This window comes from Ischnura elegans, chromosome 12 (assembly GCF_921293095.1).
Source record: "Ischnura elegans chromosome 12, ioIscEleg1.1, whole genome shotgun sequence".
Lineage (NCBI taxonomy): Eukaryota > Metazoa > Arthropoda > Insecta > Odonata > Coenagrionidae > Ischnura > Ischnura elegans.
In genome coordinates, this window is record NC_060257.1 from 54,281,443 (window position 1) to 54,343,655 (window position 62,213).

The window sequence follows — 62,213 nt, forward strand, 5'->3', positions numbered from 1 at the left end:
ATTAACTCGTACGGGTTAATGTCTAAATGTATGAACGCGATAATGAACGCCAAAATGCGCCGTGTAACCACTCCAAAATGTACAAATGTATGAATGCGTGAACAGAAAATAGAACCTGTTCTAATTTGGTTCATGCATTCGCAAAAGTTGCGCTCGTTTCAGAGACACCTGGTGGTAGACAGTGGGAACGTCACTTTCAGCTTGCGTTGTTCGATGTGTTTTGGCTTGTGAAGTGGTGTTTACGGTGATCTTTCGACAGCTAATTTATCCTGACCTCTGCTCTATACGGACTTCTCTCTCTCTCCAGTTTGACCCTTGCATTATTTTTGGCTCTCTCACTCTCCCGTTTACGACTTTTGCGCGATTTGGACTACTCTTCACGGATTTTACTTTGCGGTCAGTAATGGCTTGGACCAAAGGACAAGTGCAATCATTAATTAATTTGGTAAGCAAGAGGCCTTATTTGTTCGATCCGAGGATCTCTCTCTACAAGAACAAGGGGAAGAGGATGTCTGGCTTGACGGAGATAGCGCAGCAGATGAGATTTGAAAGGTAGTAATTTCATGTTAATGTCATTAAATATACTTTCCTTACATATTCTTGCTAGGTGGTTCACGTGATACCAGCTACGTTAGATTGTGTAATTCCTGTCAATTGTGCGAAGTTTTGATTGCTATAACCATAAATAATCATACCAGCCTTTTGCGGATTTCTTTTTCGTTTTTGGGTAGACCGGGGACGACTGCCATGGACATTTAGAGAAAATGGTACTCGTTAAGGACCAATTACATGGCAGAGAGAAGGAAGGTGACGACGTCCAAAAGGAGCGGCGCCGGGACGGATTCCGTAAGTTCATAAAAATTGAGACTACTGCCCATCGTTATTCTGTAGCTAGTGAATTGGTAGTTAAGTTGAAAATTATTTGATAATTTCAGGTTTATGTACCATCTCTGTACTATTACGGAGAGATGGGGTTCCTGGATGAGTACACTTCACCAAGGGGGAGCACATCAACCTTGGATGAAGATGTTGAGGTAGGTTTATGCCAACTATTTACGTTTCCCTTTACCCTGCATGCAACCTCATCACTGACCCATTACCTAAGCATTCGATGAGTTCATTTGCAGATCAATTAGTGCAAAAAATGAATATTTAAATTTTAGTAGGTGGAGAGATTAAGTGATACATTTATAAATAAATACATTTTTACTATACATGTGCAACGAAAGAGAAAGGTCTTGATTTGGCTGAAATAGCTGGTATTATTGAATGTATTTTGTTCACCAAAATCATAATAGCTATTGGTTTTTGACTCAGAAGCTGTATTTAAAGTGAGGTCAGCTGTGAAGGAAGTCAATTTGTCATTTTCCTGTCCATCATAGGGGAAAATGGCATTTCGATTTCTCTTTTGTTATTTTACACCAAGAGACAGTAATAAATTCACTTGCATTCCATAGGAATATGCTGCTGTTGAAGAGGAGATTCCGGTGGTGGAAGAAGGGGAAATTGGGGAATTGGGGGATCCATCTGCCGTGATGGACATTGTCTTTGTGGATGATGATGCCCGTCCGGCAAGTGCTCCACCAATGGCAATGGCAGAGGCACGGGGGAGTGTGAGCCATTCCACCCCAGTGTCATCAGGCGAGGGTAGGAAGAGGAAGGCATCCACACCTGATGACGCTAATGTGTTCCTCAAGTCGGCTGCAGAGGCAATAGGTCCCCTCTCTACAAAGTTCCAGCCAAAGGATGGCGACACTAGTTTTGGGGAACTTGTTGCCTGTAAGCTGAGGGGGGTCTCCGATAAAGGCATGAAGAACAAAATCATGATTGAAATTTTGCAAGTATTCACTGATAATAAAGAGTGAAGGTATTAAATGAGATAATTTGTTTAATTTATTTTCCCAAAGTTTCACCTTATAGTTAAATTGTATTTGAGCTAAAATAACTTTTATATTTATTTCTAATGTCCAAAGCAGATTGGGTAGGTCTGTTCCCAGTTTGTTGTGGTAGCACTAGTAAAGGGCAGTCACCTTCAGCATTCCCGGTGTATGCAGCACCATTCTTTTCACAAAGAAAATTGTGCAGCCCTACTGCTGCCAAAACTGCACTTTCCACCTTCTCCGGGCTCAGGTTGATAGTAGTCAGGAAAACTCTGAAGCGGTTGCTCAATATCCCAAACGAATTTTCTACGACTCTCCTAGCCCTTGAAAGCCTGTAATTGAAATTTCTCTTCTCCTCATCCAAGTCCCTGCTTGGATACGGCTTCAAAATGCGAGGAGTTAGTGGGAAGGCCTCATCGGCAACAAAAACGTACGGCACCTCTGCTTGCCCATGGGGTAGCCTTCTATTTGGTGGAAAGTTCAGGGTGTTGCAGGGTATAGCTTTGCACAAAGTACTCTCGCGGAATACTCCGCCATCACTCACCCTTCCATTGACTCCGACGTCAACATAAATAAATTTGCATTGAGCATCAGCGACTGCCAGTAGTACAATCGAGTGGCTACCCTTATAATTAAAAAAGTAGGAGCCAGCACTGGCCGGTGGGCTAAAAGCTATATGCTTCCCATCCATGGCACCCAGACACATGGGGAAGTTCCACAGGCTGCTGAACTTCTCAGCGATATTTTCCCACTCCTGACATTTCCGAGGAACCTAAAACAGGAATGAACCAATGAAACCAACCTTCGCCTTCAATTTTAATCATCAAACGTTCTTCATAATTCGTCTTCCTTATTAAATACCTGGAGATATTTTCCTTTCAAGTTGCGATAGATACTCATGCACACCTCAGGAATGATTTTGCTAATGGTGCTATGATGAATTCTGGTTGCATACATCAACGAGCGGTAGGCTTCTCCCGTGGCTAAAAACCGTAACGTTAACGATAACCTATAAGAAAGGAGTATATTCTATTAAATAAAGTCTACCTAAAAATAAAATACAACGAGATAACACTTTCATAAACAAATAATGACCTCCGTGTCCGATTGATACCTTTTTTCTGCAAATATAGACTCCCGGATTGTCGTGTCCTGCTTTTCTATGTCATTTCTGATGAGGCGTAAGATTTCGTGAAATTGCTCTTCAGACATTCGCATAAAATTGCGGAAGGCGTTCGCATCCTTGACTGCTAACTCCCGATGTACCATATGCAATAAACCGCGGCCACCTTCTCTTCTTTGGATCCACGGCCGAGTCCAAACTGATCTCCTCCTCCTCCGCACATTCTTCATTGTTCCTACTACTACCATCATTGATATCAATATTATTACGGCTGCGGCCGCAGTCCTGTCGTCGTCAAAATCCATAATAAAAATTATAGGCACTTTTGTAAACTCGTCAACAACTGAACAAGCTGAATACGACAGTTGCAGTGATGATTTCACCGGTTATCGCCAGATGGAACTACCGTACACTTATAAAGGAGAAAAAGGTAATTGAATATGACATAAATAATTGCTCTTTGATTGTCTGCTTGTGGTTTGACCTTTTGAAATAAGCGCGTTTTGATTGTAAACAAAAGCAATCGCACATTGCGTTACCTAAAATTGTGTGAAAACTTGTGCGTAGGCAATCACCGTGTAACCGCCCATTCATGAATTCCGTTCACGCAAATGTACATGTTTTCGTGCATGAAACGGGACATGCATTCGTACATTAACCCGTACGAGATAATGTACCGTGTAAACAGGCCTTCTGAACTGGAAGTGGTTCCATTGAATGGGCCTTAGTTTGGCTGTATTTAATTTATTTACACGCGTTACTTTCAACAAGTCTTTTATAATTCCAAAATAGCATGCCTCCACACAGATGGGTCAGTTGGTATAGTGGTCAGCATCGCCGACTATCACAGACGGTGCCAGGAATCGGGGCTAGTCACGAATGCAAATTTGTAGTCTTCATTTTGATCATACGGCGACAAGTATTCAATTTATTTTAAGTGCAGCAAGCATAGGCATTAGAATTTTTTTCATCATCAAAACAGCGTTTAGGTATTTAAGCTGTGTCATTTCAAACGTGGTGATATGACGATACACTTGTAAGGTTTGATGAACGCTAAAATGTTATTTTATGTATTGCCTATACTGATTAACTTCAAAATTAACAATGAAAACCACTTTTTGCGAGAGCGAAATGCCATTAAGGCTCAGCCACGGCGGGCAGCAATATGCGTGCAGATTCAATAAATAAGAACACAGAGACAAAGTAAAGCATTCATTATAAGGACACAATTGTTTCACTAGTTGTAGACGAGAAATATCTTATGTTATACTAGCAGGTTTCAGGTATCATCACCAACTTTCTTTTTTTATCTTAAAGATAATTTCACCATCATCTGGGAAAGATAACGATGGCAAAACGAAAATTCAAATTTTATCAGCCGATCAGATATCCACTAGATAGCGCGAACAGAGAGCAAATTTCTTGTCTTGGTTCTAACAGATCTCTCGACGAATTAAGACCTCATAAACTCAGCGCAAAATCTCAAAGATCTCTGAAGAAAGACGACATGTTCCGTTTACTTCTTCTTACTTCATTAGTGGTTTGCGCCCTTGGTAAGGATAAAAGTTTGGTCCTTTAGTCGTACATATTTTTAAGCAGACATTTCGATTTAAATCCACCGAATTGAAGTTCCAATGTCCAGATTTATCCGCCAATGACCGCGAGTTAATAATTTAAAAAATATGAGTTGTCTAAAGCCGCCAAGAAGGAAGCGTACAGAAACGCATTCGCGAATTTTGAAAGAAAAAACACTTGCAGAGCAGGGAAAGATCATGATGACAAAGATAACAGTTTGAAAGGAAGATAATTCAAATAATCGACTAATCAGATAAGGCAAACGAAGTCCTTTTTTACTGTTCTTATATAGAGGCCAGTTTTCACAGATATTTTGAAGAATTAAGGCTTCATAAGTTCAGAGCGACATCTTGAAGATCATGAAGGACAACATGTTCCGTTGCCTTCTTCTTGCTTCGTTGGTGGTTTGCTCCCTTGGTAAGTATAAAGGTTTGGTCTGTTAGCCGTACATATTTCTGTGCAGGCATTTGAATTTCAATCCACCGAATTGAAGTTCCAATGTCCACTGATCATCCAGATGGGTGGGATGGGCAGATGAGTTGCAACATTTTATTGCCCTAAATAGAATTGCAGAAGTGATAACGAATAAAATACGGCAAAGGCGACGGATTTTTTAATTGTAGACAAATACTTTCGTATAGCATAATGTTGAGATAAATTGAAGTGGTTTTAAAAATCTGAAAACAATTCATTAAAGATGTCGTTAAAATGAAAAATAATAATCATCGTATATAGCTACCCGTCATAATCTTTGAAATACAATATGTTGACATGTTTAGGGAGTCCAGCCAAAGCAGAAAAATTCGTCCATAATTCCATCTTCTCCAGGGAAATTTCACAAAATTCCTGGTTAATCTTACCTGATAACTGCGATAGAAACGAATTTTAAAACACCCGAAATCACTTAAATGATTTCAAATAATATTATACTTTCGTATTTACAAGGGGAATGAATAGGTTAGTTAACATATTTTGCATTTAAAACTTGAATTCATTCAAAGCAATCCAAGGAGCTGCTTCTACCTCATAAGTAGATGTCGAGAGCCAAGAATGATGTCAAAGATGAGTCAAGAATTTGGTCAATGATGAGTGAAGAATGGTGTCAAAGATTAGTCAAGAATGGCGTAAAAAATGAATTAAGAATTATGTAAAAGATGAATCAAGAATGATGTTAAAGATGAGTCAAGAATGATGTCAAATATGAGTCAAGAGTGCTAGATATTTCGATTCTTTTGTCTTGTCTGTCATTCCACGTTTCGATACGGCTGAAAAAAATTCTACTTGGCTATTGCACTCAAAATTACAACATACATATTTTAACCAGATAATGGGCGTTGAACTGGAAATATTGTCTTTGAAATGAATTTTATATAAAAGTTTTTAAAATTCTAGGTTGGAGCAAATATACATGAATAATTCTTGCAAAATTCCCGACTATCGCGGTCGCTGGACACCCCTAGATTCAAATATATTGAACATTCATTCGGATTAGAGATTCACCCCATTCATTATAAACGATTTAAAGAACCGAATGATTGCTCTGAATCAAATCACATCCGAATCCACGAAATTTCCACCTCTACAATGTACAGTAAAGCTACAAATAGAATCGATGTAATCGGATTCGAGATTCGATTTTATAGAATCGGAAATGGAAAAAGTTGGAATTGATTCCTCCCTAATCTTTAGTCTTCATTCGTGTTTTGCAGTGATTAACTTTCATTAATTAATATACAACGTAAAAAATTAATTAATAATCTTCAAATGCAGTGATTGAATGTTCCTTATTTCAGGCCACTCTCCAAAGTTGTGGCGTCCAAGATTCAATGGAAAAATCGTAGGAGGAGAGCAAGCAAACATCGAAGATTACCCATACCAGGTGAGTACGAGAAATAATGAGATGCAAAACTTAAAAGATTGGAAAATGTCGTAATGCAGCGATTGAATTACATTTCAGACCATTACTTACAATTTATTATGTTTACTTTTTTTTCTTTTTAAGATTTGACGCATACAATCATGCACTTTCGCGTTCTTTTTTTCCCCGTCAAAATCAAAACCAACTTTTATTATCGTTTCCTCCATGGCATCTTTGATTCTCAAAGTTATTGATAGTTTTCTATATCATTTAGAAAATGCGTCAATCATCCCCCAAACCCCTCAATAACTAACAGTGAAACCTTGGTCTCATGTTATACCTAGGTCTCTGTGACTGGAGGTCACATTACTTGTTGGACCTCTTCAGGAGCTCCGTCTTCCCCCCTTTGCGATCGAGGTAATAACTCCAATTCGGTGAAACAACGAACAAACAACGAACGGTGAACCTTGGTATGAGGGTCTGTCCTCAGCATATAGATCCATTTCCTAGCTTCTTGTCAACCTCGAAAGGTCCGAGCCATTTAGGAACAAGACCACACCAAGGAACAATGGAACCTTAGTCCTAAGTACCCTGGGAAGCTAGTTCCCTAACTAATTTTGTTATCCAGTATTATCTAATCCAGGACTATAATTTGTCTTATATTTACGTAAAAGCCGAAATAACGATGCTTAACACTTCAGAATAATAGTAAATGATGAAATTTATAACTTTATCTACTCTCTTTTGAGCCACTCCCGAATATTTTCATGCCTAACCCTCCCATGTACAAACACCAATTCCAAATCCCAAGCGTATTGGTGCCTACACACACATAAATTCCGAAACGAACAGATTTTTAATGGACGACACAACGAGCTGGCGACCTGACGTCATCATTTCACGAATACGTCATCTGATTGGCTCGCGAGCCGCGGCGTCAACGACACGCCAAACTTTGAAGGCAACCTGCCTCCACGCCATACCGCGTTGCGCCGGCCCACCAAAAATACAAAAAAATTGAAATTTTGGCCACTTTTCAATTTTTTTGAGTGTTCGCATCTCTGAAAGTTGGTAAGTTGAATGTTCGCAACTAGACGACGTAACGTAAAAAGGTTTAACCAGGTGGAAATCCGGATAAAACTTCAGCAAAAGAATTCGCGGGGATTCAACGATTCTTTCCTCTATACACAGCTCGTCCTTCGTCGAAGCAATGCTTTTGAGTGCGGTGCAGCAATAATCAGCGAGAATCTGGCCATCACTGCAGCCCATTGTACTGACGGGTAAGTTGGTCAGACATATTTATTTAAGTATTCCACCCATTAAGATAGGTTTTCAGGTAGTATTTTAGAAGTATTCTTGCAGTCTCCCTTCTTGCACTTCCCTCTTCAATTCACAAGACGACCTACTCCATTTCCTTCCGCCTAAAAATCCTATTCTCTTCTCCTCCCCCTCGTTTACCCAACGCGTTTGAAATTTGACAGACATTTAATCGAAGACAAGCAAGCCTACCGGCGCATAGTGTATTCGCGGATTTTATTTGTATTAAACCCTCAGAATATTCTAATATTTCACATTTTTTCATTCAAACGCTTAAGTTATCAGCAGTGGCAATTTAAAAAATATGACGTTTCAGACGAAAACATGTATGAGATGTAAAATATGGACTCGAGTTTTACGTTTTGGAATTTTTCCATCATGACAATGGAAGGAAACACCCACTTCAGTAATTTTACGCACTTAAACATATAACCACCCACGTTTCAACTGATAACCGCCATTGTCAAGCACCAGATATCGTTAGAAATTTGGGTCACTATTGATAAAACTGTGGAAAATACTAAAAAGGGTATTTCCTTCCATCTTCATCAAATCTAATTCCTAATAACATTGGTGTTCCCAAATGCAATATTAACTGGAATAATTCCTGTCAATACCAGCACCACAATGTCTTGAAGTATTTTGCTACCTGAAAATGCTGTGATCAAGAAAATACGTGACAATAAGTGGCAGGTTAAGAGTGAATATCTGGTGATTCCGGCCGCACCCCCGTAATTTCTAGAAAACTTAAAAGGATGGTAATCTTTCAGATGGGTTAAAAATGAAAGTTTTAATTTCATCAGCTTAAGAAACAACGCTAAACCCTGAAGTAGTAGATTGAGATAAAGTTAACTATTATTCCCATCAGATCATATTGATTCAGAATTTAAATTGGTAGTAATTGTAATATTGCCCACAGCATTGTTTATTAATAATCCAAGAATATATCAACTTCACAAAAACCAATGGCAAAATATGAACTCATCATCAACATCATCATTAGTCAACAATTTTAAGATTGGTTTGACCCAGGTCACCATTTCTCTCTCCCATCCCCTAACCTTTTCATACATACATTATTCTTCTCTTTCACATCCTTTATAACATGTCCTATGCAACTCATTCAGGGCCGTCCCCTGCCCTTCTTCCCTTCCACCTGCCCTTCTACGATAGTCTTCATTAGGCCACAAAATGTGGCCAACTAAGTTGTTCCGACTTCTGCTTAAGGATTTTAGGTGGCTTCTCTTTTCTCCCATTCTTCTTAGCACTTCCTCATTACTTCACGGTCAACCCATTCTTTCTTCATCATTTTTCGGTAGCACCACATTTCGAATGCTACCTCTCTTGACTTCTCCGCTGCTGCCAACGTCCAATCCTCGGTTTCATAGAGAAACATACTTCATATATAGCGAACTAAACATTCTAAAGCTTAAAATCAATAACAGTTATATATTTACATACTTTACACCCCTCAAGCACTAGCTTAAAAATTGAAATTAATGTTAAAATAACATGCTGTATGTGAAAACCAATGTCCATGATAACAAAAGGACTAACAGCGCGTGTCACCCTCAACAAATCAGGTTTGTCGGCTGGTTTGTACAATCTATGATGCCTACTCCAAAACTTGGTTCAGATTTTCTATTGAAATCTGTTTCACATTCCATTTTAGTTTCACAGTCTTTAAAACACTCATCTAGTCTATAGTTTATTCATCAGTCAAGAAAATATTAATCTCCACAACAACCAATTACAAAACATTTCAATGCTTAGTTATATGTACATTTTTGCGTATATGAGAGTAAAAATGGTCTCGTGATTGGATATAAATCTGGATTTTATCATAATAAACTGAGCATATTTGATATTTTACACATACTAACATAACGTATTGAATATATTCCACGCTTCGATGCAGCTGTAAAAATTCTACTAAGCTACTGCGCTTAAAATTGCGACGAACACAGTACAGGCAAGAAAATAGGTGATGAACTGGCCAAATTTTACGTGAAATTAATTTTAATTAAAATAATTTGAAATTCCGGTTTGGAGAAAAAATTCATGAATAATTCATGCAAAATTCCATGGACTAAAAATTCACGGCCATTCCCGATTTTCCCGGTCGCTGGACATCCTGCTACTCATATCGGACATTAAGACTCATCATCACTGACAAGGAGACATCGCCTAAGTGATGGTAGGGATCTGGCTGCGGATATTATTTTCTGAAACTATACAAGGTAGTACAGTGTAGGTAAGGTAGAAAAAGTGTCACGGATTTCTTCCACATAGCGCCCTAGACCGCGCCGCCACCGCCGTAGTTGAGAGGCTGTGATTACTCAAGAGAAGTCATGCTGCGCGATATCTTTACATGCGAATATCTGTCGAACCCGGGCGTATGTGGAAGAAAGCCTTGACACTTTTTTTACTTTACCTATATAGTTTCAAAAAATAACATCCGCATCCAGATCCCGAACATCACTTTGGCGATGTCTCCTTGTGATAGTTATTTCATGCAACTACAGTGCTCTGGAAACTAATTAAAAACTGGTGTAAATATAGGTATCCTTTCCTTCAAGATTGAATTTTTATTGCTCTATATCCTCAGGGCCAAACCGAGTTATCTGACCGTGAGGGCCGGAAGCTCTATCGTGAATTCTGGAGGTAGCATCCATCAGGTCACAAAGATTCACCAGCACCCAGGGTTCGACATCTATGTCCTGGATGGTGACATCTCTATCATCGAGGTGACTCGTATTTAATTTTCCATGAATTTTGTCCATAGCACCGCGTTGAAATCGCTGGCGACACCAATTTCGCCAACGTTCTAGACTACGCGTCTTCAGGTCAAAGTGATATTCTTGTTTTGTTCTATAAAAGTGTTCCCTGATTGATCTGTTAATACCTAATTCCTGTCGCGCCGTTCACTGATTGGACCGTGAATCGTTCTTGAGCAAAAACCCGTCTCTCAATAGTATTGTAGATTATATCCATTCTCATGATGTAAGTTTTATTTATGCTAAGATTCTCGTATTTTTCTTGTTTCTCGAACGGTATTCCCTAGTTAAATTATATTTTCTGCGATCACCAGGAATTACGATGATGTCCTTTCAGAAGCATAAGGGTTTGTGTAGTATTCTACCGGTTGAGGTAGGTTTGAATGCGGTATTTACAAATGACTCGCGCCCTGTTCCCATCTCGTAGAGGTCTGTCCTCTTCAATTCAAAACTGGGCCTACGTTCTTTCATTCTAGAGAGCTGGTACAGATCAGCGAAGTGCCCACATGAGACTAAAACGGCCCAGAGACGTTCAATATTATTGTGCAATATGGGCTGCAAAATATTTTGACGGCGGCTCATAGACGGCTGATATTATTGTACAATATTTTGGTTTGGGAAACATATTGTACCGTATGGAAGCCGATATTGACCGATAGTGAAGTTGTGCACAGACGTACAACAACATTGTATAAACAGAACCCGCCAGAATTTCATTAAGTCATCATGTCGGGTGAAAGTGAACGGTGTATCGTGACAATTGCAAATGGTCATAATTTATTTTTTTACCTCTCCGGGAATCCATTCGGGCATCCGGGAATTTTTTGCGGTACTCCTCCATCAGCACATCGCACTGCTCCCCCTTTTTCACACGATAACTACAATCTTTGCACTCCACATACTATAGAGTCGGATGACCACGATGCACCTCCATAAATTCAACAATAAAGTCTTTTTCGGCCTTTCTGTCATCCACGGCAATGAGTGTGGTTAAGACGACTAGTTCATCGACCAGATGATAGGATATTGCGCAAAATTGCCAACAGACCGCACAATATTATCTCGTTTTCGCAATATATTTTCAAGAATTTGAAAACCTCACATTATATTGCACAACCTTTCAGTAATGCCCGAAGACGATCAATTATATTTATTATACAAACCAAAATATTGCACAATAATATTTGCGTGGACTATTAAGGGCCGTTGTAGGCCCGTATACCAGAAAGTTACTCAAGTCCTGATCTCAACTCAAACTCCAATCTGTTGTAACGTTGGTATTGCGAGATCTCACTCGAGTTCTGACTCAATTTTAGTCAGGATTTGGATAGATAACTTTTACTTATACAATGATTTTTTTAAGCGACCCGGGTTTCAATGAATAATCATCATAATCAGGCGTAAATTATTATGTATTTCTTCGTGGGCTTCCCTATCATAGTCAAAATAAGGCTAACTCCCTTAAATTCTATCCAAAAATCCTATTTTCTTACTTCCTCTCCCAACTTGTTATTCACCTAACATTCTACCCTTCAACACTGTTTTCAAAATTCTATCCCTGTTAAGAAGGTAAATCTCTAAAGTGCCAAAAGCAGATCTCGTTCAAATTTTTCTAGGTTAAAAAAAATGGATAGCTATTAGGTGTATTTTTTGTTTCAGCCGCCACGCTCAACACTTTCCGAGATATTAGCGACGGAGAGTAACAGTGAAACGCCTAATTTTACGCAACCCACATCACAAAAGCACACCCTTAACACTCAGTTGCTAGTATGAAGAGAACTGACGTAGTATTAACGTCAACTTTTTGTGGAGAGGTGTCTTGGAGCAACATAACTAATGATCAACGAAGATATCACATTGCCCGCAATTTTATTAACAGAGTACTACACGTGTTTCAATTGTTATATAATAATAATAATAATACGTCTTTGTTGGCTGAGATTGGGACTAGAAAGTCCCATCTTCCATCTAATCCCTCGTCAAATATGAAATATATGCAGCTAAATACATTGTCAAGTTGCTCATGAAATTACATGCAGATAAATTACATAAAAAGAAATAGAAGTTCCACTTTCAATCAACAAACAAAATTATAAGTTAACAAAGTTAACATTAACCAAGTGTAAAAAGATGTTAGTGAACTTGGGAAAAACCTAAGGATATTGACTGCCGTCCTTATTGGAAAAACCTCACAGCAGGAAAACGCCCACACAAGAAGGGGGGCGTGAAAAACCTGCGAAAACCTACTAAGAGAGCTAATGTAAACCTGGGTATCTACAAATACGATAAATTACATGGAAAATGTCACCCAGTACCCGTCATCATCATGTACTTACAAAAACTTTTTAAAACCTTATTTTTTTGTTAGTACAAGATGATGATTGTATGACAATGGAAACACGTTTAGTACACTGTCAAAAACCACTGTGGGCAATACGATATCTTCATTAATCATTATGACGTTATATTGTCGTAACGAGGGTTGCATATATTTGGGCAATTTCCTGATTTTTTTCCTCTAATGGGTATCTATTACCTGTCAATTTTTTCTCTAATGGGTATCTATTACCTGTCACTTAACAAAATTTGAACGAGATCAGGTGGTGAGATTTGAGGGACTTCCTTTGTGTGTAGTCAAATAAAATCATTCCTTTTTCAGGTGAGCCCACCATTCGAGTTCGGCAGGGGAGTACAACCCATTGCTCTTCCGGACAGCGATATGGACGTTGCCGTCGGATCAAGCGCAGATGTTTCCGGATGGGGAACTACTTCGGTGAGTATACTCGGTGTGTGCAGCAATTGACAAGGAACCTTCACAAAGTGGATGTGAATTGAAGATGTGAAGGAATTGCAATAAATGGATGTCATCCATACTCACAAGGGGAGACCACGTACCTTGCTCCGCCTTTTAAAATGCCGTATTTTTTATGGCCTTCGGAATGGTGAACACATCCCTGAACAAGTAGTGGTTCCGTTGAATGTGCCTTAGTTTGGCTGTAATTAATTAATTGTCATGCGGTACTTTTCACAAGCCGTATATAATTGCAAAATATCGCATTTACCAGCAGACAGGTAGGTCAGGTGGGGTAGTGGTAGCATATCGGACGCTCACCCAGGGGGCCAGGGTTCGGGGCTTCTTCATAGCCATTTATTTTATTACGCCACCTGACCCGTCTGTTGGGGAGTACGATATTTTGGAATTATATACGGCTTGTGAAAAGTACCGCATGAAAATTAATTAATTACAGCCAAACTAAGACACATTCAACGGAACCACTATTTGTTCAGGGATGTGTTCACCATTCTGAAGGCCATAAAAAATACGGCATTTTAAAAGGCGGAGCAAGGTACGTGGTCTCCCCTTGTCAGAGGGTATGTTGCCCTTCATAGAAAACACTGGGGGAATATGCTTAGTACTAAACTGCATGGATTTCTAAATAAGTGCCAAGATATTTTTTTTCTTTACAAAATATATCCATAAACGCTTCAATTACCATATTTTGATAACTTTTTCTGTTATTTTTTATTTTTAAGGAAACATTTCAATATGTATCACATATGATGCACTATTGTTATTGACAACTTTTACATGGAATGGATATGAATCACAGGTTTGGCAATTTTCCACAAGAGATTTTCATTTTTTTGTAGATGTGTTTCGTTCCATATTAAACAGTCACCATAGATAGAAATAAAAATTAGTGAACCAGCCGTTGACAACGATCTCAATTTATTTGCACAGGATGATGGCTACCTTCCCGATCACCTCAGACATGTCTTCCTCCAAATCATTGATCAGGATGAGTGTAACCAGGCCTATGGATACATCACAGACACCATGATGTGCGCCAAAGCTCCGGGAAAGGACTCCTGCCAAGTAAGTAAATCTTAATTCAACCTGAAGAAGGTGACACAATAAATTATCGAGACGTTGATAATAAAACTGGTATCGTTTATATTACTACATCAGCCACAACTTTCAACAAATTCTTTCCTCAACCTTAATATTCATGTCATTTTAAGATGAGCATCCCGGAACCGATTTTTTTCCGGTAATATGCGAGAGAGTTAAAATCTTCAAACGCAAATTTACTATTTGATAAAGGTGGTAAACTCGTCACCAAAACTATTGCCTAAGCTGGTACGTTAAATTTCTGTTTCAAAAGTATACACTGTGCAGACAACACCGCGTTTAATTTAGATTTTCCACTCAATGACGAATCGATGAAAGAAATCACTATTCAATGCAATGGGATAACTCAAAATCTACAATCGATAACTAATGAACCTCCGGGTCCGGAGGGAATACCAGCGCGCGTCCTCTAAACTTATCCCACAAATCGCACCGTTCTTATAGAGAATATTAAAGAAATCTTTTCTGAAGGATAGATACCAATGAGATAGATATTGCAAACGGTACACCTGTAGTCAAAAATAGAAACAGAGTAGACCATGAGAATATGACATTGACTATTGGCAAGGTTCTCGAACATATCATTGTTAGCAACTTAATCACTTTCCTGAATAGTTGAAATTTCCTATAAGGCTGAAACCACGGCTAATGGAAAGATAAATCATGCGATCAGATTGGCCCAATAGATAAGCTCGTGCTCTTCCTTTACGACGCACAGTGGGCTAGAATCGAAAAAAGGTGGCCAAAACCTAAAAATCAATTTTTTGAGCTAGGAAGTTGAAACTTCGTATAAATATTCTAAAACAAATTGTGCATAACTTTCCAGATTATTTATTTCCTGTGTTTTCACGTTAACACTAAATGTGAGGTCAAAGTTGAACAAATTTAGCGAAAAACAACCACCCAGGTTTAGAAGTTTGAATTAGATCCATTAATGGTAAAGCTAAATGTCTAAAACTTGAAATATATGTTAAGTAATCCTGATGGATTAAATTGTTACTATAAGACTTAATCTCAAGTGAATACATTTTGCTTTATCTAACAAAATTTGAAAATGTGTTCCGTGGCCCAAAACTCTCCCCTACATTTAAATGTTTGCCACTGAAAACGCGTGATGTCACTTCAACTACATCAGAGATGATTCCGTAAATAACTACTTTTTGCCCGCGGTAACTGAGGAAGTCACGTAACCAGTTTACTACTGTTTCGTTTAATCCGCGAGGCTGTAATTCGTATAAAAGCTTTGTTTTGTGTTATTTTTTGTTTTGTTGTGTTTAAATTGTGAGTTCCCGTGTCGAAAGCTATCTTAAAATAGAGAAATAATCCATCAAGTTGCCTCTTCGAATCATCTGATTTGAGAACGTCAGTGGGATAGAATCGAAAAAAGCTGGCCAAAACCTCAAAATCGATTTTTTTGTGCTAAGATGCTCCCTCGATTTTTTTCTGAAAATTGCAAAATTTATCCTCGTGCAGTGGTTTCATGAATAGTTTTATCAACGAGTTCAAAAGAAGTGTCAACAAATCAAGATGGTATAACAGTTTTGTCGATAAAACTATTCATGAAACCAGTGCACGAGGATAAATTTGTCAATTTTCAGAAGAAAATAGAGGGAACTTCCTAGCTCAAAAATCGATTTTGAGGTTTTGGCCAGCTTTTTTCGACTCTATCCCACTGACGTTCTCAAATCAGATGAATCGAAAAGGCAACTTGATGGATTATTTCTGTATTTTAAGATAGCTTTCGACACGGTAACTCACAATAAACTTTTGTACGAATTACAGCCTCGCGGATTAAACGAAACAGTAGTAAACTGGTTACGCGACTTTCTCAGTTATCGCGGGCAAAAAGTAGTTATTTACGGAATCATCTCTGATGTATTTGAAGTGAAAACACGCGTTTTCAGTGACAAACATTCATATGTAGGGGAGAGTATTGAACCACGGAACACTGTTTCAATTTTTTTAGATAAAGCAAAATATATTTACTTAAGACTCAGCCTAATAGTAACAATTTAATCCATCAGGATTGCTTAACATATGTTTCAAGTTTTACACTTGTACCTTTAATTTAATGTAAAGTACTATTAATGGATCTAATTCAAACTTCTAAAAATGTTTATAATTATTCCTCTGGGTAGATTAGACAAAAATTCAATTTAAAAATATAACTCCTTTCAAGTAAAAATAAATTTAGGCTACCCTCCAAAATTAATATAATTCTCTAAAGTCTAATTAAGTAATTAATGTAACACAAAAAATAAATTTTAGAATATTAGACCATAAATTACGGCTGACAAAAAAAATCACAAGCATAGGAATATGTTCCTAGGTACATCGTGGGCCTGTGTTCCTTGGTACCACAGGTAGCCATATTTAATTTCGGATGATTTGTCTGGTTAATATTACGTTTAAAATACCAAATAAGTAGTAAATACTACTCACAATTATACGTCAATTTCAACTGTGCTACGATAACCACTGTTGATGTGGTCGATTTTCGTTAAAAGACTTGGATGTACAACTAAAAATATTTCATTTTCAGCGATAATATTGTTGAACTTATTCTGGTCCTTTTCTATTCATCCACTTCCTCAGACTCCAAAAATACAATCACAGATAACAATACAAACATCGAATAATCAACATTAACATCACAACAAACAAAATAAGAACACAAATCGCATGAATGCGAACCATTGATAATGTGACCAACACACATACAAATCAATCCGTGTATTTAACAAATATCTTCAAACCAGCATCGTCTTTGTAAAGCCTGAATCACACGATCATTTTTTTTCGTCGCGAAAGTGATCACTAACGCCATCACTGCGCAAAATGATCGTCGCCGGCAATTGTTTTTCGCGATCGCGATGAGGATTCCCATCGCTATTTTTCATCACTCGTCCGGTCGCTTTTTCCGTCGCTAAAACCGTCACTAAAACCCCATATCAGCCAATCGGAACGCATTCCCCTATGGAGCGATTGCAGCGCAACTTTTGACAATTGTGGGAACGACATAAATAAACAAACACGCTATTTAATTTCGTGATGCGGGTCCTATGACAACGAGCTGTGATATTGGAAATGATGCGAAAAGCGACGGCGGGAGTGACCGTGTGATTCAGACAAATGATCACTGGAGCGATCACTTTCGCAACGAAAAAAAAATGATCGTGTGATTATGGCTTAAGGATAACCCAAATGGACTTATAATTGACCTGTTTTGCACTCTAGCGCATCTTTCACATAGCAGCTTAGTTAAAAGCCGCTAGTTCGTAGAACTTGCCGTTAGTTTCAAATGTTCCTACATACACTACCATCCCCTACATTGAGCTACTTGAAGTTCGTTTCTACTTCCTCTCACTCAATACCACCCCTTCCCCATCAGCAAAGCCCTCATAGTGTCCAGAAGGCTGCCTCTTTTTGCCACCTTTTTTTAGGAGCGAATCGTTATAACCGGCAAAATTTGCGTACCCGGGTGGATATAACAGATATGATTTTTTTTTCAAAATCGGTTAATGTCTTCTGTTCATCATTTTGTCTTGAAATTTCAAAATTTTTGACGAAAAACGTGAAAAATGTATATAATTTTAATTTGATTTTATCAAGCACTCATTTTTTTCCAATGGACTAAAACATTGGTCTTTCCTTGATATTTTTGACCAAATGCGTCAGATTTATTGCTTTTAAATATCGAGAAAATGACCTTTTATCATGTCCCCGAAAGTAGTTTTGTGTTGCAGGCAACCCGCAACACGCCGCCTCATTTTACTCCATGCATGCGATAAATGACGCGAAATGGTGATGTTTTTCAGTCAAAACGTGGAAATGATGCTCTGAATTTAGACAGACGCACTTAGATATTAGATTTAGATATATGGAGAATACACCATTGCTACTATGCCCGTTTTGGCAATAAACAGTGAACAAATATAGCATTTACGGTTATATTGACGAAGTTTAAAGTTTATCTAAAGAATTTTATGCTTTTAAGACGAGTGCGAATGATCAACACATGTTAAGAGTATGCACCCCGCGTGCCACCCAAAGTGTCTGAATGGGGTGGCGCGCGCTCACTCTCGGTGCGATATCTCGGGAACCAAAGGGTAGAAATGAGAAAAATTTGAAGTGATACTCTGAAAATGTCTAAAGATCCGTAGTATGAGACAAAAAAGTGATAGAATAATACGAAAGTGACATCATCTTCACTTATGTCCGAAAAACACCCAAAAATACCAAAATTTCAAAAGCTTTGAGTGCGATGCGGCACGTTTTCCCGGAATCGGATTGCAAAAATAATTTTCATGATTTATTTTCTCACCAAATGGAACAAAACTGGGTGGTGTCCGAAAAGAAATTCGAAAACCTTAAAAATAAGGACCACCCCAGTGTTCAGGCTCTCACGAAAGCCCTCTTTCTCCATCCATAGGGAGATTCTGGTGGTCCACTCGTCCAAGATGGCAAGCTCGTCGGAATCGTCTCCTTCGGACAGGGATGTGCTGATCCCAGATACCCAGGAGTCTACGCCAGGGTGACTGCTCTCCGTGACTGGATCAAGCAGGAAGTCGGCCTGTAGAAACGTCGAAACATCTAACTCACGATTTTATCTCATCAATTAACATTTTCCGGTGAAACTCACGATTTTATCTCATCAATTAACATTTTCCGGTGAAATAAATATTTTATTCCCATTTTTAATAATTCATTCATTTGTACTCAAGGTAATTCCTTCCATACTCCTACCCATTTCACCAATTGATCTAATTTCTTCCATGACAATAGTCATGAATTCATAGCAAGAGCAAGTATACACTTTTAAAAAGGCATTTAAAAGTAAAAACAGAGAACTTGCATGAATATTTTTTCTTTTCAATTTCTAAAGCTTCGAACGTTGATTTATCCACCTCTGTAAAAGGTAAAGCCGTGTACCGATTCGCCATTTGGCTACCCAAATACCAAAATTTGGGCAGGCCGCGATCTTGGAAGGATGTCCCAATTCGTTAGGTAGTATAACCTCTTCATACCCAAGTTACACACACTTGAACCTCCATGTTTTTAATATTATAATCCTTCAATTGTGAATTATTGTCGTTTAAACTCGCCGCTACGCTTCTTTGTACCTTGTAGTACACGATTCTGCCACTACATGCTACAAGGGATTTGTTTTGTATTCGTAAAACATGATGGACGACACAACGGCAAGCAAAACGAGTGTAAAGAGAGCCGTTGAGCAGACGACTGGCGGTAAAATTTTAACATGGCGGTGTGTTTCCGTGTAGTCAATGCGCGCGCGAGAAGATATAAGTTATAATAAAATGTTTTTATGCATGTATAACATCTACAACTAGTGATCAAAAAACCGTAGTGCCGTAATGAAGACAAAAACTAATTTTTGTCAGGGACGGAGTGTTCTAATCTGAGAATTTTATTGAGTACAACCTATACAATGAAGCTGTTTACGAAAGTGCCCGAAGATATTATTCTCAATTATTTATTATTATGAAAAGGACGACAATTATTATGAAAAAGACGACATATCGAGTAAAATTTACGTCTTCCATGGCAAATTAAGAGCAGATTAAGTTATTTTTTTACGAAATTATGGCATGATATTCTTCCAACTCACGTAATAAAAAAACATATTAGGCTTTTTCGGAAATGGCCTCAGTTCTTTTATGTTATTGATACTTACAGCTATAATCGATGAAAATGAAATGGCATCGGTCATGTTCGGAAAACACACTAATGACCATTATCAACGGGGAAAACATGGGACTATTTTCTTCTAGAGCTAGATTTGACCTCGAAAATATTTGTGTGACTTCAAATCTAGATTTTCTATTATTGCCACGGCCATTTTGTTGCTCGGAGATGTTTTGATTCTTCTTACTCGATTTCCTGGTTAATCATTACCAAATAATTTTCCTAATAGTTGCCATAAATGCTAAGGAAAGATTAATTCAGGTACACTACTATGGGATCCATACAGTCGTTGGGGATAGATAACCAACCCCTGCTAAACGCCCTAGATATTATGTTGAAGAAGATTATGGTGTTTGAATATGCATGTATATTTTGCTAGTATGCGTAATATTTCTATGACCGAGCGGTGTGAATTTGGCGGTCGTCTTGCATGCTGCATGTTGGTGATTGGTCTCCCTGTCAAACACCCTAGAGGTGGCTCGCAGGGTATTATGTAGACGTAGATGTAGATCCCACACCAACACTCAGCTACCCCGTGCAGTGACCTATCAGCGACGTACTTCCAAAATTGACCTTCCCTTCTTCCCACCCTCTGCCCACTACCCTCTCCATAAAAAAACCTCCCCCACACTCCCTCCCTTTCCACACCTCCACTCCACCTTTAACTTCAAGTGCCCCCTCCAACACCCGGCCGCTGTGGCTACAAAAGCTTCCATGCGGGCAGAGTCCTCTGGATGGCAGTTCTCTACACTACTCCCTCATAGGGTCCATGTAGTGTATTATCAACAATCCAGAGGACTCTGTCGTGCGGGGAAAATGCCGTGAGATGACGCTAGTGGGGGTCCGCGCGTCCAGCATTTCGAAATTACATTGACCCAAATACGATTCTTGATCGCTGGAAAAACGAATTAAACAGCACTTAAACATGAATTGAGCACTAAGAAGAGATTTTATAGCCTTTTAATTTTATTGACACCCAGTTAGCAAACCCATACACACAAAACTTTTCAGTTAGAAGGAATAGAATATGCGTCGTTATCGTCTGCAAGCGGGCGTATTTCATTAGCTCTACCACATTAAAAAGAAGTTACTCACGTCCTGATCATCATAAATTTATCCCTAAACGGCATACTGCCTGACATATTATTATCAAGGTAAGCTTTCCTAAAAAAAAAATGGCGATCCAGACAATCGAATCGGCGTTTGCTCCTTCTAGGTTTTCCAGCGCAATTATTCTGAATAGGGAAATACGTTTCAGCTGCAGATACCTCCTTGAAACTACCATTAGGCCACTTTTAAGAGATAATCTTAAGCAGGTAACTACGACGATACGTTAATAGCCGATTCAGAAATTACTAGATGTGCAAAGAAAAAAACTGGCCCAAAATTAATTACTAAAAGCTTCACCGAATGACACACATTAAGGTTAGATTAGGACTAAATGGTTATTCTGAAATGTAAAATAAGCAATGGCTGCAGAGGCTTCATTTAAACTGTGAACAGCGCAACACAAATAGGCCACACTCAACAAAAACATAGAGGGTACGTTTAGTAACCCCGTTTTTTCTGCCCTTAAACTCATTTTTCAAACTCGCCATGTCCCATTCTTCGGCTAATAAATAAACCTCCCTCTCCACCTCCCTTTCCTCGTGCCTTCTATTTGGTTCTTTACTATCTTATGCCTATACTCTTTGTTCAGATTTTTTACGTTAAAATTTCATGTTTGTTACTGAGTCACTATAAATTGGTAGAAATGCTGTATGAGAGCAACTCCTTAAATAAATAAATAATTAAGACTTAAGGCACTTTAGTTCACGGGTATAAATTCTATGTACAAATCTGTGAAATTGCCAGATGATGATACGCCGTATCGAAACCGTTCGCAAATATATATTTTATTGCTTGGGACAGCAAAAGTCTTTTTTTCTTACCCTTTGTGCATACTAAATTATTTCAATGGAAAGGGTCAAACTCCTACTTCACAGCTGGTCCTTCGCCGTGGCGGTTACTTCGAGTGCGGAGCTTCTATTGTCAGTGAGACCATGGCCATCACTGCTGCCCACTGTACCGATGGGTAGGTAACATTGATTAATAATTCCAAAAAAGAAAATAAAAACTTCCCGACGATTTGCGTGTTAATTATGGCAAATTCATTAGAGCTCAAGGATAAATCCACATTAAAATTCTCCCTCAATCTCCTCTCACTAGTACTGATATTTTATACAGTTTGATATGGAATTCCAAAGTGTCGATAACTTACCTACCAACCAGATTAGTTCCATAAACATAGAGTAATAATTAGACTGTGAAATTTATTTTCCACTCAATTTAACTCGGCTAAGGGCGAGGAAATTTGACGGGGATTTAAGAATAATTGCTCAAATACAAAAAACACTCGGCCCATTCCATATGCTTGAATACAATGGATAATGCAATGAAATGATCGAAACTAGTTGAGTTGAAGTTTTGAAGTAACCTGTGAAATTAACTAAGTTCTTTTCTTTTTTAACACCCTCTTAAACTTTAAAAAGTTCTGCAAGTATGAAAATAATGTATCAGTAGCCATATCATCCGATTCTTTTCCTTGCTCAATTCGAACTGATCTATTCCTCACTATATCATGGTGCCTTAAATTAGGTAAATGTGTTTTTCACAATTCGTTATTTGAGAAGAAAAAGCAAAAAACGTTACCCTTAATGCAGATAGAAACTCTCGATTTTAAAGTTAAATTACCCCCATCATCAATCTATTCACTCCAAAACCATTGGGTGGCAATCGATATCGGCGAAGTATCATAACATGATTCATCCATATATAAATATACCCCTCCCCTCCTACCATTCAGGGCCTCCGCTGACGAACTGTCCGTGAGGGCTGGGAGCTCCGAAGTTAACTCTGGCGGTAGCATCCACCAGGTCACCAAGATCCAGCAACACCCTGGATTCGATATCAGCGTTCTCGATGGAGACATTTCAATCCTGGAGGTAAATATAACTGCACTGGCCGTATTGCTTATAATATAATAATAATAATAATAATATCGTTTATTTTCGTAGGCACTGGGGCCCATGAGAAAATATAAGTACATCTTTCTACATTTCACATTGAGATAGATAAATAAAAGAAAAAGTAAATAAATATATATACATATACAGTCAAATGTGAACAGTGCATATCGCCTAGTACATGAAAGAAACAATACAATATTTTCGACAAAAAAAAATAATAATAAATAATCGCACTTCGATATAACACACTAATTACAAAATTTATGGTGACAAACAAAAGAAATATGAACAAGAGATATGAACATAGGAAAGTGAATATAAACAAGAAATATGAACATAAGAAAGTGAATATAAACAAGAAATATGAGCATAAGAAAGTGAATATAAACAAGAAATATGAACATAAGAAAGTGAATATAAACAAGAAATATGAACATAAGAAAGTGAATATAAACAAAAGAAATTTAACTTGGGGATAAGGAGGCATTCTTCAGAAACCCATATGTGCTGTGTTTGAACCTATTGATATTTGTACTGCTTCTTATTTGGGCTGGGAGAGAGTTCCATATTTGTGAGGCGGTTACTATGAATGATTTGTTCATATGAGGCGTGTGATGTTTTGGAATATGGAGGTCAATGTTATGATTTCGGGTAGGTATATCATGAACCTCAGATTTTCTAATGAATTTCTCATACAAGTATGGCGGGTAACCGGTCGTTAAGATACTAAAGGCTAGAGTTATTATGTGAAGGGTGCGACGCTCTTTATACTTAAGCCAGTTGAGGTGATTGTAATAGTTACTGATATGGTCCCATTTTTTTAAATCGTAAATAAACCTTACAGCTGAATTCATGGCCAATTGGAGTTTATTATTGTTTGCGTCGTCTTGGTTAGTGAATAAGGCTGTGCAATAATCCAAGTGAGGGAAGACTAGTGTTTTAACTAATGAAATTCGTATGTCGGGTGTAAGTATTTCTCTGGCTCTGACAAGTTGATGTAGTGATCCCAAAATTTTACGCCTCGCATAGTTTGTTTGAGGCTTCCAGCTAAGGGTTCGATCGAATATGACTCCAAGGTTTTTTACTGTTTCCTCATAAGGTATATTGTGGCTGCCGAGTCTTATTTTAGGTAGATTTTCATGGTCTAATTGGGAAAAGAAATAATTGCTCCCTATAATTATTGCTGTTGTTTTCTTGACATTGAGAACCAAATGATTAGCCTGCGCCCAACTGTTAATTCTCTCGATGTCCTCATTGATAAGTGCGATTGAATTAATAATATTGGACGGCGATGAATGACGATAAATTTGAAAATCGTCGGCGTAAAGGTGGTAGTCACAATGCATGAGGACATCAGGGAGGTCGTTTATAAAGAGAGAAAAAAGAAGTGGGCTAAGAACTGAGCCTTGTACCATCCCCACGGGATTAGGTATCCAGTTTGACTGTAGGTTACTACTGACCACCACTGCTTGAGTGCGACCGCTGAGGTAAGATCTAAACCAGTCAACAGCACTCTTTGAGAAATTTAGGGTACTCAGCTTGCGGAGGAGCAATTCATGGCAAACGGAGTCGAAAGCCTTGGTGAAATCGAATAATACTAAGATCGTCACCTGGCGTTTGTCCATTGCCTCACGAATGTCCTCGGTAATTTTTAAGAGTGCAGTTTGAGTGCTATGTCGACCACGGAAGCCAGACTGCAAGGGGTTTAGTAAGTTAGCAGTGGATGTATATGAGCTTAATTGCAGAAATACAATCCGCTCAAATATCTTGGCAAAAGCACATAAAATTCCTATCGGTCTGAAGTCATCAGGTGTAGAGGGCTGGGGGCATTTAGCTCTAATATAAACTCAAGATGCTTTCTTTCCCCGATTTGCAAACGTATTTTCATCAAATGGGTCTGTTTTCTCGTTCTGCAATATATTCACACTTCTTTTTCATCTCATTCGGTATAAGAAAGCAGAATTTCTTTCGCTCATAACAAAAAATGTGAACAGATATGAAAAACATTTATCGATAATCAAATCATTAGGTTTTACCCATAAAGTAGGACGTATATAGCAATATTTACTGAACCTGAAGATTAATCGAGTTCTGTCAAACATGGTTTGGCATTTATTAATAATAGCAACATGAGAGGAAGAATACACCAAGTGGAAAACTAACAGGTTTATTTGTTTCACGGCATACAGAAAACTGGGCAAAAATCCAATGCCTATGCATTCCAGCTCAGACAACGTAAAAGATTACCAGATAACAATCCCATTCCCCTCTTCGTATAAAAAGCCACGCGTTTTTCGAGATTGAAGGAAAGAATTAAAATTTACAGCAAAATCGAATAATATCACTAAAATTAATATTTTTCGATAGCTATAAGCTTCGGAAGACATAATTCGGATTATTAAAAGTTGAAATTGTTATGATATACCATTATAAAAATCATATTTTTTCCAGGTGAACCCACCATTCGAGTTCGGCACAGGAGTCCAACCCATTGCTCTTCCAGCCAGCGATATGGACGTGGCTGTTGGATCAAACGCAGACGTTTCGGGATGGGGAACTACCACGGTAAGAAAATGACACTAAGCAATACTGAAGAAATTGCAATCACGTAAAACACCACCTATTTATTCGGAAAATAAAACTTTTTCGGATAACTGGAATAACTTTCACCATAAGGGTCATGAACATTCGTCTCATAGCAAAATCATTTTCTCCTAATAACTTACTGAACAGGGGTCTTATTCACGAAGGCCTCGATTTTGTCGAATAGGGGTGAGAATGTTGAATAACACGCATCATTTTCTTATATTAGAAAAAATGTACGTCGATACTAGTTTTTAATAACTGCCCCAATTATTATATTTGAAACAATTGATTCCATTTACCCAAAATCTATGAAAATGTGTTTCAATTGGTTTCCCTAATCATTGAATACCAACGAAAAAACATTCCAACTTACTTCCCTTTTCGGAATCCAATTGAAGTTCGGGCGAGAAATCTTGGGAAAGAGAAGAGCAACGAATATACCATGACGTCACAAGCGTGACGATAAACCATAACGTCACAAGCGTGAATTACGCCCACCTTCGAAATTCATCGAATCCTCAATTTTCGCTTCGTGAATAGCACGGAACGCGATTCCCTAATCCTCGACGGCTTATCATTGTCGAGGCGACATTTCCGATTTGTTCCTGAATAAGGTCACAGATCACTGGACCACTCTCTTAATAACATGAAGCACAGAGTGTAAAACGTAGATAACGAGTCGCTGAAACATCAAGAAAAAATTAACAAGAATCTCTTCACATAATTCCTACTAACTTTTTCGTGAGAAAATTTTTTCCTGAAAATAGTGTACCTCTTATGATTAGAATCGTCAATATTCTTGTCCCCATTCAGAAATTAATTGTTCCTGCATTAAAGATCGCGAAGGTTGTTAAGGTATTCAAGGCTAATTTGGACCACTCTTCACTCGTTTACACAGGAGGGAGGCAGCCTACCAGACCATCTAAGACATGTTATCGTCAAAGTTGTTGATCAGAAGGAATGTAACCAGGCCTATGGATCCATTACAGACAACATGATCTGCGCCGGTGCCCCAGGAAAGGACTCCTGCCAGGTAAATAGACATTCATTCGATCCTATCACCGACCGATCACCGACTATGTTATTTAAACTTGGGTACAATTATTCCTCAATTTTTCTGTTTTCTGGAAAAACTCATGTCTAGCCGAAAATTGTGGATTTTGGAAAGTACCGCATGGGTAGGCTTCTATTATCAGTGCAAAATAATTTACGTTAGCCTATCGTTAATCTGTTAAAAATCTTATTGAAAAGACATATATGCGCTGTTTTTGGAAAATTAATTTGAATCTTAAGAGAGATAATTGTTCTCAGACCTATAATTACGCTTACGTCCTTTATTAAGACTATAAGACCAGCAAAAAGGCCACCAATTACCTTAATAAATATTTATAGCCTTGGGAACCAATAATAATGTCATCATGGGTCCTATGCCAAAACCTCAAACCCTCTTTGGAACGCACGAAAAACATCAACAGGTAATTAGATCTTAATTCGACCAAAGAATGAACGCCGACTACGTTATTAAAACTTAGGAACGATCATTCTTCAATTTTTCTGTTTTCTGGAAGAACTCGTCTTTCAAGGCGAAAGTTGTGTATTCAAGTACTGCATCAGTAGGTTCCAATTATACTTCCCCTATTATATTTTATGTTATATTAATCCTTTACAAAATAGGGGGGGGGAACAGTGTATTCATCCCTTAAAATCTTTTCCATTAGCTACCATATCCAATGTCATAAAAAACGAACAAAAATTGTTATTTTAATGTTTTTTAAAGTTCTTTTTTTTTATTTTCACCCCTTAAATCTTTTCAACCCCGGTTAAGTTTGTCTCTCTCTTGACCCTGATAGCCTTAAAATGTCAGTTTTTTCAATCAGAAGCGGATGACATCAGTAAAAGTCCCTCGAAAAACGACAAGTTTAGATAAGGGGTTGTTTTCCCCAATTTAGGGGTTGTGTTAAAATGGAGGGTGATAGAAAAAAACAAGGGTCATTTTCGGATTCAGCGACCCAAAATTAGCCAGAAACACCCTAAATTGTAGCCAGGCATTTTTTGCCCTATTTTTTGCAAAATAGTGTTACCAGTTCGACCAAAGAATAACGACGACTACGTTATTAAAACTAAGGCACGATTAATCTTCAATTTTTCTGTTTTCTGGAAGAACTCGTCCTTCAAGGCGAAAGTTGTGGATTCAAGTACTGCATGAGTAGGTTTCCATTACAAGTGTATAAGTATTTGCGATAGCATGTTCTTTATAAGTTCAACTACTCTGAACTGATATTTGTACTATTTTCGGAAACAAATTTGTATTCAAATAGACAAAGTTTTCCTTGGAGCAATAGAGCAATAACAGTAGAAATATTACGCATAATATCAAAATATAAATTATACATGCATATTAATGCAAAGAAAAAACTTACCAATGGTTAGAAATTCCAATAAAAAATCAATGCAATATAAAACAATAGAAGAAAAAATATATAAATAACATGCAACGAGTAGTCCCAGCGAGTAACGCCATTAATTCTATTAATTGAGACACCGTTGCTATCTCTAGTAATACCTATGAGGAAAGAATGACATTTTAAATCTCTCTGATTTGAAGCTTATTTCTTTTATTTTCTTCTCATGATTACGTCAAGCATAGTACGACGGTAAACGTAGGATATGTTTCACGTCGTCTGAGATAATATCTACTCCGAATTTACTAGTACATTTGGCCTATACGTCGACCTACGCTCCTGTAAAGAGGCCTGACTCTTTGGATCGCTCGCAGTATCTTAACATAACGGTGGAATGTTACAATTACGAATATTACATTAGAGATAACTCGAACTCCGCCGTTAGAATTGCAGCCGCTCCACGTGCACATAAACCAGATTTCAAAATTGCCGCTTGCGGCGCCGACAGTCATTATATCCTATTTTCACGAGAAAATACACGGCAGTTATACATAACTGAGATAAAAGATCGCATAAACCACATACTTGACGCATGCGTGACGGTTGTAAACTAAAAAAAGACCACTTCCACAGCGGTTAATCACGCAAGTCACACTGAACGAGATACACATGCATAGTGGCGCTGCCGAATGAAATGCGCTCGAAACAGCAACAGACATAACGTTAAACCACCATTTTCTTGGGCCTCCTTTATTGGAGTCCCCTTTTTTTTAATCATGGGTTAACCACCACGACACACGTTTTTATGAATGCGATTCAAATTACAGGCAGGGAAAAATTTGTCCCTAATTCTTTACCTCCTTCTACATTTACAGGGAGACTCTGGTGGCCCACTCGTTGAAGACGGCAAGCTCGTCGGAATCGTCTCCTTCGGCTACGGCTGCGCTGAGCCCGGATACCCAGGCGTCTACACCAGGGTGACTGCTCTCCGTGACTGGATCAAGCAGGAAGTCGGCCTGTAGAAACGTCGACACATTAAATTCTGTGATCATTTAATCTCATCTGTTTACACTTGTTCGCTAAATAAATATTATTATTTCCTTTTAATGCCCAGTTTTACTGCAAAAATACCCTTCCTTACTCGTACCCTTCATTCGTCCTCGTCTTCCTGGTTTAGAAAGAAAAATTCAAAGAGGATAGTAAAATGTCCAAAGTTTATTTTTAAATTTATTTGCACATTATTTAATTGCGTACGGATGGCGAGGATTCTAGTCATTTACTCGCGTCAACTTGAACAATTTTTAAGCACAATATTGGGTTTTCATAGGAGACAATAGTGTAATACGGAACACTTTTTCAATTTTTTATATGAAGTATAATATATTTACTAAAGATTCAGTCTAATGGTAAAAATTCAATCCATCAGGGTTACTTAACAATCTAACATGAAGTTAATAAAAAGTTAACATAAGTTGATGTAATAGGCTAAGTTGATTGAATAGGCTCTAGCGTAATGGTAGCTGCATGAAATGTGAAGAGAGAAACATCAGAAACAGACATTGAGGAGCGCCCTGAGAAAACTGATACACTGAAATTCCTTATCGGTTCCTAGACAAAATGTGTCCAACTGTGCAAAGATTTCACAATTACTTGTTCGAATCAGTGAAGTGGGTAGTACATCTTTTATATCTATAAAACAAATCGAAAATCTTGTTAGCTACACAATTTATAACTAGAGAACGGTTGTACCGATTTTAGTGATATTTAGTTTTTTTGGATTCGTCTGGGCCCTGAGGGTAACAGAATAATAATTAAAAAGTCAAACGTTCAGAAAATAAATTAATATCGATGATTGAGATATGTTTTTAGGAATTGATAAAACTACAGAAGCTGTCATATTGGTCACAACTAGATGATTTATTTTGTTTTCACCAATTTAATGACTGATGAGGAGACATCGCGAGATATTTGTTCGGGATCGGAATACTCGTGGACATCTCCACTCCATTCCCCTGTCAGCTAACTTTCGTATTTGTGCATTTCTTCTCTCATACATCCTTTATAACCTGTGTATATCTCAACTAACATAGATATGGCTTTTTCTAATGAACAGAATTGATAATTCATTAATGTCAATCATTCTTGGCCTTCTTTCGCTAATCTTCCCGACCACCTCAGCTTCGACGATTGTCTTCATCAGGCCATCATGACACATTATGTGGTCGATTTAATTTTCCCGTCCTCTACCAAGGGTTTTTACAACACCTTTCTTTTAACGCCTCATCTTAACACTTTACCTCACCCATTACTACGTTTACCCATTACCACGTTCCCTTTTAATCATCACACAAGTAGATTTTTTTAAATCCTAATGAAAATATTAATAAAAACTTACAATTGGAGAATATAAGGATAATAGCCCGCCACGATATGCTACCAGGGTGCTCTACGCTACCTCCATGCTCGGCAGCAAGCAGCCTGCATCGTAGCGGCGTTCATAGCCTCGCACCCAGGTGGCCTTACACAGCCTTAGCCAGACGTCACACGGGTTTTTCTCAGCATTCTTACTTAGCCGTTGCGTTTTCGCGCGCTTGAAATTTTTCACTTTTCATTAAACCGCGAAAAATAGATATTGTCATTTAAAAATCTAAAAGCGTGAAATGCGTTCTCCAGGAGTAATAATCTTTCGATTTAGGCAATTAAAAAAATAGGAAACCACCGTATTGATTCCGTCCTTTCTTTCCAACTTATTATTTACCAGTGAAAAGGAGATGAGATCGTTTTACACGATTCTTCGGTCTGCCTGCCCTGTCGGAGCTGTCTACGCTGATTTCAATAAAAACCTCACCAGTCCTTCAACGACGGTGTTTGTCAGGCCACCACGCCTCAAGATGTGGCCGACTTTTGCCCCGTCATCTTCTTAGGGTTATTATATTACTATTATATTATTATAATACTATCCATAACTATAATACACTCCATCATTATAATACCCCATACTAATACCGAATACATAATAGTATTCGGAACGACTATTTTAGTGGAGTTGGATCATCATCAGGTATGTACTACGTCGCTTGTACCTGAAATTACATGTTAACATATAAGAATTTACAACCCTGCCTCGGTATTACATGAAAGTAAGTTTTAAATCTCTTATTGGCATTTTATTTCTTCCCTCATTATTAATCGTGCATCGGTCGGCATTACTATTAATATTAAGAGTCGTGATCAATTCACGGTGGAATTCCGGCACGTGTAAGATAATATCAATACCCCATTAAAGCCATACTAATACCGAAAACATGATAGCATTCGGCACCAGTATTTTAGCGGAGTTGGATCATCATCAGGTGTGCATGTATTAGGTCGCTTGTATCTAAAATTACATGTTAACATTTTAGAACTTAAAACCTTGCCTCGGTAATACATTAAGGTAAGTTTTAATTCTCTAAATTGACATTTTAACGCTTCCCTTATAATTAAACGTGCATCTCACGGCATTATTAATGATAGTTCGCATAAAGATAGTACGCATAAAGATAGTACGCAAAGAAAGTCGCAGTAAATTAACGGTGCATTTTTGACACGAGGTATATGATTTCAGTGACTTGGAAACGCAGAATTGCACTCAAGCTGCAGATTTAAAAAGATGCGCATGCTAATTTTATGCAACATAACAATTATCTTATCAATGCGGAGTTCCCAAGTTCTCATCTCTCAAATGCCTACCTGAAAGAGGCAACTCAAGGGATTCCCGTTCGGTAATCGAGAAATCAGTACGCACACAATGTTTAGTAATATAAGTCTGTTTATACGAACATGCTACGACCTATATAAATCAGTGGCAAACGTCGGCAAACAAATGATTTCACCACGGGTAATTCTAAATTAAGACATTCACACGACGAAATTTATGAATTGCGTGCAAGGCACGCGGAAGATTTTCCGGAAGATTTAAAAAATATATAGGACGCTTTAATATATAGCAGCGAACTCTACTATGGAAGGTACGACTCGACAACTATGGGTTGCGATTAAACATCAAGAAGACTGAGTACATGGAGTGTGGGCCTCAAACCGATGGCACGATCAGCATCGACGGCGACGACCTTGAAAAGGTCGAGAAGTTTAAATATTTGGGCTCTGTCATCAGCAACGATGGAAGCACAACCGCCAACACACGAGCTCGAATCAATGCAACATGGCTGAAATGGCGCCAAGTGACTGGCGTATTGTGCGACCGTCGAATGCCTGAACGATTCAGGGCCAAAGTATACAAGACCGTAGTCCGCCCAGTGGCCCTATATGGAGCAGAATGTTGGCCAGCCACAGCAAATCAAGAACAGGCCATGCATGTCATGGAAATGAGGATGCTGCGATGGATCCTAGGCATCTCCCGCCTGGATCACATCAGGAATGAAGACATTCGGAAAAGAATGGGAGTTGCATCGATCACAGACAAGATGCGGGAGGCTAGACTGCGGTGGTATGGGCATGTGGTGCGTAGTGATGAGAACTCCGTGGCCAAAACAGCAATGCGGCTGAGTACTGAAGGACGCCGACCACGAGGACGACCAAAGATGCGCTGGCTCGACAAAATTAAGGCGGACATGAAGACCATCAACGCCACGTCAGTAGACGCCCTGGATCGAGCCAAGTGGAGAAGGCTTTGCAGAAAAGCGGACCCTGCAATAGCGCGGGACAAACGCTAGGAAGAAGAAGAAGAAGATAGGACGCTTTGATACGACGCTAAAAAGTTTAGCATTTTTATTTTTACACAAAGAAAGAAGCGTTTTATTGACATGAATACCTGTAATTCCAACAATGTGGAAAGTAAATGTGAAAGATATGTTTAATGATTTCAAGTCGTGATATAACAACTTGTTGCATTTTTTAGTGTTTTTGTATGCATCATTTTTATATCAGTCGCATTGTTAGTACATGACTGGGACTCTCTGACTAACCATATGCCTTAGACGGACCATGTTTGCTATGATATAACACATGTATTTAACATTATAAAACGTCGAAGAAGTCTCCAAATGCTGAGGCAAAAAAGGCAAGTAGGAACATATAAGAGTATTTCATGGTCGAGGAAAAGACCATAGTTGAAAAACGAACGAGATATCTAACATTCCTATTCGTGATACGAACGAGTTATCATACGGCCTTTAATATTACGCCAATCAAATTCCTTGACTCATTGGCATTTTGCATCAACTCATTGCATAGTCTGCTTCGAGGAGAGAGATTTAGATTTCAGAGATAATTCTAAATTCTCCATGAAAACAAACTTATGTCGAAGAATAAACGACTTCGTGTCCGCAGAATACTTCTTACGACTCCTAGCCTTATTCGTATCCTTAGTCCATGCTTGGGTACACCCTAAGAGCACTAAAACCAGGCGTGATATATCTGAGCTCATCGAAAGGTCTAAAGAAAAAATACCTATGGCCCCAGTCAGCTAATCAGTCCGAGCAGGTGATCTTGTATTATGTCATTTCATTATCTGCATGCAGGACCCAAAAATCGATATCCCTGGCCTTTTTTCTTGCATTACTTACATCATTATTAGTATTCAAAACATTAATAACGATTATTTACTTTGATGGTTGAGGAAAAGATCATAGTCGAAATAAGACAGAGAGATCCATAAATTCTTCACACAATACACACGAAATTTTATTTGAACATTGATTTAACCAAAATCAATCTCTATGACTCATTGGCATTCTGAATCAAACCACTGCTGCATTGTCAGCTTCGAGGAGAGACGGTAAAATTTCAGAGTTAACAGCAAAATCTCCATGCAAACCTACTCGCGAAGAAGACTAAACGACTCCACTTCAGCGAAATACCTCATACAAGTGGTAGTCTTATTCTTAGTCCCAGTTGGGGAACATTCTAAGAGTAATTGTACACTAAACTATCAAAAATGCAGAAGACAAAAATCGATAGTTCTGACCTTAAATGTTTGCATTACTTACACCATTATCAGTAGTCAAAACATTAATGACGATTATTTACACAATTTTGGACATTTTTGTACCATAATAACGTAAAAACCTCAAGCAAAAATTAAATCACGTGAATTCATTATCGCGAAAACCACCTCTCATCTCACATAGAGGCAAATATAACCCCCGGAAATTTCTGAATTTACTTCATCTACCAAAATTTATTCAATGCATTATATTATGAACTATTGATAAAACCTTGGCGATAAATCATTCACTTGAATTGTTTCCTAATGGATATCTGTACACAAACACCCACGTCAGAACTGTACGACAAAAACAGACATAATGGGGCAACGAACTCCAGAAATCTCATTGAAAGCGACAGCTAACTGTATAAATTAACAAGAAATAGTATCAAGGCCACAAATACAGATGCTGAAGATAAGAAAATCCTTCTATTTGAAAGAACGAAGCGATGGGGAAGGCCATGATCAGAGAAATCCTTATCTATTTCACGGTCACTCAAGGTGATATCGCAATGAATTTTAAAATAACTCGATTTAATTTTTTTGAAAGCCACGGGAAACCCATAAAAAACGAGGTTTCAGAACGCGAAAATGATTACGCAGATTAAAAATAACTCGGATATTTCTCACTGAAACTTGAAGACATGGAAAAAAAAAGTCTTTACGCAAATCATCAGGCTTATGATTCCTTTATATAGCTCGATAGGTTTCATAGATTTTTACAGATCTCTCGAGGGACTCTAACGACAGACAACATGTTCCGCTACTTGCTTCTCTCCTGCCTGGTGGTGTGTGCCCTAGGTAAGTAAAGGCATACGTTTGGTCTAATAGAAATAATATTTCCACTAGGATAGTTCAATTTCTATCTACGGAATGGAAGTTCAAATTTCTCATTTCGGTGATGAAATCTGCTTCAGGCCCAGCTAGCATCGACGGTGTTAAAAATATTACACAACATTTGTATAGTATACTCAGCGAAATATTTAATTCGTATAATGATATGAAGTAAACAGTAACGCAGCATACTCCAAAAAGAAACGAAGTGAATGTTACCACATTGAATATTAAAAAAAATAACCTAGCAGTTGCATTTTACCAAATGTTTACAAATAATTAAGTTTTCCATGTTCCTTCATTTCGAGTTTGAATTTAAAATTATTAAGATCAAAATTGCATATTCGTTTATATGCATAGATAAAATGCAGCTTTCAACTCTTTGATTATTCACGAAGTACACACATATTGCACCTTTACACAATTGACCTTTGATGAAGTGGTTTCCAAGACATCACCCCACGCATACTTCATCTGAGAAGCCCATTACTGGCAGGGTACTGATCCAGCATTATGTTGCTCCGGGTTGGGCATGAGTTGCGGCACTATTGAAGCGTGTGAAGCTGATGGCCCTAAGCAAGATCCACATTATTCTGCATAAAAATATTTATACACTCAAACAAATATTTTACATTCACAATGCATCCACTATTTCCGCAATTACATGTACTCATCTACCATTCTCACTAAAGCATTTTACGATAGCGTCAGTGACAAATAAAATTATGCTCTCTGTTATCATCATTCTCATGGATAGCATTATAAGGATACCCACAAATCTTGTTTTCTATCACTGAACACATTACATGAAACATGCAAAAAAAATTTGTACAGAAAAAAAAACAAAAGAAGTTCTGAAATAATGAGAGAAATGATGATCTGGGAATAATATAACTCATTCCATAGAAAACATATCGTGTAACATGGAAAGTATATGACAAACCTACAATTTTCCCATTTAAAACGTATTTCTAACCATTCTCCAATCATTAGTAGGATTGTGAATGACTAATTCAATGGGAAATGCATTCAAATAAGATATTTATGTCTGGATGCATAACATTTTTTGGAAAACACAAGTATTGTCGGTGCTAAGAAAATTTAGCTACTTAAGAAAAAATTACAGGATATTTAAAAAAAAAAATGTAAAAGAAAAATGAGATCACGTTCTAAAGAATTTGCATCTTTATCGTATCCACGTGGACCATGCATACCGATGACGATAAGTTAAACCTAATAAACCATTATTTTCAATTCGAATGATTCCAATGAGTTCAACTTTCTTTTCAGGGCGCGCTCCCAAATTGGTGCGTCCGAGATTCAGTGGAAAAATCGTGGGTGGAGAGACAGCAGACATCGAAGACTACCCATACCAGGTAAGAGATAAGAGATAGGGTTTTAGTCTAGAAAAATACTCAAGTATTGATTCTGATCAAAACTAGACTCGATCGGCACGTTATCATTACGATACTTTTCTGGAGTCCCAACTCAAGTGGAATATTTAATTCACATAAATTGCCGAGAGAAAAAAATTCCCATGGGTCGGGAGTCGAACCCCGAACCGGTTGTTCCGGACGAGTCTAACTCGCCAGGAACTTCCGATGCTCAATGGCGCCATGATGAGATCCTCATAATCTTCGCACTATTAAGGTAACGATGTACATATTTTGAAAGTTTAACAATGTTATAACATCCTTAACGTACGTAAATAACTCATACTTCATTAAATATGGTGCATTGGAACAGGGGCGCAGCAAGGAAGTGAGACCGGGGGTGGCGGGGGGTTTAGGTGCAACTAATATTGGGGTGTGTGGGGGTATGGAATACCCAGCAGGATAAGCGGTAGGTGCGAGATTAATAAATTGCGAAATTTTAAGATAAACGGTTTAAAATGGTGAGTTTTACAGCTTTGTGAGGGACATTTTTATTAATCCGTACACTATACTATTAGTAATATCAATCCAATTTAGTAAATGGATTTAACTTAAAAATTTCTCTGAGCTCTTGGGGGGGGATTAACCCCCAAAATCCCCCCTCGCTGCGCCACTGCATTGGAAGGAATATATAATATTATACGAGAAACGAGAGATATGATCTCGATGTTCTCACGGGAAGAGGATTCGTTTGTAAACAATATGAAGTAATAATCACTTTTTATTTCACTATTGCACGGTAATAACTATACCAATTAACATTTCTTTTTTTGCCATTTAATTTAAAAATAGCCACAGAAAGATATATAGAGGGTAGGATCACGATATTCAGAAAATAAACTGAAGTGAAAGGGGTTAAAAACGATAAATAATTCCCCCTTCTATTTCACGTTGAATTATTTTTAAGCAAGGCTAACTTTCACTTTACAGCTGGTCCTTCGCCGTGGCGGATACTTCGAGTGTGGAGCATCTATTGTCAGTGAGACTATGGCCATCACCGCTGCTCACTGTACCGACGGGTGAGTGACATAGATTCATAATTTCAAAAAAAAAAAATAACTTCCCCACGATTTGCGAGATAACTATAGGAAATACATGACCGCACGTTAAAATTCACCCTAAATCTTCTCGCACTTGAAGGTACTGATATTTTTGTACACTTTGAAAAGTTTTGATGCATTATCAACCACATTAGTTACATAAACATAGGGCAATAATAATACTGACCAAGTTATTCCTCTTTCGATATAACTCGACTCAAGGCGAGGAAGCTTGGTGAGGAATTTAATAGTAAATGTGCAAATTACAATAGAAATTGCTTAATTCCATATACTTATATATCCCTGATGATAACTTGAAATGTTCGAAATTAGTCGAGCTAAAAGTATGCATGTTGTCTGAGGGACTAACTAATTTTATCCTTTATTTTTAATCACCCAGTCACATTTAAAAGCTCCAAAATAGATCTGTAGCCATTCCATAGTAACTTCACTCAATTTGAATTAAATCTATTCCCAACAATACCGTAGTGCCTTCGATGAGGTAAATGTCTTCTTAACATTCGTCATCTGAGTACGAATAACATGCAGCGTTACCCCTTTTAAGACTACTAACCATCAATTATAAATTAAAATCATCACTATACACCTAAATTAACACTATCAACAATGTATTCCAATCAATATCGCTGGATGGTTAACTAAATAGGGTAAGTATAATCATATGATTAATCATTAAATAAATATTCCCTCATATTTTATCCCTCAGTGCCTCTGCTGACGAACTGTCCGTGAGGGCTGGGAGCTCCGAAGTTAACTCTGGCGGTAGCATCCACCAGGTCACTAAGATCCACCAGCACCCTGGATTCGATATCAGCGTTCTCGATGGAGACATTTCAATCCTGGAGGTAAATATAAGAGTATATACTGCACTGGCCGTAATTCTCATCATATAAACTCAAGATGCTTTCTTATCCCGATTTTCAAATATATATTATCAAGAAATAACTGTGAATAAAACATAATAATTTATAAAAGAAATTAAACTTTATCTATACAAATGATAATTTTATTTAATCTCTATTTTCTTCATCGGCAAATTTAGCTGTTCAAGATAAGAAAAGTGATGGCACATGAATCGAAGCATTGTAGCAGAATTTATTTTAGTCGTAAAACAAAATGTTATAAAAAACGCAAAAAATGTATTGATAGTCAAATCATAAGCTTTAACACATGAAGAATGATGTATATGGTAATATTTTCTGAACATGATGATTAAGTTACGAATGGTGTAAATCATAGAATGGTGATTATTCACCACAACCGTAGAGGACAAATACACCGAGTAGAAAAAAAAACGATGTTCATTTGTCTCATTGTACACAGCCAAAGAAAACTATACAAAAATTCAATGACTGTGCATTTCAGGTAAGACTACGCAAATATTACCAGCTAACGATCCCAATCATCTTGGAAAAAACTGTGATTTCAGTAAAGAATTTAAACTCATTACAAAATAGAATAACATAATCGGAATGATATTTTTCGATGGAAGTAAAATTTAAATGAGGTCATTCAGGAGTTATTTTGAATTTTCACCACTTGAGGCATGTAAAATCGAGGGTTTGAGGCGTAACTTTGTGAAAGCGATTCATTATGAAAAATGAAAAGGAAGAAACAAAATGAAAGAGAAGAAACTATTTTAAACCTCCCACTCCTATATTCCTGGGCTAACGACATGAGGAACCCTTCGGCCTCTCTCTCACTTGAGCCCCATCCTCCACCTGCCGTACCCACCCTAATGGGGTCACCCTCCCCCTATCTTCTTTCTACCGCATGACCAAGTTCTTTCCCCCTCCCTCATCTCTATTGAACAATCCCTTCAACCTAGTTACCTTCCTTCCTCCCCCTCCAATCCTGGTGTAAACAGATGTGTTGGGCCTCTGCTGAGTTCACCTGATGATGACGTCTCACGTTGAAACCATGGTCGTGTAAATGTGGGAATATATATTTCATGTAAAAGCACACAGTTTCTTCATTTTGCATTTAAAATCATTTCTTTTCCAGGTGAACCCACCATTCGAGTTCGGTACTGGAGTTCAGCCCATTGCTCTTCCAGCCAGCGACATGGACGTGGCTGTTGGATCAAACGCCGATGTTTCTGGATGGGGAACCACCACGGTAAGAATATGACACTTAGCAATACTGAAGCAATTGCAGTGACTTAAAACACATCCTACGTATTCACGAAAATAACAATCCGTTCAATTATTACAAATACGTTCACGAATAGTGCCATGACCATTGGTGTGTTATTTATAATACCGATCCATTAAAAGTATTTGTGTAGATCCCTATACATAGCTCGGTGTATTATGAAGCACGAAAAGTGAGTAATTAGCTTCAATAAAACATCAAGAATAATTCTATAATTACGTATGAAAAAATACGAAATTTCCTTTAAAATATCACAAATAAAATTCAACACTCAAATAATATAGTCAGCCTAAGGACTGCTTATGATAAAGATGGTCGTAAAAATTGAAGCACCGTAATCACTGAAAACAACTCCTACGTATTAGGAATACCTACTTTTTTGCGTTTATTGAAAATTTTTCAAAATAAGGGTCATGAATATCGTGTCAAAGCAATATTATTTCGACCTAATAACTAGCCGAATCGATCACAAGACCTCTGTCATTATAATAGGCATTACAAAAAGTAATCCATAATGGATTTTGGCGGCCATTTTTTGCCTAATCCCCATATTAAATTTTAAATTCTGTATTACAATTAGATACAGTTAAATCACAATAAAACTGTTAGAATATTGCATTGACATTATAGATTGATTGATATTGATAGGTGCTGAGTTATCCTGAAATTTTTAGCTTGATAGCTAGTTGGAAAGTTTGTTAAAATTGAGTTGCAAGATTTGACCCAGACAAGATGACAAACAACAAAGCAAGTTAACAAAAACTTTATAAAGGAAATGACCCTTACTTACAATACTGAAGCATTTGCAATCACTTAAGAACCCCCACTTAATTGAAGAATCTATTTTTTTTATTATCGGAATTCGGAATAAATTTTACGAAAAGGGTCATCAGCATTCTCGGGACAGCAATGACATTTTGTCCTTATAATTAACTGCAGAGATCACCAGATCTCTTTCATTATAATGTTAAGTACAGAGAGTAAAGCGTAAGCTGTGTCAAGCCGTCATGTAAAAGTCGCTAAATACTAAAGAAATATTACCTCTTCATAACTCTTAACATAATTCTTACTAACTTTTTCGCGAGAGAATTATTTTTTCATAAAAAAGCATACATTCTATGATGAGGATCGTCTAAATTCTTGACCCCATAAAAAAATTAAATGTGCCTATAATGAAGTTCGTAAAGATTGTTAAAGAATTTAAAGCTAATTTGGAACACTATCTTCACTCCTTTATGCAGGAGGGAGGAAGCCTACCGGACCATCTTAGACATGTCATCGTCAAAGTTGTTGATCAGAAGGAGTGTAACCAGGCCTATGGATCCATCACAGACACCATGATCTGTGCCGGTGCTCCAGGAAAGGACTCCTGCCAGGTAATTAGACCTGCATTCAATCAAATAATGAACGCCGCTTACGTTATTAAAACATGGGTACAATTATGCGTCAACTTTTCCGATTTCTGGAAGAACTCGTCTGTCAAGCCGCAAGTTGTGGAATCATGAGTAGGCTTCCATTACGAGTATAAAATAATTTCCAATAGCGTATTGTTAATCTTTTCCACTATTTATTGAAAACAGGTATATGTACAACAGGTAAAAAATTTTATCCATAGAGACATAACTGTACTTGTAGCTGTACGTCTTCCCTTACGTCTTTAAGACACGCAAAAGGCCAACTAACTACCTGAAGAAAGAATTATAGCCATTCATCAGCAAATAACCATGGGAGTCAATAAAAATACCACCATGGGCATTATGCCAAATGTAATCCCTAGAAAAATCCATCCATCCATGTAACGCAAGAAAAATATCTCTTGAAAATCATAAAATTATTTTTTTAAATCTTTTCCTCAGCCATACATGATGAAAATGGGGATAATGTTAATATTAAATATATATTTCAATCTTCTGCAGTCGGAGTGATAATATACCTTTTTAATTTTTTAGTTTAATTCTTTACCTCCTTCTCCGTCCACAGGGAGACTCTGGTGGCCCACTCGTTGAAGATGGCAAGCTCGTCGGAATCGTCTCCTTCGGCTACGGCTGCGCTGAGCCCGGATACCCAGGCGTCTACACCAGGGTGACCGCTCTCCGTGACTGGATCAAGCAGGAGGTCGGCCTGTAGAAACGTCGGAACATCAAATTATGTGATCATTTAATCTCATCTGTGTACATTTGTTCGCTAAATAAATATTATCATTATTATTTCCATTTAATATCTAGTTTTACTGCAAATATACCCTTCCTTACTAGTACCCTCAATTCGTCTTCGTCTTCCAGGCTTCCAGAGAAAAATTTCAAATTGAACAACAAAATTTCCAAAGTAAATTTTTAAGCTAATTGGCATATTAACTAGCTGCTTACGGATGGCGAGAACTCTAGTCATTATCCTCCCGAGAATTCGAACGAATGACAAAGATTCTCATAATTTAGGCGCGTCAACTTCAACAACTTTAAAGCATACTATTGGTATTTGGGAGCACATTTTAAGTTCTGTTCACAACTCATTAAGAATGGACTTATCGTAATATTTCGTAGGGTAAAATTATATTTTAAAGATAAGCTTTTTAACAATGTTTAAACGAAATGAATTTCAATAAATTTGGAACATATTTTAAACGTCCAAACCTCTTACCAGGTACGCAGTTCCTCTAAATTTTAATATTCCCGTACGTAATGTGCGAAAACAATTAGGCACAAATTTTCGTTCCTACGCCAGTATTACATAATTGAATGTATCGTATTTTAGATATAGATAGGTTTTGAGGTAGTAAATAAACAAATTACATATCGACATTATACCCCAAAAGGTACCTCAATTAGCGTGGTGCTAGGACAGTATCTGATGACCCGAATTAGGGTATTTATATAAGTCTCGGGTTATACTTCAGAATAAGGTCCTAATTATTTTCCATTAAATACAGTACATTAGAGAGACCATATTATGTTCGACCGAGTCAATCATTGATAATTTTCGAATAGGCAACCTTAATAAAAAGGCCCTATTTTCCATTTAATGATAATGAACTAAAATAATTACCGACCGGGAAAAAACGTAAGATTTCAGCCACCTCTCGACTTACCCTCTCACAATTACGAAAATTAGCATACACATATTTCTCTTCGTTGGTAAACTTTCCTTTTCTTCAGTGAATATCAATATTCCGTTCGAAACTTTACAAACTACCAGCCTACCAGTTATTTCACTGATATAGGTCAAAACGAAATGCATGTTTAATACGGTTCCAAAACAACATAAATATGTACCACGATTAAACAAACTAAATTGAAACTGACACACGAAAATTCACATATTGCTATTCTTCTGGGTATTTCATTTCACTTCGTCCATTGCTGTTTATTCAGCTTCTAAGGAAACAAAACTCTTTCATCAGTTAAATCTATTGCTTTCTGAGTTCAATGATGGCCCGTGATAAATGTTCTAAATGATAAATATTAAAAGCGAATATTTATCATAGGCAATCATAATAAAACGTACAAATCCAGTCTCGTAATAGTTTTCGTCATATTGATGGAGTACGAGAAGAATCTAGGAAATGAATATTAGAGGTTTATTATGATAGAAAAGAAGAACGAATTAACGATCTCGAAATATTATAACACATGCATTGCTGTGTTTCATGTCCATAAATAAACTCTAGAAGGGATAAGAGACAATGGCTTTAGTCCTATCCGTTACTGCCTTTATTCAACTTAATATTTATCACTGATTAATTATAAAAAAAGATCGTTTGAGACGATTCTTCAGTCATAATTAAATTAAATATAGCCGTAGAAGGCGTCTACGCTGATTTCGCGTACATCTGTCCTTCGACGATGCTCCATGATGCAGCCAATATTTGTCCCTTCATTTTCTTAGAGTTTGTAAAACCCCTAGAGTTTAACCACTACTCCTATCATTTCCTCATCACTTACTTGGTCTTTTACCTTCCATCAACTAATAGGGTAGTTACCTTCATCAAATGGAACGAAAGTCATTGATTGCGATTCGTTACCCACCATTACTGTATTCATAATATAAAAATTATTTCGTTTTAGAAATACCGGTTTAGACGAATGGCAATGGTCCATTTTTATCCTTATTTGAAAAGGGGCCAGATTGGCGCCCATACGATGCCACTCCACGTGACGTCACAGGGACCTAGTTTCTATACGAGAAGATTGGAGTTATACATTGTCTGAGATTACCAACGCATGCACGACGCGCAGAGCTCAGGGAAACATGTCTTGACAATCACTTATTAAAACTGGCTAAGGTCGGAAAGTTTTCTTCATTCGATAAGGTATTAATAATCCTTATTTAAGCCATGCGCTACCAGGCAGCAGGGTACTCAGCTACCCGCTAGCAGCCTGCGTCGTATCAGCGCAAAGCCTCGCCTCACGGTCACCTCACAGGGCGGCAGCGGGAACCAGAAATACGTCACACGAAGAGATTTCCCGGCATTCATACTTACGCGTCGCGTTTTCGCGCGCTAGAAAATTTTCACTTTTCATTTTATCGCGAAAAATAGATATCGTCATTTAAAAATCTAAAAGCGTGAAATACGTAGGTACTCCAGGAGTAATAATCTTTCGATTCAGGCAATAAAAAAATAATAGGAAACCACCCTATTATCTTAATCATTACCTATTTCGGGTCTTAGATAAATACTACATTTATTCCATACTGATACCGATTGCATAACAGTATTCGGCATGACTATTTACCGGAGTTTGAACCTCACCAGTTATGCATTTACTACGTCGCTAGGATCTTATATCACATTATAACTTATTAGAACTTGGAACCCTACCTCGGTATTACATTCATATAATTTATGATTCTCATAATTGACATTTTACTCCTTCCCTTATAACACTGGTCGGCAAAATGAATTTTTTTTTCGCTCCCACGAACGAAAATAGGTGATTCCTATAGGTTTCGAGCTTCTGAGTTCGAATCCGTCACCCGTTTTTCCCCAGGAGGTACCAGTTTGCAGGGAGGAGGGTGGAGGATGTTTCAATATCTCCGCAAAGACTATTCTCCATCCATTATAATTTTCACGTTATAATTAAAAATCAATATAAATTCTGCAAATGAAATTACATAAAAAGTTTAAGTTAAAACCTTATGTGTCACTTGGTGTTCCTACTCCTCTTGTAATTACAACAAGGTGTCTCGCATGACACATTCCAACAAAAGTCTGCCAACATATTCACTCTCCATTTACCACTGTATCGCCTCTCCATGGTTGCTATTTGCAGGTGAAACCTTTCTCCGTGTTCGTCAGAGACCTCCCCCAAGCTGTACATTTCAGGGAAGAAGCCCAGGTGGCAATGCAGGAAGTGTAACTTTAGGGACATATTATATCTCATATGACAAAATGAATGAATTAACCTGTCCACAATATTTTTGAGGTCCCGCCAAAAACGCCTTCTTTCACCTTGGCCTCGCTGAGTCTTAGGAATAGTTTTCAGAGATGATTAAATGCTTCACCATCCCGGTTCAGGGCCTTAACTCAGGGCCTTCATGAGCCCTAATTTGATATGAAGGGGTGGTAAGAATATTTTATCCAGATCCACAAGACGTTCATTAGCCACGTTCATCTCCCCTGGGACCAGTTGCTTCCTTGGTGGCCATTTTGTGATGGTGTACTGATCTTTTGCTCAACAATCCCAGTGACACAGGAAAAAGCAGTGCTTTGTGTAACCTCCTTGTAAACCGGTGAGGATGGCAATAACCTTAAGGTCAGCGCATACAGACCACTGGAACTGTTCGTACTTAATTGCCTACAATATGTTTCGCATGTTCTCGTATGTTTATTTCATATGTGCAGCATGAGCGATAGGGATGGATGGCTTTTCATTGCCATTGTGTAGTAATACTCCCTTGAGACTTTTCGTAGAGGAATCTAGAAATGTACCAAATTAGTCCACCGATTGTAGGATTATATACATAGAGGAAGGTGGCTATTCATGAGAATAAATACTGATTACGATTATACCACAGGAAAAATAAGGAGTATACGGGAAATATTTGGGTTTTGGTAAGGTAAATTGTATTGTAAGTATTTGCTGCTGTGATGCCAATAAAGTTCGCTGCATGTCAACGAAAAATCTAAAATTTCGTCTCGTTTCTGCAGTGGGTTTCTGTTCAAATACAGGAACTTGAGTATATACAGCGTAAATAGTACCTCAGACTTATTTCTGTGCCTAACAAATATTTTTTTTACCTTTTCACGATCATTTGGATCTCAACCTCGGCCGATTAGGGAAAACTATCTTAGTTCCTCATGGTAGGTACCTAAGTAAATACATTAGATAGATTTTCAGCTAGCAATGGATATAATAAATCTTAATGAACAATGAATAAATATTTAAAAACGTTCGTAAAATAATTTTCATTAACCGCACAATTATTTACCTGCCTTATCGCGCCTGTAATAACGCCTTATTTACTCCCGCATCGCGCTGGTGACGAAGCAATCACCGTTTTTCAGAAAATCAGCCGCCATAAGGAAGTCGACCAAAAGTAAACTGAGGCATTTTCCTTTCTTAAATCCCTCTTAAGTCAATTTCTCCTTTTAGGAACTACTACAAAGCTCGACGAAGATTTTTACTTCGATATCTTGCATTCAAGGCTCCACCACTTTACTCTCTTAGCGAAGTGAATGGTGTACCGTGCGATGACGTCAGAAGGCGTTTCAGGTCACGTGACTTCAAGCGATATTCGAGCATTTTTAATTAGCATTTATTGACGTTTGTGGAGTACTAGGAGAGTTTTGGCTTGCATACTTGGACTAGCGAGAAAATTTTCTATTCAAAGAGACTAACTACCATGATGAACAAATTTCATGCATGTTCCCCATTGTTGCAAGTTCTCGGCATGTTCGTTTAATACAATATACGACGTGGTGTGGTGTTAAAATGTGGTGTTACGACACAGCGTAACACCATGATCAACTCGAAACCGTAATATTTCTTTCACGCGAAAATGCCGTGTATGTCTTAGCGCCTTTTTTTATTTGTCTGTCATCTGGACACAAGGGAGCCAACGAATAAGTGCAAGTACATTACGAAACCTTTCCGTCAATAACGCCTAAGTTTTAGTTTATGCAGTGTAGAACGACAATAAATCTTCGCGACCCAAGGGGAGGGGGCACGTTTCCGGGGGTCTTGAGCTAGAGAAAAGAATGATCCTGGGATGTAGCATAGTGATAGTTTTTGGATTAAGATAAAACGGAACAAACACGGAAAACACACATTAAATACCAAAAATACTTCTGTCAAAAATTTTTCAATTGATTATGGAAACAGCACCCTGCCAAAAAAAAACCTTAAGCGCAGGAACTTTCTCAATGAGATATTAGTAATCAACATCTCAAAATCTATCCGGTACACCCTTTCACCCTCGTGGGAGGATTCTAATGCCGACCGGTGTAATTAATCGTGCATTGGGAAGCATTATTATTAACATTAAAGGCCTGTTTAAACGGTACATTAACACGTACGGGTTAATGACTAAATGTATGAACGCGAGAATGTACGCCAAAATGCACCGTGTAACCACCACACTTGTGCGAATGCATGCACAGAAAATAGAACCTGTTTTAATTTGGTTCATGCATTCGTACATGTTCCGATCCGTTCCACAAAAATCATTCATGCAAACATACATTAACTCGTAAGCGTTAATCATTCGTGTAAACAGGCCATAAGAGTCACGGTGCTTATCCGGCACGTAAAACATAATATTGATGACCTGGAACGCAAAATTGCACTCAAGCTGCAGATTGAAAAAGATGCGCTTGCTAATTCTATAAAACATAACAATTATCTTATCATTGCGGGGTTCCCAAGTTTTAATCTCTCCAATGTCTCGCTGAAAGGGGTAACTCAAGGGATTCCCATTCGGTAATCAAGATATCAGTACGTACACAAACAATGTTTAATATTAAAAGTGTGTTTATTCGAAAATAAATCGCTAAAACCTACAATAAATCGGCGGCTAAGGTCGGAAAACCAATGATTACATCACGGGGAATTCTAAATTAAGACATTTACGCGACGAAATTTATCAATTACGTGCAACCCTTGAGGCACGCGGAATATTTTCGGCAAGAGGTGATTTTAAAAAATATTGGACGCTTTGATATGGCGTTAAAAAGGTTTACATTTTTATTTTTACATTAAGAAGCGTTATATTGACATAAATACCAGTAATTCCAAAAATGGAAAGCCTGAATGTGAAAGCTATGTTTACTGATCTCAAGTCGTGATTTAATAATTTGTTGCATTTTTTTAGTAGTTTTTATCCATCATTTTCAAATCAGCCACATTTTTAGTACATGATTTGAATTCTCTGCTAGCCATATGCCAAAGAGAGACCATATTTGCTAAGATAAAACACATGTATTTAACATTATGAAACGTCGAAGAAGTCACCAGATGCTGAGGTCCAATGCTAGTAGGTATGATAGATTTTTATGGTTAAGGAAAAGGCCATCGCCGAATTAAGACACAAAGATCCGTGAATATTCCACGAGATACACACGAAATTTGATATGATCATTACATGACTTCTTCGCAATACTTTATACAAGTACTAGTCTTATTCTAAGTCCCAGTTGGGGTACATTCTAAGAGTAATTTTTCACTAAACTATCGAATTAGCTTCATAGCAGCTATGGGCTGAGAGCCACAATGAACGCAAGTATCATCGGGAAAATTCCATCAAGAAAGAAGTTCCAAAATACGAGGGTCAATGCCGTGCCGTGAATTTTTTTAATCTTCCCACATAGTTAATGCAAAAACAACAATTATTCCGTCAGTAAACATCTCTTAATACACAATTCTGTAAAATGTTGATCTAGTTCCGTCGTTTAGTTTGCGTTTGACCGACACTGAAAGCAGATAACCAAGTGAATTTTAACAATAACGGTAAAAATTGAATTTCGCGTACTAACTAAACATTTTTTTAGAAAAATAACTGCGCTGAAACCAAGGAAAGACTTTTCAAATACTAGGGAAACTCTGCACCATCAATTTTAATGCTGAAGAAGTGGTTCACTATATTCCATTTTGGTAGTACCAGTGACGTCGAACTTTCAGGACGCCCGAAAGAGGTCGTCACGCTAGAAATCGTGGATGAAATCCATGGAATGATACTGGGAGATCAAACAATGAGTGTCAGAGACGACTGATGATGCAGGCATCTCAAATGAGCGGGTACATCACATTGTAAATGAATATTTGGATATGAAAAAGAAATCCGCGCGACGGGTGCCGCGATTGCTCACACTCGAGCGTTAGCGCAACCATTTTACCGCTTCAAAGCAAAGATTAGCGATTTTAATTTGCAATCCGAGCGAGTTATGCGCCGTTTCTTAATCGTGGATGAAACATGGATCCATCACAACACACCAGAACCAAAGAGCAATTAAGGCTATTGGTTTCTGTGAGTGAACGAGCACCAAAAAAGGCTAAGGTGGTCACTCTGCCGACAGGGTCGCAGTTTTCAGGGATGCCCGCAGCGTCATTCCCATAGAATACCTTGAAAAGGTAAAATGATCACCGGAGAATATTATTCGGAGCTTTTGGGCAGATTTGATAACAATTCGAAGGAAAAAGGACCGTATTTGAAGAAGCAAAAATTTATGCTTTATCAAGATAAACAAAAAAATGTCTTGCCGGCAAAATTTATTATATTCAAAAAGTCACGGACTTATCAAACCACACTCGTAAATCCTAAACAATAGATACTTTCAAATTATGGACTGGTTCCCCTTCTTGAACGTAAGTTAGTTTAAGTAAGATAGCTGCCTAAGGCTGAGGCCAAAATTGAAAACGCACCTTCATGGTCGTTATGAGAAATGGAATGAAATTGTTCATTTAATATACATCCAATGCATATTATTTCATAACCCTATTAATATATGAAAGTCACATCCATATTTTGCCTTCAGTATTGCGTTGAGAATTTAAAATTAATTGATATTTGATTATGCCTATTACAAGACACAACATTTAAAAAAAATGTCTATGGCCTTAGTCAGCCAATCAGTCCCAATACGTGATCATGTATTATGTTATTTCATTGGTTGCACGCAAGTGCCAATAAAGGACCTTAAAATCTTTGTATCATTTGCAAATTTATTAGTTTTCAAGATATTAGTAACGTTTTTTACTCAATTTTTGACAGTTTTTGAAACTAAGCAACTCAAAAACTTCCAGCAATGATGAAATCACGTAAATTCGCATTCAATAATACCACCTAATTATCATATATCGAGGGAAATATAACCCTAAGATATTTCTGGATTCACAACATTTACCAAGGCATTTTTATTCGTAATATAATCAACAATTTACATATCGTAGGCGAAAATTCATTTGCTTACACTGTTTTCTAATGGTTACCTAGCCCACAAACATTTACAGTAGAACTGTAAGGCATAAACAGACCAAGTAGGTCAACAAACTCGAGAAATCTCATTGAAAGCGACAGCTGATTAAATAAATAAACTAGACATGGTATCAAGTCCACAAATATAGATGCTGAAGATAAGAAAATCCTTCCATTTGAAAGAATGCAACGATGGGGAAGGCCATGATTATGGAAATCCTTATCTATTTCACGGATACTCAAGGTGATATCGCAATGAATTTTCAATATTTTTAGATTTAATAAAAAAAACGACGGGAAACCCATAAACACCGAGGTTTCAGAACGCAAAAATGATACCGCGGATTAAATATAGCTCGCAATATTTATCACTATAACTTGAGGACATGGAAGAAAAAAATTACGCCAATCATCAGGCTCATGATTCCTTTATATAGCTCGCTAGGTTTCATAGATTTTCACAGATCTCTCGAGGGACTCTGACGACAGACAACATGTTCCGCTTCTTGATTCTCTCCTGCTTGGTGGTGTGTGCCCTAGGTAAGTACAGACAGACGTTTGGCCTATTAGAAGGAGATATTTTTAAACAGATATTTCAATCTATGGAATATAAGTATTAATTACTCATTTCGGTAACGAGATCTGCTTCCTGCAAAGTTAGCATAGAAGGCGTAACATGTACTGCATAATATTTGGACAGTACACTCGAAATTAAACCAAAACATTAGGTTCGTATATAATAAATAACGAAAACGGAAAAGTAGTACTAAGAGAACTATTTTAAGAATTAGGTATATTTCATTTCATAAATATAAAATCTCAAAGACAATACCTGATCATACATGTGAGTGAGAATGCAAACATTTATCTATTTTCTTGAATTAAATTCGATTCGGACTGAACATTTCTATTGTACCCAAATCTAAACTGTATTTCTTGACCAAATTTAACAAATTGTTGGATACTAGTGCGAAAAATCCACAGAGGAAAAATCATTCGCCTTGACCGGGATTCGAACCCGGATCCCTCGATTTCCGCTACCGAGGCATCATTCTCCCCTGTGGAAATTTGTGGACTATACTATTTGTGGTATGGACTGCTAGTCGCATCATATGCTCAGCAGTCCATACCACCTTGTCCGGTATAGTCCACAAATTTCCTGGCTAAAGCACTCGGCCGGAAATCGAGGGATCCGGGTTCAAATCCCGGTCAAGGCGAATGATTTTTCCTCTGTGGATTTTTCGCACTATTTGTGCATTGCGGGTGACTCCGTAAAAAGTTATCACTGTGGCTAGTCCCCGTACACTTAAGTGTTGGATACTAGTTGCTTATCAGGCTCAAAACTGCAAATGCATAAATGCAAATAGACAATATAATTGACTCAGCTATTTATACATTACTGCCAATTCATACGCACTCATTTTATTCTCAAACCGAATGATTCCAATATGTTAAATTAATTTTCAGGGCGCGCTCCCAAATTGGTGCGTCCGAGATTCAGTGGAAAAATCGTGGGTGGAGAGACAGCAGACATCGAAGACTACCCATACCAGGTAAGGCATAAGACATAGGGTCGTAGTCCAGAACTACATTCAAGTACTAATCCTGATTAAAACTAGACTCGATTGCTACGGTAGTATAACGAAACCTCACTTGAGTCCCAACTCAAATGAAATTGACAATATACATAAATTTCCATGAGAAATAATTCCCCTGAGACATGTATGCATGTGACTTCCTTTTCCCCCCTAACCATAAAGGACTTTAATAAATGCAAGTCGTAATTTCGTTAGAGAATTTCCTTTTTATGTTGAAATGGCTGGTGTCCTAACACCCCTGCCACACGCCTTTTAGGCGGCTTGCGGGGTATGTAGATGTAGATTACACCGGTAAAAATCCGCAATAACTACACAGAGATGGAAGGTGTGGGATAGGGAAATACCTTCGCCGCTATGAAAGACGACAGGACCCACTATTAATGAAATCATCACTTGATTTACCAACGAAATTGGAATATTTTCTATGAAAGGAAAAATACAAATATCATTTCGTCGAATAAAATGGAGCTTGATAGCTTGGTCAGCGCAATGACCCGGAATGCTAATGGTCTGTGGTTCGGTTCTCGGTCATAGGAATTATTTCTTATTGTAGCAATGTAAATTTCACCACCATTCGATTGGCAGGCTTGAAATAAACCCCATGTAATAACGAAGTTCCAAGATGTCCCAGGATTCACAGTGCACTCTGTCTATGAGGGATAATGTAACCCCTTGCGCTGAAATGACGAATCTACCGCGTTAGAAACTAACGATGTGAAGTCGCTCAATGATAAAAATAAATTAAATTATGAAAATTTTATGACGAGTATACGTTGTGTATCACGTTATCAGATATTCATAATTTTATCGCTATTTAGGAAAACAATACTGATATTTTGATAGTAAAACAATATTAACACATCCATAGTGAACGTAAATGACTCATATCTCATGAAGTAAGACGCATTGGAAGGAATATATGATATTATACGATAAACGAAATCTATGTTCTCGATGTTCTTACGGGACTTCGCGAACAATATGAAGTAAATATTACTGTTCTACGTTGATTACTAAATACAAAATATCATCTAAATAGGTACCTACCATTCCATTTAAAAATAACCACATAATAAATAAATAGAGGATAGGGGCACGCTCTTCAGAAAATAAAATTAAGTGAAAGGAGTTAAAAACGATAAATAATTTCCCTTCTATTGCACGTTGAATTATTTTTAAGCAAGATTAACTTTCACTTTACAGCTGGTCCTTCGCCGTGGCGGATACTTCGAGTGTGGAGCATCTATTGTCAGTGAGACCATGGCCATCACTGCTGCCCACTGTACCGATGGGTGAGTAATATATTTTCATAATTCCAACAAAATAATCTTCCCCACGATTTGCGTGATAACTACAGGAAATACATAAGAGCACAAAGATAAATCCACATTAAAAAATCTCCCTCAAATTTCTCGCACTAGTACCTCCTAATATATTTTTATATTTTGATACATTATAAAGCGTTGATGCATTAACAACCAGAATACTTCCATAAACTTAGAGAATTTATGAGACTGGGGTATAAGTTCCCCTTAACATTAAACTCGACTGACGACGAGGAAACTCGATGTGGAATTTCGTTATTATTCCGCAAAATCAGTTGGCCAATTTCACACGCTTGAATACCCATGATGGCAAAATAAAAATATCGAAAATTTCAGAGTTGAAGCAATACACGTGGACTGTGGAATTGACAACACTTTTTTACAATTTCCCTTCACATTCTAATAATTCGGAACGAATGAAAAATATATATGGTGCCATATCATAGGAGTGTTAGCCTTGCATCAATTTGCCTTAATCTAGCCTATCAATACCATAGTGTCTTAGATGAGGTAAATGTGTTTCTTATTATCTGATATTTGAGAATATATAACAAGCAAAGTAATCCCATTAACAACTAGATACCATCGACTTCTAGAACTTTCAATTCACCACTATACCCCTAAAAAACTACTATAAACTATCTATTCATCAATTCGAATAAAATCTATTCTTAACAAAACATGGTTGGAACAGTGCCTTAGATGGGATAGATATTTTACTTATTATTTCTCATTTCAAAACGAATAAAAACATGCAGCGTTACCCCTGCTATAACTGGTAACCATCAACAATAAATTTAAATCACCACTACACTCCTAAATTATCACAATCACCTATCCCTTCACAGTAATACGATTTGGTAGTAATCTAAAACGGCCAAGAGAAATGACATGTTTTATCCTTTTATAAATAAATGCCTCGTCTTCCAACATTCAGGGCCTCTGCTGACGAACTCTCCGTGAGGGCCGGAAGCTCCGAAGTAAACTCTGGAGGAAGCATCCACCAGGTCACTAAGATCCACCAACACCCTGGATTCGATATCGGCGTTCTTGATGGAGACATTTCGATCCTGGAGGTAAATATAGCAGCACTGAACTTATTGGTCAAAAATATAAGCTCAAGATTCTTCTTTCCACGATTTTCAAATATATTATGGCCAAATGCGTCTATTTTTTCGTTCGAAAATATAGCCGCTCCAGTTCGAAAAATTGGAGGTGCATAATTCGACGCCTTACAGCTGAACGTTTTTTTACTGATAACAAATACATGGAAAAAAACACAAAATTTAATCGAAAATGAAAGCATAAATTTTTAAACGTTAAGTATGTTGTATAAGGAAATATTTTCTGTACCTGACGGTTAAGAGAATGGTTAAAAACATAGACTAGAATGGTGATTATTTATTATAACTAGAGAGGACAACTACACCGAATGGAAAACTATAATATTTCTTTATTTAACTGCATTCATCCAAAGAAAACTGTGCACAAATTCAATGAATGAGTATTCCACATCAGGCTACGTAAAAATACCAATGCTACCTAATAGTCTCACCATCTAATTATTTATAAAAAAACAGTCACGCGTGGTTCGATATTAAAGGAAATTATTAAGACTGATTGCAAAACGGAATAGATCTCGAATGACTTTTTCGATTAATGTAAACTTCTAGAGAAAAAATTCGGATTATTAAAAGTTGTAATTATTAGGAAATTACACCATTAGAATCATTCCTTTTCCAGGTGAACCCACCATTCCAGTTCGGCACAGGAGTACAACCCATTGCTCTTCCAGCCAGCGACATGGACGTGGCTGTTGGATCAAACGCCGATGTTTCTGGATGGGGAACAACCACGGTAAGAATATGACACTTAACAATACTGAAGAAATTGCGATCACGTAACACACCTCCTATTTATGCGGAAAAACAAAACTTTTTTTAGATAATTGGAATGACTTTCATCATAATGATCATGAACATTCGTCTCATAGCAAAATCATTTTATCCTAATAACTTACTGAACAGGGGCCTTATTCACGAAGGCCTCGATTTTATCTAATACGGGTGATAATTCTGAATACCACGCATCATTTTCTTATATTAGAAAAAATGTGCGTCGATACTAGTTTATAATAACTACCCCAATTACTATATATTTGAAACAATTAACCATTTACCCCAAATCTATGAAAATGTGTTTCAATTGGTTTCCCTAATCATTGAATATCAACGAAAAACATTCCAACTTACTTCTCTTTTCGGAATCCAATTGAAATTTGAGCGAGAAGTCTTGGGAAAAAGAAGAGCATTTCATTTTTCTTTTTTTTCATCATAATGATCATGAACGAATCGCCTCGTAGACAACCATTTTGCCCTAATAAATTACTGAACACTTCACTGGACCACTCTCATTATAACATGAAGTACCGAATGAAAAACGTAAATAACAAGTTGCTAAAAATCAAGAAAAAATTACCAAGTATCTCTACATATAATTCCAACTAGCTTTTTCATGATAATTTTTTTTTTGGAAAGAGTAAACCTCTTATGATTAGAATCGTCTATATTCCTGTCCCTATAGTGAAATTAATTCTCCCCACGGTAAAGTTCTTGAAACTTGTTACGGAATACAAGCCTAATCTGGTCCACTATCTTCACTTGTTTACCCAGGAGGGAGGAAGCCTACCCGATCATCTCAGACATGTAATCGTCGCAGTTGTTGATCAGAAGGAGTGTAACCAGGCCTATGGATCCATCACAGACAACATGATCTGCGCTGGTGCTCCAGGAAAGGACTCCTGCCAGGTAATTAGAATTTCATTCAACCAAATAATGAGCGCCGACTACGTTATTAAAACTTAGGTACAAGTATTCGACAATTTTTTCCGATTTCTGGAAGAACTCGTCTGTCAAGCGGAAAGCTGTGCGAAACACCAACAGATATAACCCTAAACCGCCATGTTCTTGGGCCTCATTTATTGGTCCCAGTCCCCTTGGTTTGAATCATGGGTAACTGCCACCTTGTCTTCGTCTCTAATTCTCTACCTTCTTGTCTGTCTACAGGGAGACTCTGGAGGCCCACTTGTTGAAGACGGAAAACTCGTCGGAATCGTCTCCTTCGGTTACGGCTGTGCTGAGCCCGGATACCCAGGCGTCTACACCAGGGTGACTGCTCTCCGTGACTGGATCAAGCAGGAAGTCGGCCTGTAGAAACGTCGACACATCAAATTCTGTGATCATTTAATCTCATCTGTGTACACTTGTTCGCTAAATAAATATTATCATTATTATTTCCTTTTAATATCTGGTTTTATTGCAAATATACCCTTCCTTACTAGTACCCTCAATTCGTCTTCGTCTTCCAGGCTTCCAGAGAAAATTTTCAAATTGAACAACAAAATTTCCAACGTTTATTTTTAAGCTAATTGGCATATTAACTAGCAGCTTACGGATGGCGAGAACTCTAGTCATTTTCCTCCCGAGAATTCAAACGAATGACAAAGTTTCTCATAATTTATGCGCGTCAACTTCAACAACTTTAAAGCATACTATTGCTATTTGGGAGCACATTTTCAGTTCTGTTCACAACTCATTAAGAAAGGATTTATCGCAGTATTTCGTTGGTTAAAATTATATTTTAAAGATAAGCTTTTTAACAATGTTTAAACGAAATGAATTTCAATAAATTTGGAACATATTTTAAACGTCCAAATCTTTTACCAGGTACGCCATTCCTCTAAATTTAAATACTCCCGTACGTAATGTGCGAAAACAATTAGGCACAAATTTTCGTTCCTACGCCAGTATTACATAATTGAATGTATCGTATTGGAGATGTAGATAGGTTTTGAGGTAGTAAATAAACAAATTGCACATCGACATTATACCCCAAAAGGTGCCTCAATTGGCGTGGTGCTAGGACATTATCTGATGACCCGAATTAGCGTACGTAGTATATTAAAAGTCTCGGGTTTTCTTCAGAATAAGGTCATGATTATTTTCCATTAAAGAAAGTACATCATAGAGACCATCTTAGGTTCGACCGAGTCAATCATTGATAATTTTCGAATAGGATGACTTAATAACAAGGCCCTATTTTCCATTTACTGACAATGAATTCAAAAAATTACCGACGGGAAAAAACGTAAGATTTCAGCCACCTCTCGACTTACCCTCCCACAATTACTAAAATTAGCATACACATACTTCTCTTCGTTGTTAAACTTCCCTTTTCTTCGGTGAATATCAATATTCCGTTCGAAACTTTACAAAGTACCAGCCCACCAGTTATTTCACTGATATATGTCAGAACGAAATGCATGTTTAATTAGGTTCCGAAGCAACATAAATGTGTACCACGATTAAACAAACTAAAATGAAAATTGACACACGAAAATTCACATATTGCTATTCTTCTGACTATTTCATTTCACTTCGTCCATCGCTGTTTACTCGGCTTCTAAGGACGCAAAACTCTTTCATCGGTTAAATCTATTGCTTTCAGAGTTCAATGATGATCAATGAGAAATTTTCTGAGCGATAAATATTAAAAGCGAATATTTTTCGTGGGAAATCATAATAAAACGTAGAGATATCTGGATCAAGTCTCGTAATAGTTTTCGCCATATTGGTAGAGTTCGAAAAGAATATAGGTAATGAATATTAGAGGTGTATCATGATAGAAAAGAATTAGGAATTAACGATCTCGAAATATTACAACATATGCATTGGTGTGTTTCATGTCCATAAACAAACTCTAGAAGGGATAAGAGACAATGGCTTTAGTCCTATCCGTTACTGCCTTTATTCAACTTAATATTTGCCACTGAATAATTATATAAAAAAGATCGTTTGAGACGACTCTTCGGTTATAAATAAATTAAACATCGCCGTAGAAGGCGTCTACGCCGATTTCTCGTACACCTGTCCTTCGACGATGCCCCATGATGCTGCCGATATTTGTCCCTTCATCTTTTTAAGAGTTTTTAAAATCCCTATAGTCTAACCACTCATGCCATCACTTCCTCATCACTTACTTGGTCTCTTACCTTCCATCAACTAATTATCTTCATCAATACCTAGTTCGGGTCTCAGAGAAATACTCCATTTAATCCATACTAATACCGAATGCATAATAGTATTCGGCACGACTATTTACCGGAGTGGGATCCTCACCAGTTATGCATTTACTCCTTCGCTTGTATCTGATATCACATTATAACTAGTGATGGGTCGGTTCGATTCCCCAATTCTTCGATTCCTCGATTCTCGACCAAGACCCGGAATCGAAAATGAGTACTTGCCAAGGTGAAAAATCGATTCCGATTCCAGTAGTACTTGAAAGCACAAATTTATATACGACCGCGTTTCCAACAGTCATTTGAATTTTCGCGCCACGTAATCGTAATAACAAAACACATATCTTGTGCGAGCTGGTACTCGAAAATTCGAGTCGAGTAGTTGATACTGGACTCGAGCGTTTCGAGTAGCATTACGAATGTCGAGTAGTTAAGGTTACAAAGCTTTCGAGGCTAGTAGGTCCAGCAATCTGTCGACAGGATACGCTATCATGAAACTCATGTATTAATACAGTTTTTAAAGCCAATAAGTCATTCTTCTACCTTGGCCTGGTGGTTTCAGTTTGCCGAATACACTATAGTTGTCGACGTGGGCGCCGAATACCTTTACGCCAGCCGCGGCGGCCGATCGTCTTCCGACCCGGCGCACAATAGTCTGAAATCGGAAAAAGCTGGAATGAAGTCCAAAATGACCTTTTTGGGGATAGAGACTTGAAAATTAGCGTAAATACTCATAAATCATTACCAGATATAGATTTATATGCCATTTTACATAAATACGACCCTTTAGTGAGATACAGTGGCCCAAACATGACCAATTTTTCAATGCCACGCGAGATATCATTTTTCCTCAAAATATCTTTGAATTTATCCAGGTGGTGTTGCGTTGGTATAAGTTTTATGGAATTAAAAACGCAATATTCCTTTGACCTGGTGCTTTGCCTATACTTTAGATGACTTTTGAAGATTTTGGCTCTCATCTGCCTGGTTTTACAACGCAAAATGGCCGACCCATTTTTCACGTGAAATTTGACATAAAGTAGACATTATCTTTCGTTTACGAACAATATAACTCGGAAAATTTGAACCACAATATGAAGTAGGTATTTCTAAAGAGTACTAAGTAGAAATCTTGGAAAAAAAATTTGCGACAAAGGAAATAAGAGCGATTTTTCAATCGTGCGTCAAGGCTGAGCTACACGCCGCGGAACTCTAAGGCTCGGTAACTGAGGCCGATTTTTTAAGTTTTTTAAAACTTAAGTCTTTAAAATCGTCATTTAAAGCATGGATAATCGTCTTCATTGACTTAAAATACTAAACTGAGGATGTTAAAAAGGATTATGCATAGATCGACTTGACCGTTTAGCGCATTACTCGAGTGAAAATACTAAGGATTGGATATTTTTCGGAACCATCCCGCGCATAAGAAATATGGCTCGGGTATTGAAGTAAAGTGAAGAGACAAAGTCGGCATGCTTAAGAGAGAGAAAAATGAACTGCTTCCGTGAGCGGCAACAACCGATACCCTTTTTCCCTTTCCATGTTCGCCCAGGTGAGTCGCGCGGTAGGGGGAGTTTTCACACCACAAGGCCCTTTTAGCCTATTTTATTACTGCATCCGTCCGATGTGATATTCATTTGCTGCGTTCAGGTTCTTTCTTGAACTTAAAAAAACAAGAGTTTTTAAGGTTGATTAAATGACGTGAGAAGTATAGATTTTTTTGGCTTAACAAAACTAAAGCTTAGTTCTATAGTTCGTTCGCTTCGTTCACTTGAATTCCATGAAGATTCAAGATCCAAAAAAAACGTTGATATAATTTTTAATAAAAATTCCAATGTTTCCAAAATCTTTCATTTTTGGAAGGAAAGTACTTGCCCAGTCACACAAGTGTGTAGCAAAAGGCAATTTTCTGCAGGCAGTAATACTGTAACATGGAGTCGTCAAAACCTGCTGGCTGAGCATGTAGAATAATTGGTTTTTCTGCTTGAGAATTTGAAAGGGCCAAATATTACATAATTCATATACGTAGTATGTAATCTTTATTATAGCTGTGAAAATGACTGTACTCAGGGCTCTCCCTTGTAGTTAGCATACATATATATGGTCGACATATTACTTGGGGTCAATTAATTTCAATCGTGCCAATGGAACTAATGAAGACACATTAATTTTCATTCATCTCTTACTTCTGACAATAACCATCAACGATCCTCATTATATTTCCCTTCTTACATTAGGCTAGACATTCATCAGAGAAAATTGGAGTTGAATATATTGTAGTATGCATTGCTGTATTGCCTGGTTCAGAAATTATTATACTCGACTCAATACTCGCGAGTAATTTTCAACTCGACTCGAGATCAAAAAGGGCTACTTGCACATCGCAATTATATTCCGAAGAAGCAAATGCAGACTAGGGAGCCTGTGACAGGTATATGGTCAAGATCCAGTGATGCATTTGGAAAAGTACCCAAAGTCTCCATAACAAACACTGTTGAAGCTGAAGTGGAAGCTTAGAGAGAAGCTAAGTGATGAATGCACCACCAAATTCCTTCCCTGGGAAATACTGGGAGATTTGTATCTCCTATTCAAGGCTGAAAGTATTAGCGAAAGGTTTCTTGCCATACCGTCATCCACTGTGTTCAGTGAAAGACTTAAGTTCGACATGAAAAATATGTGATGTAAAACGAATCAGGCTTTATCCTGACAGAGTGAAGATGCTTTGCTTTCTGAGCAAAAATGTAAAGTCTGTAAAAGGCACTAAATTTGTGAGAAATTATTGATAATGATAAGATATTTTTAATAAAAGATAGATATTAAAGAAGATACTTTTATTTTAAATTTAAACATGAGTGCTAATATTCTAAGGTAATACCTATGAGGTAACACCACTTTTCAGCCATGTTCTGTTTTGAAATTTAGATATTATATTTTAATTACATAGTGATGATATGAAAGATGCCTTTGTCAAATGATTCTTTCACGGAGTAATATTATTTTAAGTGGTGGTCTTGTTGCCTGGAATTAGGTGATATTTTTCTTGGAGCCTATGGTGTCAGAATCGATGGAATCGGTATCGGTAGAATAGGAATCGAAATGTCAAAATCGGAATCGGGATCGGAATCGATAAAATTTTGGATTCGACCCATCACTAATTATAACTTATTAGAACTTGGAACCCTGCCTCGGTATTACATTCAGATAAGTTTTAATTCTCTAAATATACATTTTATTCCTTCCCTTACAATTAATTGTGCATCGGACAGCATTATTATTAATAATGAAGGCCTGTTAATACGGTACATTAACACGCATGTGTTAATGTCTAAATGTATGAACGCGAGAATGAACGCCAAAATGCACCCTGTAACCACCAAACTAGTACGAATGCATGCACAGAAGATAGAACCTTTTCTAATTAGGTTCATGCATTCGTACAATTTCCGTTCCGGTCCACAAAAATCATTCATACAAATATACATTATTACGTATGTGTTAATGAAGCGTGTAAACAGGCCTTAAAGAGTCTTGATAAATTCACGGTGCTTTTCCGGCACGTGAAAGATAATATCAATTACCTGGAAACGCAGAATTGCACTCAAGCTGGAGATTTAAAAATATGCTCATGCTAATTCAATAAAACGTTACAATTATCTTATCATTGCGGGGTTCCCAAGTTTTAATCTCTCCAATGTCTAGATGAAAGAGGTAACTCAAGGGATTCCCGTTCGGTAATCAAGATATCAGTACGTACACAAACAATGCTTAATATTAAAAGTTCGCTTATTCGAAAATAAATCGCTACGACCTACATAAATCAGCGGCTAAGGTCGGAAAGCCAATGATTTCATCCGGGGAATTTTAAATTACGCTACGAAATTTATCAATTACGTGCAACCCTTGAGGCACATGGAAGATTTTTCGCAAGAGGTGATTTTGAAAAATATTGGACGCTTTGATATGGCGTTAAAAAGGTTGAAATTTTTATGTTTACATTAAGAAGCGTTATATTGACATAAATACCTGTAATTCCAAAAATAGAATGTCTGAATGTGAAAGCTATGTTTACTGATCTCAAGTCGTGATTTAATAATTTGTTGCATTTTTTTTAGTAGTTTTTATCCATCATTTTCAAATCAACCACATTTTCAGTACATGATTTGAATTCTCTGCTATCCATATGTCAA

General features: G+C 37.5%; 4 protein-coding genes across 4 annotated transcripts; all 4 read left to right on the forward strand.

The window, feature by feature from the left end:
• The first annotated feature begins 789 nt into the window (after positions 1-789).
• LOC124168687 lies at positions 790-1,865 on the forward strand. Its single transcript, XM_046546953.1, has 3 exons — positions 790-846; positions 936-1,034; positions 1,458-1,865. The coding sequence occupies exons 1-3, from the start codon at positions 790-792 to the stop codon at positions 1,863-1,865; spliced, it is 564 nt and encodes a 187-aa protein (XP_046402909.1).
• A 3,005-nt stretch (positions 1,866-4,870) lies between these two features.
• Positions 4,871-19,144, forward strand: LOC124169642 (trypsin alpha-like). The gene is made up of 7 exons (XM_046548296.1): positions 4,871-4,995; positions 6,372-6,457; positions 7,628-7,716; positions 10,362-10,500; positions 13,190-13,303; positions 14,273-14,407; positions 18,876-19,144. The coding sequence occupies exons 1-7, from the start codon at positions 4,938-4,940 to the stop codon at positions 19,020-19,022; spliced, it is 768 nt and encodes a 255-aa protein (XP_046404252.1). The 5' UTR covers positions 4,871-4,937; the 3' UTR covers positions 19,023-19,144.
• Positions 19,145-22,123: 2,979 nt separating this feature from the next.
• On the forward strand, positions 22,124-41,834 carry LOC124169648 (trypsin-1-like). The gene is made up of 5 exons (XM_046548302.1): positions 22,124-22,223; positions 22,995-23,133; positions 25,609-25,722; positions 40,858-40,992; positions 41,597-41,834. The coding sequence occupies exons 1-5, from the start codon at positions 22,192-22,194 to the stop codon at positions 41,741-41,743; spliced, it is 567 nt and encodes a 188-aa protein (XP_046404258.1). The 5' UTR covers positions 22,124-22,191; the 3' UTR covers positions 41,744-41,834.
• An 8,625-nt stretch (positions 41,835-50,459) lies between these two features.
• Positions 50,460-56,249, forward strand: LOC124169645 (trypsin-1-like). Its single transcript, XM_046548298.1, has 7 exons — positions 50,460-50,563; positions 51,491-51,576; positions 52,825-52,913; positions 53,884-54,022; positions 54,690-54,803; positions 55,619-55,753; positions 56,012-56,249. The coding sequence occupies exons 1-7, from the start codon at positions 50,518-50,520 to the stop codon at positions 56,156-56,158; spliced, it is 756 nt and encodes a 251-aa protein (XP_046404254.1). The 5' UTR covers positions 50,460-50,517; the 3' UTR covers positions 56,159-56,249.
• The last annotated feature ends 5,964 nt before the right edge of the window (positions 56,250-62,213 follow it).

Excerpts from the sequence above, each read along its gene's own strand:
- LOC124169648 (XM_046548302.1), top strand. The coding sequence starts at position 22,192 with ATGGCCATCACTGCTGCCCACTGTACCGATGG. Across the intron at positions 22,224-22,994 it reads GCTGCCCACTGTACCGATGG|GGCCTCCGCTGACGAACTGT; the intron begins GTAGGTAACATT and ends CCTACCATTCAG. Across the intron at positions 25,723-40,857 it reads CGGGATGGGGAACTACCACG|GAGGGAGGAAGCCTACCGGA; the intron begins GTAAGAAAATGA and ends TCCTTTATGCAG.
- LOC124168687 (XM_046546953.1), top strand. The coding sequence starts at position 790 with ATGGCAGAGAGAAGGAAGGTGACGACGTCCAAAAGGAGCGGCGCCGGG. Across the intron at positions 847-935 it reads GCGGCGCCGGGACGGATTCC|GTTTATGTACCATCTCTGTA; the intron begins GTAAGTTCATAA and ends TGATAATTTCAG. Across the intron at positions 1,035-1,457 it reads CCTTGGATGAAGATGTTGAG|GAATATGCTGCTGTTGAAGA; the intron begins GTAGGTTTATGC and ends TGCATTCCATAG.
- LOC124169642 (XM_046548296.1), top strand. The coding sequence starts at position 4,938 with ATGAAGGACAACATGTTCCGTTGCCTTCTTCTTGCTTCGTTGGTGGTT. Across the intron at positions 6,458-7,627 it reads TCGAAGATTACCCATACCAG|CTCGTCCTTCGTCGAAGCAA; the intron begins GTGAGTACGAGA and ends CTCTATACACAG. Across the intron at positions 7,717-10,361 it reads GCAGCCCATTGTACTGACGG|GGCCAAACCGAGTTATCTGA; the intron begins GTAAGTTGGTCA and ends CTATATCCTCAG.
- LOC124169645 (XM_046548298.1), top strand. The coding sequence starts at position 50,518 with ATGTTCCGCTTCTTGATTCTCTCCTGCTTGGTGGTGTGTGCCCTAG. Across the intron at positions 50,564-51,490 it reads CTTGGTGGTGTGTGCCCTAG|GGCGCGCTCCCAAATTGGTG; the intron begins GTAAGTACAGAC and ends ATTAATTTTCAG. Across the intron at positions 52,914-53,883 it reads GCTGCCCACTGTACCGATGG|GGCCTCTGCTGACGAACTCT; the intron begins GTGAGTAATATA and ends TCCAACATTCAG.